The 58,689-nt window shown below is 30.4% G+C and overlaps 7 protein-coding genes, 1 long non-coding RNA gene and 1 other non-coding gene across 10 annotated transcripts; 4 read left to right on the forward strand and 5 right to left on the reverse strand.

The window, feature by feature from the left end:
• Positions 1-3,961: 3,961 nt before the first annotated feature.
• On the forward strand, positions 3,962-7,138 carry LOC115712915 (alcohol dehydrogenase class-3). Its single transcript, XM_030641334.2, has 9 exons — positions 3,962-4,117; positions 4,209-4,345; positions 5,343-5,389; positions 5,484-5,809; positions 5,931-6,013; positions 6,103-6,178; positions 6,313-6,470; positions 6,564-6,725; positions 6,816-7,138. The coding sequence occupies exons 1-9, from the start codon at positions 4,084-4,086 to the stop codon at positions 6,927-6,929; spliced, it is 1,137 nt and encodes a 378-aa protein (XP_030497194.2). The 5' UTR covers positions 3,962-4,083; the 3' UTR covers positions 6,930-7,138.
• A 4,024-nt stretch (positions 7,139-11,162) lies between these two features.
• On the forward strand, positions 11,163-13,985 carry LOC115715176 (putative F-box protein At3g29830). 2 transcript variants are annotated; one of them, XM_030644007.2, is made up of 5 exons: positions 11,163-11,392; positions 11,494-12,387; positions 12,496-12,660; positions 13,350-13,397; positions 13,486-13,985. In XM_030644007.2, the coding sequence occupies exons 1-5, from the start codon at positions 11,360-11,362 to the stop codon at positions 13,786-13,788; spliced, it is 1,443 nt and encodes a 480-aa protein (XP_030499867.2). In that variant the 5' UTR covers positions 11,163-11,359; the 3' UTR covers positions 13,789-13,985. The 2 variants fall into 2 exon arrangements, with proteins under 2 accessions (XP_030499867.2, XP_060970669.1); XM_061114686.1 differs by having other exon boundaries at positions 11,187-11,392; positions 11,478-12,387.
• On the reverse strand, positions 11,466-13,492 carry LOC133037415 (uncharacterized). The gene is made up of 2 exons (XR_009687530.1): positions 13,286-13,492; positions 11,466-12,967 (listed from the first exon to the last, which is right to left on the reverse strand). It is a non-coding gene; the product is annotated as an uncharacterized LOC133037415 (long non-coding RNA).
• A 1,678-nt stretch (positions 13,986-15,663) lies between the features above and the next one.
• On the forward strand, positions 15,664-16,519 carry LOC115713876 (zinc finger A20 and AN1 domain-containing stress-associated protein 1-like). Its single transcript, XM_030642356.2, has one exon. The coding sequence runs from the start codon at positions 15,811-15,813 to the stop codon at positions 16,198-16,200; it is 390 nt and encodes a 129-aa protein (XP_030498216.2). The 5' UTR covers positions 15,664-15,810; the 3' UTR covers positions 16,201-16,519.
• Positions 16,520-17,431: 912 nt separating this feature from the next.
• LOC115715186 (uncharacterized) lies at positions 17,432-20,256 on the reverse strand. Its single transcript, XM_061114685.1, has 8 exons — positions 20,022-20,256; positions 19,708-19,920; positions 19,158-19,349; positions 18,860-19,062; positions 18,660-18,738; positions 18,172-18,307; positions 18,000-18,086; positions 17,432-17,905 (listed from the first exon to the last, which is right to left on the reverse strand). Exons 1-8 carry the CDS (start codon positions 20,124-20,126, stop codon positions 17,829-17,831), a joined length of 1,092 nt encoding a protein of 363 aa, XP_060970668.1. The 5' UTR covers positions 20,127-20,256; the 3' UTR covers positions 17,432-17,828.
• Positions 20,257-23,298: 3,042 nt separating this feature from the next.
• On the reverse strand, positions 23,299-27,291 carry LOC115712904 (uncharacterized). The gene is made up of 3 exons (XM_030641317.2): positions 26,577-27,291; positions 24,985-25,071; positions 23,299-24,898 (listed from the first exon to the last, which is right to left on the reverse strand). The coding sequence occupies exons 1-3, from the start codon at positions 26,895-26,897 to the stop codon at positions 23,630-23,632; spliced, it is 1,677 nt and encodes a 558-aa protein (XP_030497177.2). The 5' UTR covers positions 26,898-27,291; the 3' UTR covers positions 23,299-23,629.
• A 20,547-nt stretch (positions 27,292-47,838) lies between these two features.
• On the forward strand, positions 47,839-53,357 carry LOC115715117 (uncharacterized). Its single transcript, XM_030643929.2, has 19 exons — positions 47,839-47,964; positions 48,195-48,897; positions 49,007-49,207; positions 49,290-49,373; positions 49,502-49,561; positions 49,723-49,767; positions 49,888-50,087; positions 50,161-50,652; positions 50,725-50,821; positions 50,916-51,095; positions 51,180-51,269; positions 51,399-51,461; positions 51,883-51,957; positions 52,076-52,126; positions 52,227-52,304; positions 52,393-52,527; positions 52,631-52,738; positions 52,830-52,895; positions 53,003-53,357. Exons 2-19 carry the CDS (start codon positions 48,535-48,537, stop codon positions 53,075-53,077), a joined length of 2,463 nt encoding a protein of 820 aa, XP_030499789.2. The 5' UTR covers positions 47,839-47,964; positions 48,195-48,534; the 3' UTR covers positions 53,078-53,357.
• A 62-nt stretch (positions 53,358-53,419) lies between these two features.
• Positions 53,420-57,994, reverse strand: LOC115715118 (uncharacterized). The gene is made up of 8 exons (XM_030643931.2): positions 57,318-57,994; positions 55,723-55,935; positions 55,412-55,612; positions 55,081-55,188; positions 54,834-54,971; positions 54,491-54,742; positions 54,082-54,402; positions 53,420-54,002 (listed from the first exon to the last, which is right to left on the reverse strand). The coding sequence occupies exons 1-8, from the start codon at positions 57,885-57,887 to the stop codon at positions 53,835-53,837; spliced, it is 1,971 nt and encodes a 656-aa protein (XP_030499791.2). The 5' UTR covers positions 57,888-57,994; the 3' UTR covers positions 53,420-53,834.
• Positions 56,789-56,893, reverse strand: LOC115715494 (U6 spliceosomal RNA). The gene has a single exon (XR_004011363.2). It is a non-coding gene; the product is annotated as a U6 spliceosomal RNA (small nuclear RNA).
• Positions 57,995-58,689: the final 695 nt, after the last annotated feature.

Here is a 58,689-nt window from a genome sequence, read left to right on the forward strand (position 1 = left end):
TTTAAAATGGGCTTGATTAGAATAAGAGTAGGCTCATGAATCATGATTAAGATATTGAGTGAGAGCTTTTGTGAATTGGACTTTAATAAATTGAACAAAGTGAATTAATATATGTATATATCTACATATAAAAAATTTGATGTATATATTTGAGTGAGGGCTTTAGCCCACACATGGGCTAAAGTCCCTCCGTCCCTGTATACAAAGGTGTATACAGTGGTCATCCAGTTGATATTTAACGGTAATATTTAACTGGCGTGTCAAATTTGCAAAGAAAAATAAACATAAGGGGGTTTTGCCACCAAAAAAAAGATAAGGGGGTTAAGTGTATAAAAATTAAAACATAAGGGGGTTTTGCCACAAAAAAAAAAGATAAGGGGGTTAAGTGTATAAAAATTAAAACATAAGGGGGTTTTGCTACCAAAAATAAAGATAAGGAGGTTAAGTGTATAAAAATCAAAACATAAAGGGGTTTCGCCGCAAATTGCTCTTAAAAATATACATATTTTGATTTCATTACTTTTTAAAAATATTATATATTTTTTTAAATAAAGTGTCCAATTATATTTTTTTTTCATGTCCACTCAATTTCACGGGCCGACCATATATATTGTTAAATTGTAGAATATATCTTTTTTGTATCTATTAATCAAAAATACTCTCATATTATATTTTATTAAAATATACCTATTTTTGTGAGTGGGTTGCTAAATATATCATCACCCTTCACTTAAATCTAGTACATAATTTACATTAACAAGGTATAATAGACACATTATTTATAACTATAGGTATATTTTAAACATAGAAATAAAGATAAAAATTAAAATAATTAAAATAAAGTAGATATATAATATAATTTTGTCAACAGAAGGTGGATATTAGAATTTAAGATCTCTTTGTAAAACCAGTTTGGTTAAACTAAATTATGCTTAAGATCATTTTTTTTATAATATTTTATTTTTATTAATTTTCAGGAATATATAATTAAAGCTGTAAGCTCAATTATTATTATTGACCTTGTCAACAATTTAAAGTATATAGGTATATTTATTCAAAAGAACAATAGTAAGATGTCTTGGAAGTACTTATATTCAGTGTATTAAATATATATATTATCTTCACAAAAACAATGTTGTTCAATTCCATTTTTTTTTTTGTTTATAAAAACATTGTTTAATTTTCAATTATTGAGTTGATAAATGAGCACACTATATAATTGTAATTTTTCCATATTAAAAGATATTAATTCCCTAACAAAGTCAATTTAGTCCCAAAGGACCCAAACTATATCTTTATGTTTATGGTAGCTGGATGATTTCTTTTTTCGAAGCAAATCTATTTGAAAGATTCAATTAATTATGGAACCTCAAGATTAGAAGTAGTCAATTTGAGAACAAATTAAATAAGTTATCATAATTATAATGTTAACTACAATTTTCCTCAACTATAATATATACTGCAAATTATGTTCTCAATTTTTCATGACATTAAAAATTCTTGTATGAGTTATTAAGAATAGGGGTGTTCACAAATTATCCGATCCAATCCAATCCGCACGATCCAATCCAATCCAATCCAATCCAATCCGCAAAATGCGAATATCCGCACTTGTGCGAATTGGATTGGATTGAAAAAACTAAAATCCGCACTTGTGCGGATTGGATGTTGTTTGACCTCAAAAAGTAACCGATCCAATCCAATCCGCACTTAATTATATATATTTTTAAAAAATTATAATATATAATATATATTAATTAAAAAAAGACACAAACTTCTAATTTCTTAATCTTTTTTAGTAATGTATTGAGTTGGTGCATTTTATTTATTTCATAATAAAAAACACAAGAAAAATAATTCTTATTCACATAGACACATATATATAAATTTAAATTTACATACTAACTTATTTATTTTAGTAATAGATACATATATATTTTAGTATAAATCTAAAGATAAGTACATATATATTGATATATATGTATATTGGTTTGATTTGTATATAAATAGAGATGGAAATAGATTATTATTGGAGTTTAAGAAACAATAGTTTTTTTTTTTTAATTTTTTTTCTATGAAATATTAAATAATTTATTATTAAAAAAATAACCGATCTAAAATAACCGATCCAATCCGCACTATTGCGGATCAGATTGGATTGGATTTTAACTCTTATGCGGATCGGATTGGATCCAAAATATGAAATCCGCACTTAGTGCGGATTGGATGTTGTTTGACCAAAAAAGTGCGGATTGGATCGGATGAACACCCCTAATTAAGAATTTTTAATTTTAAAAAATAAAATTAAAATTTCTCGATTTATAGCTATAGAAGGTTGTCTTTTTTTTTTTTTTTTTTGGTTAGGCCTGCCAACCTTTCCTGGACGTAGGTACAACTTGGTTAGGGTTGTGTTTTGCTAATGTGATTCAACTTTTGCTACTTCAATTACTCTAGTCTCTGTGAGATAGTTTTAAGTTTTTTAGTCTTATCTTTGTGACATAGTTTTGAGTGTTTTAAACTTATTGTGTGACATAATTTTGTTTTATTGTTGGTTCTTCTTTGTTCTTCGATGGCTCACCATCAAATCGCTGTTAGTGGTTGGGAATAACAAGTTCTCTGTGACTCAATGGGTTGTTAGTAGTACAATTACTTAGCTCACACAATAGTTGAGTGCTCGAGCTATGAGATTGAATGAACCTACTGCAATAGTTTCTATTGTTATGTCTTTTGAGCGGTAGATAAAACTGAATATAAGTATTTTTAAGGTTAACTGTGATGTTGCAGTCTTTTTTCATCTTATTTTATTTTTTAGTTTTTATGTGAAACGATCTGAAAAATCAAGCTATTGATTATTTGACTCGTTTTTTTAATTCTAATCATGATCGTGTCTCCAACATGAGAGATATTCTGATTGGATTGTATATTATTATTTTAGCTAATTTCTATTAATAAAATTGCACGATTTATTAAAAATAATAAAATAAAGTTTTCAATTCTTGGACTTTAGTCCAATTTTAGTAATGAACTTACAATTACTTTTATAACACGCATATTACATGAGTTCAATTTTTTAAAATAGTACAAAATAATATTTTAAATTCAATTTTGTTATTTTTTTAACATAACCAACGTGAAGTGAGTTTCTAGTACAAAAAGGTATAAAAAGTGTAACTAGTTTGGTTTTAATACATCTATATTAGATTATTTTAAAATTTTAATTCAAAGTAAGCTCGCTGTACTATTTTGTATCACTTTAAAAAATAGTGTTTTAAATTATCATTTAATAAAATAGAGAGTCCAACAAATAAACTTATAAAATTTTTTAGGTTTTAATACTATCTATGCAAAAATATGATTTTTTTTCCAAAAAAAATTATCTTATGAGAATTTTTTTTTAAAAAAAAAAATTGAAAAATATGAGAAAATTAAATAAAGGTAATAAGGTATCCTTAGGGTAACGAGAGGCGTAAACAATTACCATAAGAGGATAATCAGTTACTTAATACTATTTTCCCATATATTTTACTTTTTTCTAAAAATTTTCAATAAATTAACTTTTTAAAGAAAAAATCATATTTTTACAAACTTATCCTTTAAAAACCACAAAAATAATCTCCAAATAGTATTTACCTTAAAGGGACATATTGAGGCCTTAAGAATTGGGCATTTACAACAAGGCCCACATTTTCTTATAAGATGGGCTAGTTGGGTCGAGTTTCCCAAAACAAAAGCCCACGAGACAATGTAGGGCCCATAAGTAAGCCCGCCATATGCATCTGTCCCTAACATCGACAATTACAACTACTAACACTGCCAACTGTCACCTTCACCTCAAAATCACCCACGTGCGTCTTTATCTTAAACACTGTAGTTCCAAAACATCCTGGAACGTCGATACAGCTTACTTTTAGTCAAACTCCACAATTATTTCCATCCAATGGTCCACATTTATCCACGTCATTTTCAATTATTGTTTTACCTTTTTTTATCTTTAATCTCTGAAACTCTCCCAAATCAAAACCAGTGCTTCAATTTTTTGTTCTCTCTTCCATTTTTGTGGTTCTCCCAAGCTCATTCATATCCATGGCTACTCAAGGTCAAGTAATCACCTGCAAAGGTACTATTTTTACTACTAAAAACTGATGTGACTCCATTTTTGTGTTTTTCTTTGGTCGGAATCTGAAATGATTGTGGTGAAATTTTTGAAGCGGCGGTGGCCTGGGAACCCAATAAGCCCTTGGTGATCGAAGATGTTCAGGTGGCTCCGCCGCAAGCCGGAGAGGTTCGGATCAAGATTCTCTTCACTGCTCTTTGCCATACCGATGCTTATACTTGGGGCGGCAAGGTTTGGATTTTTCTTTACATTTCTGCTGCTTATTATAAATTAGTTTACTTATTTTTTGGGATTATTATATTGATGAACGCTTATATTGTATAATTCAAATTTTAATCATTTAATTATAGTGACACTGAGCTGATTAGTTTGGTAATGAATGAGTCTTCTTAACTATTACGAAGTGTTTACTGAGTCTGAAGAGTGAAGCCCCATTTGACAGATTATTTGTATCTTGTTCATATTAACCTTATTTATTTCCAATTGGGGTGCTATGGGAAATTGGCCAAACTAATAACATGAAAATGTTAAATGTGCAAAATAACCATTATGGTCACTGTATAATGGCTCTTTTTAACATGAAAATGTTGAATTAAGTCTCCATTATGGTCGCAAAGTGTAAATTTATAGTTGCAAAACGACGATAATAGTTGTTTTGTTGTCGCAAAGTGTAAATTTATAGTCGCAAAATGATGGTAATGGTCGTTATTTTTGGTAATTAAATTTTTTAGGAAGTTATTTTGCTAATACATTTCTTACAGCGCGTTTAGAAAGTCTCAGTGTAATTGAATTTGTGTGTAAATAGAGGTAATTACATAATTTGACATGTTTGTGTGACCATGTAATTACACTCTAACGGTGTAATTAGAGGTAATTGAGGGGTTCTAATTACACTCTAATTCTATTTGAAACATTGCTTACCAAAAATATTATTTTCTCGTGTAATTACTAACTATTTTGCCAAACAAGATATTAAGAATTTTTATGTAATTATCACCTCATATCCAAACACATCTTGTTTTTTAAAATGTGGTGTAAATACTAGACTGTGTAATTACTACCTTAGAAATTACACTACTTAGTAATTGTATAATTACTTTCAAACACACTCTTAATATGACTATTTTTGCACAACACTCTCTTGTAGCAAAATTTCATAAAAGCCCATGATGATCGGTTAGTACACATTTTGCTTTAATGTTATAATGTTAAATCATATGGTTTGCAGGATCCTGAAGGTCTCTTTCCATGTATTCTTGGGCATGAGGCTGCAGGGTATGTATAAACGTGGTTATTCGACGTTAGTGTTGATATTTTTTCCATTAATTTAGTTTGATGAGTGGAAAGAGTTTTGGTGAATTTGACACAGGATTGTGGAGAGTGTTGGTGAAGGTGTAACTGAAGTTCAGGCTGGAGACCATGTCATTCCTTGTTACCAGGCAGAATGCCGGGAATGCAAGTTCTGCAAATCAGGGAAGACAAATTTATGTGGCAAGGTTCGTGTTGCAACTGGAGCAGGAGTCATGATGAATGACCGCAAAAGTCGTTTCTCTATAAATGGAAAACCTATCTTTCATTTCATGGGAACCTCAACATTTAGTCAGTACACAGTTGTTCATGATGTTAGTGTTGCAAAGATTAATCCACAAGCTCCTTTAGATAAAGTGTGCCTTCTTGGATGTGGTGTTCCTACCGGTTAGACTTTCTTGTCCTTACTTTACTAACATGTTTGTGTTCTTGAACCGGATCAAAACCCTCTATGACCTTTGTATGAATGAAAGATCTTGATCTTGTTATGTATGTCTCTTTTTTTCAGGTCTTGGAGCTGTTTGGAACACTGCAAAAGTAGAGCCAGGTTCCATTGTTGCTATCTTTGGTCTTGGGACTGTCGGTCTTGCTGTAAGTTTTCTTGTTTGGCCTTTTTGGTCATTTCTTTCTGATGAATGCATATTATTTCAGTTACACTCAATTTGATCATAACTTGACAGGTTGCAGAGGGCGCAAAATCTGCTGGTGCTTCCCGAGTAATTGGCATAGATATCGACAGCAAGAAGTATGACACAGGTATAGCTAGAGGTCTTCCATAGCTCATGAGTTTGATGTAGAAAGTGAACAAAAGTAGATAGGGAAAAAAAACTTGGTATTTTGGATGATGATAGTTGTAGTGTTGATTGACTGATGTTTCGACTTATTTGCAGCGAAGCATTTTGGAGTTACAGAATTTGTGAATCCAAAGGACCATGATAAACCGATTCAACAGGTCCTTGTTGATCTCACAGATGGAGGTGTTGATTACAGCTTCGAATGCATTGGAAATGTCTCAGTGATGCGAGCTGCTTTGGAATGCTGCCACAAGGTGAGTGTTACCTGAACTTGGTGGCTCGATCGAATTATGCTCAAGTGGAGCTAACCTCACCTTCTATGCGTTTTTCAAAACTAACCCTTTCAGGGTTGGGGAACATCAGTTATTGTGGGTGTAGCAGCATCAGGGCAGGAAATATCAACTCGACCATTTCAGCTGGTGACTGGCCGTGTCTGGAAAGGAACAGCCTTTGGGGGTTTCAAGAGCCGAACTCAAGTACCTTGGCTAGTCGAAAAGTACTTGAAAAAGGTTATACACTTACGCAAAACATAGAAAACACCGGTTCATCTACACCATCAGTTCCTGATTAAAACGTTACTTATCATCCTTCCATTGCAGGAAATCAAGGTCGATGAGTACATTACTCACAACATGAAACTCGGGGAGATTAACGAGGCGTTTCATCTGATGCATGAAGGAGGATGCCTCAGGTGTGTGCTCTCACTGGATTGATCAAGTGTTTCGCAAGTCTCTCGAGGCACCAAGCTTTGTCTTTTACCTTTTTCTTTTCTCTTTATGATGATGAAGTTGAATAACTTGGGCTTACCTTATTTCCCTCTTTTGTGGTAAATCAATCAAGCTTAATAACATGGTAATTGGACATTGTGTTGTTATTTCCTTTTTTTCCTAATCTAAAATGAGAAGGGTTATTGGTGAGATAAGTTTTACTCTACTGGTCTTTATTTTAGTTCTAGATCTTGATCTTCACCAAGTGTTGGTGAGAGGAAGTAGATAAAAAACCCAAGAAGGTGAAGATCAAGTACTTTTAACTCTCTATCTCTTCTTGCTATTTTCTTGATATATTTTTTCTTCTTTATTATCTATCAGTTAAATTATATTTCAGAACCTTTCTCAAGGTCTTGTCCACTATTACTATTAGAGGGTTTTTTTTTTTAAGAAATATATATATATATATGGGTGGTATTAGCCATTTGAATGGGTAAAATTAGAAAATTTTGAGTTTTTATGTTTAATTTTTTTATCTAATTAAAAAAATCTCTCATTTTTATATCATATGTGTTGTGAGATTATTCTATCGGCAAATTTTTTTTTTTTAAAAAAAAATTAAAAAATACCGATCCAAAATAATTTAATATTTTTATGAATTTAAATTTTTTATAATCTTTTACAAAAATATGAATGGTTGTTTTGAGGTTGTTTTATAATATTAGGTATTGGTAACATATTTGCTTGACCTTGAAAAATTAAATCTAAGGTAGTTTTATTATATTTTTAAATATATAAAATTTAGATTTATATAAATTAGATTTATCTGCTTAATTTTATTACTATTTTTAAATAATTATATACTTTGATAAATAATAATATAAATAATTAAATTTAAATATTTTTGACAAAGATTATAGAAATTGAGCTATGATAGTTTCATAGTCTAGTTTATAACCTCTATAAAATAGGCTAGTTTATAATTTAAGAAAATATTTTTGGACTTCCTAAATTATACAATTAACTTTCGCTTTATATTAAATTACAAAATAAATAAATAAAAGATGGCTAAGTCGATAATTCGACAAAAATATTTTCTCTCTCATAGTGTTTTGCCTCTTCTTCCTGGTTCTCGTGCAACGTAGAAGGTCCCAACAGATGAGGTTCATGGTTGAATGGCGAGTGTTGGTGTTGGTTCACGCATCTTGGGGCTGGTTTTGTCGTCCCTGGTTTTTTAGGCGAGTGGTGGCCATTCTTGGTGGTTGGGTGTCTCTGGTGAGATGTCTATCGTTCTTGGCTGGGGGTAGCAGATAAAATCGATCTTTTAGGTCACGAGACAACGATGGTGGTGGGCTTTTGGCGGCTCTCTTCCTCTCATTTTTTGGGTTGGTGTTTTGTAAAGATCTTTTTTAGGCATGTGCTTCGGCTGTGATGTTGCTCTTCCTTACTTAGGATACTATTCAAGGGTCCTTGCTCTGGTGCGCAATGACTCGTAATGAGCTTTCCGAGTTTTATAGATGTAGAAGGGGATTGAAATTTATCCTTGTCCCATCACTTTCACCGTTCAGAACCATTATAGGAGGTCGAGCGTGGATGTTTCTCGTCGAAAGATGGAAGTGCTCTGGTGCCTGTGGTCCGCCAGTCTCAGGCTCACATTTTGCCTCGTATGCCTTAAGGAGATGGTTGTTGAAGTTGTTCTATCTTTATTGTTGTTCGTTTAATTTTTAGTTTGTTTGAGTTGTTTCGGTGTTGTGTACTTTTTTGGAGTGTTTGTCCCTGCTCTTGCGTGAGCCTTAAGCTTAATGCTCTTTTCGAATCGTTGGCGAATGCAATTTATCGGCTAGACTTCTAATGCTCTTGCTTTTGATCAACCTTGAATGAAACTTCCTTGTTAAAAATGGAAAACTTGCTAAATGAAACAACCACATATATACTATTATTTAGATCAATTTTAATTATGGTAATATTTTTTTTGAGAGACTTGTAGATTCTATTCCAATTTCTAAATCATTTTATTTTGATTTTAACATGCATGAGTACAAATTTTATCCAATTACTTTTGCATTTTATATGCCTAGGAATATGATGCTGTGTATTTTTAATTTATGTGGGACTTTACCTAATTATATATTTAATTATGAAATTGTAGATTTGTGAAAATGGTTGTTGTTTGTAATTGTATATTCAATTTTGTTTGTTTTAATTAAAAATAATTGGAAGAATGAATCTTTCTAATCTGATTATTTATTTAATTATTTTACAAATTTGTATCCGATTATATTTTAAAATACTACAAAGAATGTTTAGATATTCTCAGTCAAAATCAAAACACATAACTAATAAATAATAAATAAATAAAAAAAACAAAAACAAACAAGGAAAAGCATATTAATCCTAAATACGAGTAAGACAATCAGATTCAAAAATCTAATATTTCATAATTTATACTATTGTCATGTTGTAGTTCTTGTTCAATTTGAAGAAACAATTTGGTTTTGATTTTTTTAATAGTTGAAAAAAAAGGGAAAAAACTAATATGCTTCCTTTCAAGAAGCATAGATAGGCTAAAGGTAACCTTCTTATTTTAATTCTTTTACTGTGATTTTGATTGTTTGTTTCCCAAGAAACTAAGTAAGAAAATTCTAAAAGGAAATGGTTCAATTAGGGCAAAAGATCTAATAATGGATTACTACCACCACCATCACTATGATAATTTAATCAGTAAATTATCACACTATGATAATCTAATTAGTAAATTATTAGATGATATTCTAGTTTTGGTACTCAAGTTCTTATCTTTAAGAAACATGTTAGGTTTTAATTTGTGATATTATAAGTGTGTTTTCAAAGTATTTTTAATTAGTTTTAATTTTATTTTGTGCAATTTTATGCTTTAATTTATTAATGTTTTCAAGTTTAATAAAAAAGAGGAAGTGAACAAGTTGAAAGAAAAATGATGAATCAATTAAAGTTTTGTCGCTAGCAACAATCCATGGAATAATTTAAAGGATTCGGTGCGATCGGAACCCTTGAAGTTGAAGAAATAGAAAAAAATGAGTACTGTCATGGCAAAAAAATCCAATGTCAGGGCGCTAAAATACCAAAAATGGACAGCGAGGTCATGTTTCAAAGGTATCAAGGCGAGCCTCAACACTGGAATCTCATGTTAAGGCATTGGAGCGATCGTGTCATTCTGCCAAAAATTCTTCTTCAGAAGTCGTGCCATGGAGGGCCAACGTCACGACCCACTATGCTGAAGATTTAAAAGGTTGGTGTGTGGATTTTGTACATGGGCCGCGGCATGCATCCTTCAATGAAGATGAGTGGAAACATGATCTACAATTATAGAATTTTGACTTTATTAAAAGATCGAATGTCAATTCCCTTTATATGTTAATTCTGGAACTGAAAAATTGCACATAAATTTAGATTAGATCTAAATTATACTTTCACTAGTGAATTAATAATATTGATTAAAAAATGTAATTAGAAGGGTAAAATAGTAATTTTGACCAAAACTAATTAGGAACCAATACTAAGAGGGCTAACTGCAGTAAAAATTAATAAATATAATTCTATAATTATTAAGAGTTCAATTCTATATTTATAGTGGAGTAATAATGAAATTAATAAATAAGATTATTTGTTTTATAAAATTTAATAAAGAGTAATTTGCGGCATAAATATCTAAGTTTAACTCCCAGTTACAAATAAATACTTAAGTTTAATTTTTGGCAACAATAATACTTAAGTTATATTTCTGGAACTCTGCAGGTACCTAATTGATAAATATTAAGTAAATTACCACGTGTCAATCCCTAATTGGTCCAAGTCATGAGTTTTAAATTTTTTTTAAAAAAATAATTTATATGTATCAATAAGAAAATTACACGTAGATAATGATTTGACATTTAATGTTCAGGTACCTATAAAGTTCTAGAAATATAACTTAGGTATTATTACCGCTAAAAATTAAACTTGAGTATTTGTTATTTTTCGTTTTCTTATATAGATGTTGAAATACAATGATAATCATAAATATATTTTTATCCCAAATTTAATTAAGTACCACAAAAAGAACACTAAAAAGTTAATTTACTACATATTAAAATTTAGAAAGAAAAAAAATTCTACTATAATAGTCAAAATAGTAGTGTTGCTTGTAATCACAAATTTGTCAAATTATTATATTTTAAAATAAATAATAAAAAAAAAAAGAAAACATATTAATCCTAAATACGAGTAAGACAATCAAATTAATTTTCTTTCTTAAAAAAAAAGAGACAACAAAAAATCTTAATACTTTGTAATACATTACACTCTCTTGTTCTACATCTGATTCAATCTCACTCATATGTTTATCAATTTCAAGAAACAATTTTGATTTTGATTTTCTTAATAATTAAAAAAAAAAAAAAAAAAAAAAAAAAACTAATATGCTTCCTCACAAGAAGCGTATGCAAATAAAGGTAAATCTTTTTATTATAATTTTTTTTTTTACTTTGAATTTGATTGTTTGTTTCCCAAGAAAACTAAGTAAGAAAATTCTAAAAGGAAATGGTTCAATTAGGGCAAAATATCAACAATGGATCATCATCATCATCATCATCACGAAGATCTAATCAGTAAATTACCTGATGATATTCTGGTTTTGGTACTCAATTTCTTATCTTTAAGAGACTCAACAAGAACAAGCTTACTTTCTCGGCGATGGAAGAATCTCTGGACCCTAATTTCAGGAACATTGGAATTCGATGCGAGCAAGACAATGGAGGATATGAGATGGTTAAGGAAAGAGCGAAGCTTCGAGAGACCAAGGTATGCGAATTGGGTCAATCGAGTTATGGGAAAGCATAGGTCTTTGAAGCTCGAGGAATTGAAAATTTGTTTCGATCTTGATAATAGTTACTGTTTGGATATTAACAAATGGGTCGAATTTGCTGCTGTAAAAGAGGTAAAGAAGCTTGATTTAGGGTTTCCAGGTCGATGGGGAGGAATGTTGAGAAACCCTTATTGTTTGCATATTTCAGTTTTGTGCAATAAAATTTGGGGAAAACTTAGAAGTGATGCTTTTTGTTCATTGACTGATCTGAATCTGAGTTTTGTTGATGTCAATGATGATGTTGTTGAGTATTTCTTGGATAAATGTCACAATCTTGTGAATTTATGTATCAAGGGTTCTAATTCTTTGATCAAAGTTGAAGTTTCTGAATGTGAAGGTTTCAATTTGAAGAGCTTAAAGATTTTAGAGTGTCCACTCATAAAAGTTGTTAAGATCTCAACACCAAATCTTGTTTCATTTGGGTATGATGGACCATTGATTGATATGCCATTCAATAAAGTTCCAAATCTATCTGAGGTGTATTTTGGAGGAAATAATACTATTTCCTTGGCTAATCGATCTAAAGAGCTTTTCGGGTATTTTTCTATGTTGAAGATACTCAAGTTGGACATGTCTAGTTCGGTTAGTATTTGAAAGAAATGAAAGAAACTCCTTTACCTTAAAAACAACTACTTTTGTACTTTCACTTATTTCTCATATGTTGTTGTGTTCTTCTTTAATGTTAATTAGGTCTATAACTTCAATCATGTGGCCAGAGCTTTTGATACTCAAGTTCCTGAATTAAGTAATCTTGAGCAATTGGAACTGTCTATAATGGCTTACTGTGATCAATGTATCATTTGGCCTTGTTTGATGATAAAGGCTGCTCCTCTCTTGCATAGGTTTTCAATGAAGGTTAGTTACTACCATGTCCTTCCTTGTTGCTTAAGCAAACTCATGAACAACTAAAAGCTTATGCTTTTCTCTTAAAAAAATGTAGACATTTCAATCATTTTAAGGTTTGACAATGGTTCTTAACATCATAACATATTATATTTGTTCTGTCTTATAATAGTCCATAAGTTCGACCCCGTTTGGCTTTGTTCTATAAGTTCTTTTTTAGCTTTTAGGATTACTAAAGTCGTGTTTGGATCTAGCTTCACCCGAAATAACTTCAAAAGAACTTTTCTTTAGTTATCCAAACAGAAGAAATAAGCCAAAACTAAGGAGGCGTTTGGTTGGGAGGAATGAAAATATAGGAATAGGAATGGGAATGGGAATGAGAATAGGAATGGAATGGAATAAAATTTAAAATGGATAAAAAAAATTGATAAAAAAATAATTAAATTTTTTTTCTTGTTACATTGGAATGGTCATTCCTTCCATTTTAAAATGGAATAGCCATTCCACTAAAATGGTGGAAAGAGCATTCCATTGGAATGCCATTCCAATACTTTAAAATGCAACCAAACAAAGGAATGGAATGAAAATTATTTCCTTTCCATTCCATTCTATTTTATTACCTCCAACCAAACGCCACCTAAAAGTAGAAGCTTACCTAAACGGGATTCTGTTTTCCATGACTGATCGTAATCTTGTGACAGATGATGTTCAAGTGTACAGATCAAGACTTATATGATAGAGATGATCAGGTAATAAAGAAAACATTTTTAAGTATATGCTTCTACTGTCTGAGCTTAACAATTATGATGTTAATTTAATTTGTTATACATGTGATAGTTGTTGTTAAATGAAGATCAGATAAGAAAATTAAGAGAAGCAGTGTTGTTTACTCATCAAAGTGTTAAGGAGGTGGAGTTGTATGGTTTTTCTGACCATAGAAATATACATATGGCTGAGCTTTGGCTAAGGTTGGTTGATATTGCAGTGTCACTTGAAAAGGTTACTATTGATGTTAGACATCCATGTTTGAAGGAAAGTCCATGGCTAAATGTCAAAACACAGGAGTTAGACAAAGCCAGAGAGAGAGTTAGGTTATTTGTTCAAAAACATTCCAAACCCATTGATATCCTTGTACTGTAGATTTAGAAATCTGGTTTCTTTTGTATGTAATCTTAAAGAGTAATTTGTAAGCGGTATAAACCCAATGTTTATTTTTAGCGGCATAAGTATCCAATAGTTGTAAAACTATAATTTTCTTTTATTTTCGTCAGTACAGACTCCGTTTTGAATTTATTAAAAAATATTTAGAAGTAATTGATACTTCATATTTCTGCTTAGACTCAATGATCTAGAATTTAGCCTTTATATGGGTCATGTTTAAGACAATTACAAAGTCTGTACTGATAAAATTAGAGAAAAATTACATTTTTACAAACATTGAGTACTTGTGTCGTTAAAAATAGACATTGAGTTTATGTCACTTACTTTAGGTACTTATGTCGCTATTTACTATTTTTATATACTTAATCCTCTAATGTTTTTTTTTTTTTTTGTGGCAATAGTACTCCATTAATTTCACTTCTGTGTTCAAATTTGAGGTATTTGTTCAACTGTTATATGTCAAATGAGATCGCTATTGTGTACATGACGCCTAATTTGGGTGGCAGTAGGACTCTCTTAATTTTACTTCTGTTGTTACGGGAGTATTGCCATAGTAAATTTGGTAGCCCTAGTTGACATTTAAGGTAAAATTTAACTTACGCTCAAATTTGTAAATAGAAATATAAAGTTAAAGTATTGTCACTAAAAAAAAAGAACAGGGGTTAAGTGTATAAAATTTGAAACATGAAGGGATTTGATCGCAAAATACTCGATCATACAAAAAAAAAAAATGTGCATGTTCCATCAAGCAAGAGCTCTTCTTTTAGGGGGTTAGTAGTAGTTTTGACCTTTCATTGCTTTTTGGTGGCAATAGGAATATGAGATCTTTAGTGTTCACTATTGTAACATCAATTTTTGTTTTCACATAGGTTTTAACAATGATAAGGTAGTAAAATGAAATCTACCTCAGATAAATTAGTATAATATGTGTTTTTGTTATCATGTGTTCTTCGATAATGATCATTGGATAAATTCCAATTGTAATGTGAAGAATCAATATAGCATAGAATTTGAGTTTAAATTGATTGGATATTTGTTTTTTTTAATTAATTGGATATTTATAATCCAATTATAATTGGATATTTATTTTTTTTAATTAAATTGATTTGGTATAATTAGATTGAATTAGATAATGCTCACTATAAATAAATGTGCTATATAAAATTTAATTAATAAACAAATTAAAATATCCCTAACTGTATAAAGATTATATTTCACTTATAAATAACAATATCTCTAGCAAAAATATTTTTTATAATTCAAAAATCATGTAATTATCTTTTATATATATTTTTTTTCTTGCAATGATTATCTTTTATATATTAAAAATTCATAATTTGGTCATTAAAATATTCCTAACTAATTTTAATCATTTTTTAACTAATTTATTTTTTTATCATAATCACGTGTATTTTTTTTCTCAATTTGCTTAATCTATATTAATTTATAATTTTTTCTCAAAAAAATTTGAATAAATAAATAAATAAAAATAAAATATCTCTAACTGTATAAAGATTATATTTCACGTATAAAATCACAATATCTCTAGCAAAAATATTTTTTATAATTCAAAAATCATGTAATTATTTTTTTTTTCTTTTGCAATTATTATCTTTTATATATTAAAAATTCATAGTTTGGTCATTATCCAAATATTTCAATTCATAATATTTCTTTTTCTTTTCAAAGTTCAATTTAAGTAATTTATTAAATAGAATCAAATTCTTATTATACTAGAAAAAAAAAATGAAAAGGGAAACTAATGATTTTCCCCCCGCAAAATTAGTCAATATTAATTACAAATATATAAAATATCTACAAATAAATAAGGGAAACCAAACAGAAATTATTTATACCAATTTAAATTTAATTTATGCCTACACGTCTTTTATATAATACTAATCAAATTACTTAGATTAGCAAACCTATAAAATAAAAATAAACATCCAAGAACACATAGTGAAGAGATTAAATCATCAATTGGTGATATTTTAAGCAACCATGGCTGATGAACCCAATCTTTGTGTTAAAGGGTGTGGATTTTATGGAAGAGCGGAGAATCGAAACATGTGTTCTAAGTGCTACAATGAGTTTCTTAAGAATGAAATAATTTCTAAATCTATATCTGAAATTCACAGTGACGAGAATGATGATGCGATTAGTGAGTCTCTTTGTGATCAATTAAAGGATTTGAAAATTACGACAAATCGATGCAAGGATTGCAATAAGAAAGTTGGATTAACGGGATTTTCATGTCGTTGTGGCAATGTTTATTGTAGTCGTCATCGTTTGCCCGAACAACATGCTTGTACTTATGATTTTAAGGGCGCTGCTCGGAAAAACCTCAAATTGCCTCTTATTTGTGGTGAAAAATTGGAGAAGATACTTTAATTTTAAGCATTAATTTTTTTTGTACCCAACTATATTATTAGTATTTTAATGAAAATTTTATCTAGATTTTATCAAATAAAGAGCAAAAAGTGATATCTATTTTATAGAATTTTCTAAAAACATATGGCAAAATTAATAGGCTGTGATTTTCACAGCCGGTTTTGTCTTGGTGGGTGTTAAGTTACTTTGTTGATTAATATGGCAAAATTATTATTTTTTTCTTCACAAAAATCTTTAAATGATTAATGAGCCTTGGTTTTATAGCTTTAAAATGAAAAGTTAAGAATAGTATGATATGGTTGGAGCAAATTTTTTACTCCAACTAGTTGAAATTTGTTATACAAAATGCTCTGTTCTTCCTCTTAAAATCTATGGTTAGAATTGGGGTGTTGGCGGAGCGAGTAGTGCGGATTGTAACGTTTTTTTCAAATTAAATCGTATATGTGGCTTTTGTAATTTCTTAAACCGCACAGCGAGATCTTAAAACTACAAAAATGCAGTGTAGTGTACTGCAATTTGAGCGGTTTACACTATCATTATTATCAACCATTATATAAAAATTCAAAAATTAATCTAATAAATTTTTTAAATACAAAAATAAATTTGATCACTATATCTTAGACCAAATTAATCATAACTTTTAATATGTATTAAATTTGACACACTTTTTCTTGTAAAGAAATTTGACACACTTTTCAGAACCACCATTCTTAATTTTGTTTGTAAGTAGGCTCAAAATATATCAATACACTACTGGCATGTTTACTAATAAGTAATGGGAATGAATAGTAAGGTAATCATTCCCTTACATTTGTTTACTTACATTATTAAAATTAGGAAAGGGAGAACTTGATTAAATAAAGGAGAAAAGAAAGGGAGAACTTCCCCCACCAATTTTATAAGGAATGTCATTAAGGGTAATGGATTCTAATTATTTTTATTTTATTTTTTAATATTAAATATATAATGACAATTTTGTCCTTTAAAATATGTCTTACAAAATAACTACCATATAATATAGTTTAACTCAAAAGGGCAATTTAGTCAATTTAAGCATTCCGATTACGTTTCCTAATAAAGTAAACAAGATAAATCACTACCATTCCATTTCTAAAAAAATTTAGTAAACAACATATTACAAATATTGATTCCGATTATTTTTATTTATTCCGTTACATTTCTTCTTTAATTTATTCCGATTCTGAATACTGTATAGTAAACGTGCCATACATTTTTAGCACTTCATTAAATATGATGTAATACTTTATAACAAACTTGTATACAATAATACTTTTCCTATATTCTCAAACTTACTTGAACTGCTCATACAAACCAACTACACATATAGAAAGTAATAATCAAATCAACAAAAACCTAAACTTTTTACCATGTAAATACTAGAGTTTAAATAATAGTATAGGGTCTTGAAGATTTTGACACAAGACAACATAAAAGCAAAATTCAATAATTTCCTAATCTTTGACACTAAACCAAAGCAAACTATGTATGTAGTTAACGAAAATCCGTGCTAGAAGGGTTTCCCGTCACAAAAAAGCAGGCAGCGAACGAGCCTATCCTTCTCGAGCCTACTAAAATAGTGTAAGCTCACCAAGCCTAGTCGATCCTACTCATGATGGAAGAGTCCATAAACCGGCTTTGAACTTTCTATAGAAATCGGTTGATTTTTTAGAGACGACATAGAAGACTGCAGCATCAGCAACCAAGGAATTCATCAGAAAAATCGATAACATCAATTCCCTTAAAAGCTTTGATGTAAAATGAGAACATGTTAAACACACCTGGGATTCCTTGAATGATGAAGTTAGGCTCTTTCAGTACATTGTGAAGTGTTCTTCTTTCATTTACTTTGATCCATTTTGAGGAGCCTAATCGAAATATAACTTTCTAAGATTAGATGGGACACTAGAGAGAAATGTTGCAAATAAAGAAAGGGAATGAAATACTGTCTACCTGCAGAGATACCGAGATTTGCATCCTCAGCAGCGTCCTTGTCATCATCACCGATGTCTTCCACATTAGAAGCTGGAGTACCCTCAAGGAGATACTGAAGAATTTTTTTCTTTGGTAGGCAAACTCCTGAAGCAGCCTGTTAAAGCAAGGTAGAAGAGTTTGAAATGAGGCATAAAAAGGATGCAAACTTACATTACAAGGATATCGAGTCGAAGCCAAAGGATTGAGATGATTTCCTATATGAATTCCAGAAACTTAACACTTGAAAACTTTAGTGTCTATTGCCTAGGCACTTCAAATCCTCATGTAAGATAACAACCATGTACTTATGATTTAGGCAACAATAACAAGATAGGAAAAGAGTCCAATAAGAGCCTAAAGGCCATGAAATTTTTGTTCATGGTGAAGATCACTTCTAAAGAATGTCAGAATGTTTTCAAAAACCATAACACTCAACCAAAATGAAAAAAGAAGAGACAATATCTTACCTCATAGTATAATTCGATAGCTTCGCGAGTGTAATTGTTCTCTGTATCCCATGGCAAAGGTGGAGCACTTTCTGAAAACATGTTTGAAAGCTAAGGACTCCAAATAAAGTTAAACATAATGAAGCAATACATTAGCATTAATCAACAGAATTCATAACAACCATGAATTAGTCCCTTAAAGCTCTCTAAATTAAAAGGATATCATGTCGAGATGAACTGTAAACATGTCTGTCTCACAGAAATCCTCAATAAAATCACTTGACATAACCTCGGCATAAAGAAGAAGAACAGGCCAATGAACCATCTTATTCTTATCCATTAATGGCTTTCTTAGTCCAATAAGGTCTCTGAACATTGGTTTCCCAATCTTATAACCTCTAGATTCAATAGCTGAAAGAAGGTCCTACATGATTGAGCAAAGACTAATACATGAGTGGTAACAATTAAATGAAATCCCATATCAGACATTGCTAAACAAATGAAAATAATGAAGGAGACCTTAGCTTCTCCAACAGCTTTGGAAACTTGAGCCTGGCGTTGTTCTTGTTCAAACTTCAGAGAATTAATCTGCCTCAAAAGTTTCTTCAGTTCTTGGTTATCCGGGTCATGTTTAAGTCCATTCTCACAATGGGATTTGGCCTCAGATAACAAGTTCAATGACAAAGACGCTTTCGCAGCTCGATACAATGCCTAGTTCAACAGTTATTGAAATTTCTTCAAACATGTTAATTATTAAAAAAATTATAGAATGTTTCTACAGTGCACCTCACAAATAAGTGCATCATACACCCCTTCATGTTTTTGATATTCGAATAGTTATAATTTGAATTTATGATGATTTATATTGTAGTTATTTAAGACAATCAGCAAAAATTTTGAGAGATTCCGAGTAATTTTCAATACATAAAGTTTCAAACAGTTATTTCACATAAAAGAGTTTTAAACTACACTGTCATATACAAAAATTAACATTAAAACTATTTAGATATCTAAAAGTGCAAATAATTATATATCAAATACAGAGCAAAGCAAGAACACAAAAGGGTACCTTGACATTAGTAGGAGAGAGCTTAATTGCATCCTCAGCATCAGTAATAGCACGTCTGTAATTACCAAGCAAAATATTGACATGTGCTCTATTGGAAAGGATAATAGAGGTCTCAGAATCACCTAAAGCTTTCTGATTAATAGCTCTAGTGTAACAATCAACAGCCTCTGAATAATGTTTTTTCCCCATTTTCACAAACTCATTACCCTTTTCCTGTGAATCCCAATCAAGAATTTTTCAACTTTTCAATACCCAGAATAAAACCCATATCTAATTCAGTTCCAAAAAGAGAGAAAACAAGAAAAAGACAGTACCTTTAGCTCAATGGCAGATGATTCCTTAAGTGCGGCTATGGCATCAAGGTCAGCTTTTTCGGTTTCAGTAAGGGGTTCTGAACCAGGTTCCATCCATAGAGCCATTCTGGGCACAATACAATAAAGATAATTTCAGAAGTTGAGGATGATTTTTGGAGAAGCAACAATGGAGGAGTAGATTCACTCTTCTCTAACTCCAATATCACTCTCTAACCATAACACTTTTTTAATACCTACTTAATTAATTAATTCATTTTAGTAAAATCCCAAAAATAGTTATTCTTTTTTTTTTTTTTTTTGTTAAATAAATAAATAAATAATAAAGGAATTATTTCACAAATACCCAAAAACAATATAAATAATTACAAAAAAATAGTTTCACGAACTTTAAAATATTTTTACGATTTTTAATTTTATTTACATAGAATACGATATTTTTATGTTGTACTCTTATTAATTTGTTGTTGATTTTTTGTTATCTGTATGTTATTTTTTATTATTGTTTTGATATTTTCATGTTAGTTTTTTATAATTTTTTTGTTATTTTCATGTTGTTTTTATGAAAAATTGTAAAAATATATTAAAAAAAAATTATTTAAATATAAAAATGTAATTTTTTTACAAAAATAGTGCCTTATGTAATTATCCCAATAATATTGAAAAATTCTATGATAGCCATGTTTTTGGTATTTAGGAGAATTTTTTAATATAATGTTTCTTCCATAGTTGTGCACAGTGAAAATTAAATAGTTTTGCTATGTGGGGGTTTAATTATCACAAAAAATATTTAGGTCTACTTTAAATAAAACTTATTTTATAATTTTGTACTGTAATTATTAAATTAAAAGTGGTTGTGTATATTATAATTATTTAAGATATCTTATATCTTTAAAAAAAAATATTATTTTTTCGTTAGTAATTTAAATTTAAATTTATAAGAAAATATGATTGAATTTAATAAATTTAAATATGATATAAGTTTAAATTTAAAATAAATTATATACATTTTTTAAAAAGTATAATTAAATTAAACTAGATTTACATTTTTTATTATCATTTTCTTAATTCTTTATTTATTATCATTATTCCTATTTAAATTAATAATTTTTATCCCTTTTAAGTAAAAGAATATAATATTTGTTATACTATAGATTGGAATTTTTAAAAACTTATAATGATCATCTATATATGTGATATGCTTATATTTACATGCAATTATGTTAATTAATTACCATAATTTTTTAACAGCATATATAGATATTTTCACCCTTAATTGTACCAATAAATATTGTTATAAAAAAATGTACCAATAAATAATTATAAAATTTACTTATTAAAATTAACATATAACTCTAATTACATTTATAATTAATTATATATTATTTTATACAATATGTATATTTATTAATATATTCTATTTTTCATTCTTGAATTATTAAATATTTGATAAAGGGTTTATGCAAAATACTTTTAGATTATTTTTTTATTATTTAACAATTAATTTTCTTTACTTTTTATTAATATTTGTTGTTATTAGTTCAATATTTAATACGAACATGACCATATAGTAAATAAAAACAATAAGAAAACCAAAGAGACAAAATGTTTGGAGGAGTTGAAAATATTGATATGTGGCTCCATCGGTATTGATATTATAATAAACTTTAAATATTTTTATTTTAAGAATTAATTAACTACAAAAACAAATTAAATTAAATTATCAAATAACGAAAAAGTTGCATATATATATATGATAATTTTTTTTACATAGTTATTGATTTTTTAATTTTAACTTATAATTCTTCTGAGATTTTTAGAAACTTAATCAAAACAATGAACGATTAAAGCTAAAGGAAGAATTATAAGAAAATAAACAAACAATAGTTAACGTGGTTTGAGTGATAATGAGTCTTAGTACACGAGTCAATAATATTAAACATTGTAATAATGGAGTTTTTACAACTTTTCTCTCAAAACTATCCTATTTAAATTTTGAGTCTCAGAACCCTTTACATTATGGTAAGACTCTTTTTATAGGCTGTCATGCATTATGAATCGAACAAATTCGAACCTGATTAGGGTTTTTATGTGTAAAATAGCCCACTAATGAAGAAAATACAAGATATAGACTTAATAATAGGTGCATCAAGTCTTGTAGGTGAGACCCGACCCTTAAAATTGTAGTCGATCATGGTACTGTTGATCGTGACAGGAGGGACATGAGTCGTAGTTTGGCACATGGAGAAAGGTTGTGTCATAGTAGAAGTGTAATCCCAAGGAAGAATGCACATTTTTGCGAGTTGAATTAGTAGAGTGACACATATATTTTCTTGAATGATATACTTTCTTTTTCTTTCATAAAAATGTTTTAGTATGTAACACGAGAACTTCTAAAAAAATCACATATCCTAGTACTACTATCGCAGCCTGAAATTAGGTTCATTAGTGTTGCCCAATTTTGATAAAGAGCAACCAATTATGATATAAGAGATTCTCAATAAATTGGTATTTAAGAAACCTTAAATTGTGATCCATGAAAATATCAAGAAAACAATATATATTCTTCCTTTTTTTTCGGTTACAACTATTGCTTTAGTTATATGTGATCTTTCCCATTTTTCGTAGAGGTGTTATGTTATTCATTAAATATAGAAAAAATTATCACCAACTTAATTACAAAGTATGTATAACAATCTCAAAATATATATAATTAAGAAAGACTAAGGGTGCGTTTGAAAAGGCACGATGTAATTGGATTTGTGTGTAATTGAAGGTAATTATACAATTTGGTATGTTTGTCTGATCATGTAATTACACTATAACTGTGTAATTGGAAGTAATTGAGATTGAGGGGTTCTAATTACACTCTCCAACTCTCATGGCCCCCCATGAGAATTGAATGTAATTACACCGTATAATTACTAAAAACTTTCCATATTAAACATTAGCTACTAAAAAATATTATTTTTCCATGTAATTACTAACTATTTTGCCAAACAAGATATTAGGAAAAATTCATATATAATTACCACCTCATATCCAAACAGACCTTGCATTTTAAAATATAGAGTAATTACTAAACTGTGTAATTACCACCCTAGCAATTACCCTACTTAGTAATTACAGAGTTACTTCCAAACACACCCTAAATATTATTTTTCCTAATTTAAATCAATAGGATCTCAATGATATTTGGCATCATGAGGAAAAAGGTGGAAATGAAAATTTAAGAGAAATCATATAAAAAAAAACAATCAACAACTAAGAACCTTTGAGATAAAACTAAGCAAGATTTGCTAATAATAATAATAATAATCTCAGAATGTGGGATTTAATAAGATGAAAAGGATCAAGGAGTTAAAATTAACCACCCTCTAATCCTTAAAAATAATCCCACTTTTGACAATAAGCAGTACTATCTACTCTCTCTCTATATATATAATATATATAATATAAGATAATCCTATATACTGACAAGACAACACTAAGCTCTCCTCCAGCTTTCAATGGGGAAGCTTATTTTTTGCCTATCACAAAAGTTAACAAAAAGCATCAATTTTTATTTACAATGACCATAATAATGGAAGAAAAACTCCATTTTTATCTGTTCAAGAAGCATCCAAACTCCAGAGAGTAAAAGGGTCAGTCCGGTCGGGCTGATTATGTGTGGGCAAGACCGTTCCATGCGGTTCAAAATCAAAGAAAAGCATACCTGGATCAATTGGAGCAGGCTCGGGAGAGATGACATCTAATGAAGGTGCCATAGAACCATCTGCAACCACAGGACCATTTCGGTCTTCAAAAATCCAGTCATCAAACCTAAGATCAGTGTTTCTAATACTAAACTGAGAATTAGAGTCCTTAACAGATGGGGCGAAAAAGGAGTCTGCTGCATTCGGATGTTGAGTATTTTCCACTGGAGGCTGTTGGTTGCTTTGGTTGGTATCATTCAACCATTTTGGCAAACTACAATCTACAGAACTAACATCTTTCGCACCTATGAATTCAATGTCCTCATCAAGAACGAATTTTTGAGTTTCATCTCCACGCGGGTTAAGGATAGTTTGGTCGTTATTCTGAAATTGATTCGAGTGTTGATGAAACATATTCTGACTATCGATATTCGATGGAGGAATATGTTGTTGATTATAAGTTTGGGGCTCAGAAGTTGGAGTATTTAATGCTGCACAAACAAAGTTCGGATCATAGGAGTTTTGACGCGAGAGGGAGTTAATCTCATTTAACATGATCGTGCTCAAGTCCGCCAAGTTTGCCAATGCTGGTGCTGGAGTGTGGATCCTAGGATATTGAGTGGCACCACTAGTTCGACTCCTGGTGTTTGATGAAGGATACAAAGTTTGATTCCTAGGGAAAGTGACCCCAACATTTCCTTGTCTTTTAAACATAGCATGAGTAGAGCTCAAAGGGCCCTTTCGGATTGTATGACTAGCACCAAGCATCGGTCCACCTCGTACCATGCGTGGTCCTCCTGGTACCATGTACGGTTGAAATCTGTTTTTGGACGAAAGCATTCCTGATTGTTGGCTCCTACCACGGCTTATAATAGTAGGGAGAGCAAAATTAGTTGAGGAGCAACCTTGGACGGTAGAAGGCCTGGAGACAAAATCATTTGGTCTCGAGCAAGGTGACAATTGAATAATGGGTGGTGAAACATGGTTATGTTTAGGCACACACACCGATAATGGACTAGCGGAAATTTTCGAGGGTGGTAATGAAGATATTTTCCCCGATTTAAAGTTTTTCCTCTGAATTTTCCATAAATCCTCTTTGTCGGTGGCATGACAATGGCCAATACTTGTAGTGCTAGTTGCCCAATGCACACAGGGTGCAGGTAAGTCACAGACATAACAATGGCACTGCATATATTAAAGGACGAAATTAAAAGCAGTCGAAAGATAACTATACAACAGTTCCGACTATAACATTGTCGATGTTATCTTACCAGACTGCAGTGTTTCTCATGTGGGGTGGTATTAAAAGGAAAGCTAATACAAACATGTCGAGAATGTGGAAAGTCTCGGCAAGCAACCTGCATACAAAATACCATTAAAGTTACGAAGCTACCCTTTAAAATTTACGATATGGTAAAACCAATTCAACAAAGCCTAATTCCTCAAAGAACAGAAAATTTAACTATCTTCTAAACTCAGCAACATACTTCAAAGTACAACATTAAGAACAACACATATAACCAGGTAACCTGTTTCATGAGAAATAAAATGGAAAAAGTAGATACATTTTCTAAGGTTTTTGATGAAAAAACTTCAGATACACACCCCAATTCAGGTTATAACTTAACTGCCACCCATAACATGTTTTACATTTCAAATTCTTAACATTAGTTTGAGTTCACTATCCAACCAACCCCGGAACAGATCATGACAAAACTGAGATTTTTCACACCATGTAGCTGTGATCACTGGCCAGAGACCAGATCTTTACCCACTAACTAAACACAAAATTCAAAACCTGCAACATCTGTCATGAGGTTAGACGAAACCGTAAAACAGTTATCTTTCTATTCTATACCATTGATAATCTACCTTCTCAACTGACAATTCATCCAAATTCAAGCATGTCATAATATAACAACCCGACACTGTAAATGAATCCATAGCTAATAACTCAATTTCATTCATACTATCCCAAACAAATGCAGGTCCTGGTTATTTTATCCCAAAATTTTCCTCTATACCAAAATCACAACTTCAATAAACCAAAAGAGAGAGAGAGAGAGAGAGAGAGAGAGAGAGAGAGAGAGAACATCCAACCCAACAAAAATCTCTTACTGAATATTAAGTTAACAGAATCTTACCATGAGACCATCTAACTTTTCAAATGACAATTCATCCAAATTCAAGCATCTCGTCTAAAACCTAGTCTGTAAATTAATCCATGGCTTGGACATTGCCCATAGTAGAATTATTCAATTTTCATTCAAACAAATTCAGGTCTTAACTATCCCAAAATTATCCTCGGACCAAAATAACAACTTGAATAAGTTCACACCCAACAAAAATCTCTTACTCAAAATTAAGTTTACAGAGTCTTACCATGACACAATCTAACTTTACAAATGACAATTCATCTAAATTCAAGCATCTCATATAAAACCCTAGTATGTAAATGACTCCATGGCTGGGCCATAGTAGAATAATTCAATTATCATTCAAAGTATCTCAAACAAATGCAGGACCTAGTTATCCCAAAATTTTCCTCAGACCAAAATAACAACTTCAATAAACCAAAAAATAAAAGAGAAATAAGAAAACCCAACAAAAGTCTCCTACTGAAAAAGAAGTAACATTATCTAACCATGAAACAATCCAACTTTCCAAGTGATATTTCATCAAAATTCAAGCATATATAGAAACCTAGACTGTAAATGAGATTATCCCAAAATTCAAAGTATCCCAAACAAATGCTGGACTCTTAATTATCCCAAAATTATCCTCAGACCAAAATAACAACTTCAATAAGTTCACACCCAACAAAAATCTCTTACTGAAAATTAAGTTAAACATTAAATCTTACCGGACCCTTCTCTCCAACTATGCACAACTCGTCCGAGTCACTCACTGCATCATCATTACCAACCAGAGTCTTCTTATCTGGGTCACCATCCAAAACTACACAATCCTCGTCCGCATCTCTAACCGTAGGTTTAGAAGACTTTGACCTAGACTTAGGCTTGGTCTCACCAACCACAACAACATCATCTGAATCATTATCCGATCCCTTATCTCCAGCTTCAAGATACTCCGCTAACCAATCAAAGTCATCACCTTTCGTCTCTGTCAAAGTAAATTCTTCCTCATCGGAGCTTATATCGAATACCACAGCATCTCGCTCCATTTTTCCATATAAAAATCTTTACCCAAAAAAGAAAATTGGAAAGCTAGGGTTCCTAATTAACAAAAACCTAGAATTCCCACAAAATAAAAACTGGTATAATAAACAAAAATCATGAAAATAAAATGGGTACAAACATTGAACGATGAATATTAATTGGAAAATTTACATAATTCAAAAGAGGAATTTTCTGAGTACCAAAAATGTTCATAAAGCTCGGTTTTTTATGACTCATTTTGGCAACAGGCGAAATTCACAAGCATGGCATCATCAATCGAAGCTCAATTTTGGTAGCAGCTTTTAATTTTTGTTTGACATGAAAATGACAACAAAGGAGAAAAAAATTGAGAGAGAGAGAGAGTGACAGAGATGAGGGAAAGAGGAGAGAAGAGAGATAGAGAGTTTTTCAGTGAGAAGAAGAGAATAATAAACTTAATTGAAAATACAAAAAAGAAAATTAGGGTTTTTTGTTTTTTCTTTTTTTTACTTTTGTTGCAAACACCCTTATTTTATTATTTTTATTTTATATAAAAATATTTGTTTTAAATTTACAATTAATATTTTTTATTTTTATATAAAATAAATGTGTTTTAAATATTATAAGTATAATATAAAATGTATAAAATATTATTAGAAAATATTCAAAAATTATTAAAATTAACACAAAAAAGTCAAAAAATATTAAAACTGAATTTAATTAGCGTTACTTTTTTACACTTTAAAATAGTTATTTTTGCATTTTTACGGAATTCTATGTAGAAACTCCTATTGCAACTAGCGCTGCAACCTAAATTGCAACAAAAAATCGTATAAAAATCCCTATTGCAACTAGCGCTGCAACCACTTTAGAAACTCAAACCGTAAATTTAAAAGAAAAAAAAATGTTAGAAGAACAATATTTAGAGTAATTCCCCATTTAATTATTACTTTTCTATTATTAATATTGAGGTATTTATATAATTTCTTAAGGTACAAATGTAATAACCAATAAAAAATCAAGGTTTGTAAATTTTATCTAATTTGGTATAATTGAATATGGTATAGACTATAGACTCATGTGAGATGTTCCTTGTCCCATTTTTCAAAAAATGCTAATATCCAATGTGTTATATTAGTAGTTGGAGAATTAAGTATGGTATTTTATAAAATTTAATTTAATAATTTTTTTGAAAGGTGGGAATTTTTTTTTTCTCAAATTCGACGATTCCTGCATATACAATGGCTTGTTTTCGTTTTTTGGTTGCAACTTGCCATACTTTGTAATCCATCATGGCAAATATTTGGTTTCATGAGAAAAATCGTGCTAAGACCCATTGGTAAAATTGGCAAAAGCTTTGCAAGTCAAAAAGGGAAGGGGGTCCTTGATTCCGATCCTTAATTCACTTTAACCAAGTTTTGCTTGGCAAGCAAGCTTGTCGTATCTTAAATCATCCAAACTCCATTGTGGCAAAAAAATTTGTTGCCAGATATCACCCAAATATGTCTTTTTTAAATTGCTCTCTTGGTCACTCCCTCTTTTGTTTGTCGTAGCATTTGTTGGAAAAAATAGTTGCTACAAAGCTCTTATCTCAAAAATTGACAACGGACATAACACTTCTCCTACACACGATTTTTGGGTCCTATGCCATAGTCGCGTCACCCCACACAACCCATTCCAAATCGTGTAGCCTCTTTCATCTTGGATAACATGACCTGGGATACTAGTCGCCTTAACCAGTGTTACCCTCTCCGTATTGTTCAAAACATTCTCACCATTCTCCTCCCCGTCTTTTCCACTGAGGATAGCCTTATTTGGAGACTCGCAAAATCTAGAACATATTCGGTCAAAACTAGATACTATACCACCTTAGTTTCTCGACCATTTCCCCATTTGACATTCCCTCATCCTCCTCCCCTTCCAAATGGTGGAAATACCTCTGGCACCTTAACATACTTTCCAAATTAAAACATTTTGCGTACAGAGCTTCCACCTCAACCTTACCGACAAACAAGAATTTTGCTCATAGGAAGATTATCCATTCCTCCGTGTGTTCCCATTGTGGTCATGCCACTGAATCTGTTACTCATGCCCTGTTCTTTTGCAAGAGAGTACAAAAAATTTGGAAGGTACAATTTTTTACCTTTATATTTTTTTCAAATATTGTTTCTTTCCATTATATTGTTTATATTATTTATATTAATTTAAGCAAAGAAGAAGTATAATTCTTTCTTTGTGTTGCTTGGTTATTTGGCACAATAAGAACAAGAAAATTAAGAACCATTCTCTGGATCAGACTCATGCCATATTGGATTTAGCAGGAAACTTCTTGGTGGAATATAAATCTCCAGTAGCTGCTCACAAGGTCCCCCTTATTGGTGCAAGTCCTTCTGTTGTTACTACCTGGATCCCTTGCTCAAGAGCTTTTCAAGTTGAATACGAACGTCTCGAAGACCCGATCTACAAAAGGTTTTGGGGGAGTCATATGCAATAGTAATGGGAAGTGGTTGATGCTATTGCTTCCCCTCACACCGGCAATGGGGACGTAGCTACCATTGAAGCAAAGTTTTTACTCTTTTCGCTTCATTGGTGCATCGAAGAGAACTTTCCAATTCACCAAGTCGAAACCGATTGCAGAACCATCACATTGTTATATTATTTATAATAATATAATATATAGATTAAATATGTGTAATAAACTAATAATATGTAACATATGACTATATTAGTTGTCATCTTTTTGTAACATTTGGGGAGTTGTTACTATGAGTAACCTCTACCATTATCACCAACATTAAGAGTGTAAAAGATGTTACACACCTTTATTTGAAATTCTTAATGCTATAGGAGTTATGGTGTGTGTAAGAGTTACATTTGAGTCCATAACATCTATAGGGGTTATGAGTTTGAATTTCAAATGGTGATATCCTAAACACTATATAAAGGAGGTCTATAGTGCTCATTTGGGAGTAAGAGATGTCAAGTTTTCTATCAAGAAAGCACTTTGCTAGAAAACCCTAAGGCTTGATAATTCCCAAAGCTATTTCCTAGAGAGTTCCCTTAGCTTGCAGCAGATAGGGAAATAAGCTTTTGGACAAAGGTGTAATACCTTGTTCAAGTCATGGTGATCCCCACTAATCTACACTCAAGGTTGTGAGTGAGTGTATATATATATTATTCTCTTATTATATATACATATTTTATATTGCATGTGTTCTTATCTTCTTCTATATTTCTTATATATAATATATATAGTGTATATATATTGTATATTATGTTGTTGTAACATTTATTTAATTTCTTTGTTGGTCCTTGTATTGTATTACAATAGAGTTGTAATATTTTGATTTTCTTCCATTGTAATAATATCTCTAACAATCAAAAGCTTATCCCTTTTCAATGGAAGAGGAGATAAATCAAGATTGTGAGAATACAATAAGAAATTTTATGTGAAAACCATTCATGGTTGAGCATGGTGGTATATAATGTGATTTACTATTTTATATGATAGTAATATATATGATATATATATGAGTTATATATATGTGACATATATGTGATTATGAGTTTGTATCATATTAATATATATATAATATGATATTTGAATTTTATATCATGTTATTATATGTGAGATATATAATATATAACATGTAGATATGAGTAATATATATTATATATATGTAGAGCATGTGATATAATATATATTAATGAGATTAAATATGTAGAAATAATTATTTCTATGTATTTATATGAGACATGCATATATAATATATATTATGAGTATATAATATATATCATGCATGTATATTAAAGTGTATATATATGTTATATATATGTGTGAGATATGTAATATATATAGTTGTGTAATTAATATATATTATGTGTATATGATATATATGTATATTATAGTATATATGTTATGTATATATGAGATATGCAACATATGTATTTGTAAATTTAATATTGATATTATGTGTATGTTACATATGAGATATTGATTAGTAATATGCATATTATATTAATATATGAGTTACATAGCATGATTATAATGTTGGTAGTAATAAAATAGTGTTTATTATTATTGTGAGAATTATTATTATTTATTTTGAGAATAAAGAATATTTTAAATTCTTTTTCAATTTGGTGGTGAGCATCTCACTTTATGAGATAATAAAAGATGGCTTTTGAGAAGTTACATCTTTTATTGGATTATAAGAGATAATCATCTCATATTATGAGATAAGAAAAGTGAACTATACACTTATGAGAATTGTCTTGTCATAGCAAGAACAAATGGATTAAAAGTGGATCCAAACTTGTGAAATGAGCTATAAATTGGAAGAGCAATTTTGGACTCAAAAGTAAATGAATCAATGTGGATTCAAAAAATAGTGAAGCAATTTTGAATCTTAAATAATCAAAGTTGTGAACAAAATTGATGAGAATTTTGTTAACTTTGGTATAATTTTGGGCTAATCTCAATGAGGAGATAATCTTAAAATTATGAGTAAGAATAATCACATTATTTTGTAAGTGGAGATGTGAGTTTGATATTTTAGTTTTGTTGAGAAAACTAAAATATCAAATGGTATTTTCAAAGTGACCTTAAAAAGTCATTTCAAGAGGAAAATACAAAAAGGTGATATTTAATATACACTTTATGGTAGAAATGTGGGGGTGTACCACAAATTTAATCAAAATGTGATGAGACATTGTTGATATTTTTGATTTTGAATTCAAATTCTAAATCAAGTTTGGCTATGTGCATAAGTGAAAATATTGACATATTTGGTGTCAAATTTTTGGTAAAAATAATTTCAAGAAGGAAATTAAATTTAAGAAAAATTATAGAGACGAAGTGGTCTTCTATATTTTAAAATCAAGATATTATCTTGATAGTGAAATGTGAAAGTGTGGGGGTGATACTCCAATATGAAAAGTTTAAGACATGTTTGGTGTCTTAAAATAAAGTATAATTTAGACATGTTTGGTGTCTAAATTAGTGTTTAATTTTGATATGCATGGTATCAAAATTATTGAGAATTTGAGTTGTGTGAAAATTAATCTTTTATGATTAAATTTTCAAAGCTTAAGTACTTAAGGAGAAAAGTGGTCACAAAGTGAACACTATATTTTTGGCATGCATGATTCACATGGAATCAATAATGAGAGGTTATAACAAATCGCTTAATCTCCGTACAAGATTAAAGCATGAATTTTCGAGGGATGGGACCTAAACTCCCTTAGCGTTTTGCTCATTGATGGTAACCTATCTTAACACTAGTAAAAATCTAGTCTTAAGTTCAATAGGTAATAACAAGTCAATAGATTGAAGGTGGTACTCAATTGTCCCATCTATGGATGAGTACATGTTGTAAAATCGAGGGTTAAACCCAAAAGGTTTTTTAATGGAGCTTAAGCTTAAGAAAACTCACTTAAGCTTAAGAAGTGTCTAACGAGTGGTGAGACACTAAAACTCCACCTATATGGACTAGAGGTGGTGCCGCCTCTTATGAGAATTGGGGAGTATTTTCTGCAGAGTCTATGAATTGGAATTTTGCACATGGCCATTAATCTGCAAAGAGCGAGACATGCGGTCTCAAGTGAGCATTAGCGAGGGTGTGTGTGTTATCACCTAGTTTGTATTAAAGGAATAATGGTTCAATGCTACGGCAACCAAAATTTCATCAAACTTTGTGGTAACTACACTAAGGTAAAATTCAAGTCGAAAGACATTTTACCTAATGCACCTAAGCAAGATTTCCTTAAAAATGTGTATTTAGTCAATCAAAGTGGGGGAATGTTATATTTTGATATAATATTTTTGATTGATTAAATAAATGTTACAAATGTTACAAGTTTATTACTAAAGAGATAATATTTAATCTAGTGGGGGATTGTTATATTATTTATAATAATATAATATATAGATTAAATATGTGTAATAAACTAATAATATGTAACATATGACTATATTAGTTGTCATCTTTTTGTAACATTTGGGGAGTTGTTACTATGAGTAACCTCTACCATTATCACCAACATTAAGAGTGTAAAAGATGTTACACACCTTTATTTGAAATTCTTAATGCTATAGGAGTTATGGTGTGTGTAAGAGTTACATTTGAGTCCATAACATCTATAGGGGTTATGAGTTTGAATTTCAAATGGTGATATCCTAAACACTATATAAAGGAGGTCTATAGTGCTCATTTGGGAGTAAGAGATGTCAAGTTTTCTATCAAGAAAGCACTTTGCTAGAAAACCCTAAGGCTTGATAATTCCCAAAGCTATTTCCTAGAGAGTTCCCTTAGTGCTTAGAGATAGGGGGAAATAAGCTTTTGGACAAAGGTGTAATACCTTGTTCAAGTCATGGTGATCCCCACTAATCTACACTCAAGGTTGTGAGTGAGTGTATATATATATTATTCTCTTATTATATATACATATTTTATATTGCATGTGTTCTTATCTTCTTCTATATTTCTTATATATAATATATATAGTGTATATATATTGTATATTATGTTGTTGTAACATTTATTTAATTTCTTTGTTGGTCCTTGTATTGTATTACAATAGAGTTGTAATATTTTGATTTTCTTCCATTGTAATAATATCTCTAACACACATATGCTCTAGCGAACCATAAGGAGGACCTCTCTCTATTTGGCGACCTTGTCAGGCAAATCAAATCTGCTTTATCTCACTTTCCCAATTCATCCATCACTCATTTCAAGCGTTATGCAAATATTTTTGCTCACAAATTGGCAAATTTGGCTTTGGGATTAGATGAAGTTTTTATTTGGATTAGAGATGACCCTTGTAATCTCAAAGCTCTTCTCTTTCCTTAAGGGCATATTTTCCTAAAAAAAAAAGAAAAAGAATGAATATGCATGGGTTGTTTAATGATTTTCTTCTTTAAAAAAACACTTATAGATGAGAAATGTTAAAAGATACTATTATAAAGTGTCATATTACTATTGGTAAAATTTTAATATCAGATCTAATTTATTTAATTTTAATAATGATTATAGAAAATTATTAACTGCATGTCTGGCCTTAAGTATAGGCGGGTTAAACATGTATTTAAGGCTCACTTAGCCTAAGAGCCCAAAAAAAAAAATTCTTCTTTTTAAAATTATATATTTTTCTTTGGTTTGAAAAATATTACATTTTACTTTAAATAAGGACTTAAAAATATTTTTTTCTTATGAATCATTAAATTTTAGGGTGGGCCCTGACTAACCATTTTTAGAATATCAACTCATAAAGGTGATATGTAACATAATGCCTAATAGTAATATTTTGAAAGAAACGATAAGTATTTTTAAGGTGTCATTTTATAATAGTACAGTAAAACTTTTATTTAAGAATACTCTATTCAAGAATAACCTCTAATTTATTATAAAATAATCAAGTCCCGATTTGGGCCAGTTATAAATAAGAATAACCTCTAAATTGTAATTAGTTATACATTTTATAAGTTTCGTATTAACAAAGTATACCTCTATATAAGAATAATTACATCTTAATAAAATACATACATGTATTTTGTAAATTTATCTATGTAAAATTAATAATTTTATTTTAAATTATAATACATGTATGAAATTTTATTGTTATTATTGTTACATTGATATTTTTTGGTTTTTTAATTTGTTTTTTCTTGTGTAACTCTATTTAATTATAAACTCTTAATTAGAATATAATTTACTTGGTCTAAGTGTATTCTTAGATAGAGATTCTACTGTATTAGCTACTACTAATACTTAATTAGAATAATGTGCACCTTATTTACTTGGATTCTTTGTATAGTAAAAAATTAAAAAAAAAAATGAATTTAAAAGAATGAAAAATAAATACTCTCAATTATTTCATGGACTAAAAGTCTTTTGCTTCACTTTTCTCAAAAATAATAATAATAATAAAGAAAAGAAGGAAAAAAAAAAAAAGTCTTTATTATTTTTTCAAAGTCTTCTGCATATATTATTCTATGAAGACAAGTAAACTTCCCGCGTATTATACGTGGCTCTAAGACAAAGGGTTCGTGTCTTGATCGACTGAATTGGGCCTTGATAATTTTATGGCCCAAAGTGCCTGATTAGGCCATCTAGAATATAGCCCAATAATGAGGAGGGCATCCAACAATATGGTCCATTTCCTTTGTTGGGCTTAATTAGGAGTGGGGTTTTCCATTGAGAAACTTACAAAAATACTGGAATTTGGGTTAATTTTTACAAAAATACTGTCACACGGAAATCTTTTCAAAAATACTGTGTTTTTATAAAATACTAGTAAAACACAAAGGAAAACAACTCAAAAAAACAGTAGAACACCAGTAAAACACTAGTAGAACACCAGTGAAAACTTAAGACAGTATACTGCAATATGAAACTTATAAAAAAATATAGTAAAAAAGTAAAAAATACCGTCTGACAATATTTTTGTAAAAAAATGGCAAAAGTTAGTATACCATGTAAATTTTCCTTTTCCATTTCTATTTCTTGTCACGGGATATTGGCGGCAAAATTATATGAACTAGATTTGTGATACTTAACCTCATAAACTGATTTTTTATAGCAAAACTATCCAAACTACACTTATGTTATGCTATTTACCCTTCCGTCTAAAAAACTCAGTTAAATAATATATCCCGATATACACGTATCAAATATTTAGTTGTTCACATAATATTAATAATTTAAATATTATAAAAATAATTTACAAAATAAAAACAAATAATATTTAAAAAATAAAAATAAAATAAATAATTCAAAAAATTTAAAATCTTTTTTTCTTTTAATTTACTTATTCTTTGAAACACACCACACAACCGGATAGACACCCACCCCCTCTTCTTCTTCCTCTCTTCATCTCCTTCTTCTGCCATCACAACAACCCAAACGGAGATCTCCCTCTCTTTCCCCCTCACTTCTTCTTCCTCTCTCTCTAAGGCGGAGATCCCCGCCTCTCGCCTCATTTATTTATTTATTTTAAATTTTAATTTTTTTTATATTTTAAAATTATTTTTTATAATATTTAAATAATTAAAATTACATTAACCACTAAATATTTGTCACGTGTATGTTAGGGTACACTGTATCATGTCCACCATGACACTTAATTGAGTCTTTTGGATAGAAAGAAAAATAACATAACATAAGTGCAAATCAAGTAGTTTTACCATTAAAAAATAAGTTTATAAAAGTTAAGTATCACAAATCGTATAATTTATGTAATTTTACTGTCAACATTCTTTTCTTATTTATTTATTTGATATTGTGGAGGTGAGATTTAAACTTGAATTTCTTTTTTATGAGAATAAGTATGAAATTACTTGACAAAAGAGTTTAAGTCATAACAGAAAATAATAGTATATAATAATTAATTTTAAAATGGACAATATATTTTTTTTTTTTTTGAAAATAAGCGTGATCATATCATTAAAAAACAAACTAGACCTCTCGGTCATTACATAATAGGTCCACCGGAACCGATTCAATCGGAATAGAATCGTACAACTTGTGAATAAAAGCCCAGTTAGCTACATTATGGGCAGTAAAATTACAAGTTCTACTAGCATACACAAAATTACAACAAATAAAAGAGGGAGAGGATGTAGCGCAAAAAGAGACATAGTTCTCAATCACCCAATGAAACTCCGTCCCATTGATAGCATCGACAATATTTAGTAATTATGTAATTATTAACAAAACATTTATGGAGGCCAATGTCATAATTGAAATTGAAGCTCACCCTAACAATAATAATAATTATAATAACAATAATAAAATTATTAGAAAAATAGTTTAAAATGGAATAATGAAAAAATAAAAAGGGAGGGACTTTGGAGGGTCACCATAAATTAAATTAAATTCCTAAATAAATGTCCAGTCCAAAAGAAAGTCAAAGGAAGATTAAGATTGTAATATATATTTGAGAAAAGATACCTTGTTTAATATTTTTTCGAATTTTTTAATTTTTTTATTTTTATACTGTGAGATCATTTTTTTTTTTCAAAAATACTGTATTTTTTTTTCAAAAATATTGTGTAAATTTCATACTGTGTACTGTGTTAAGTTTTCACTGTTATTTCACGAATGTTTTTTAGTTGTTCTATTGTTATTTTTAATTGTTCTATTTTGTTGTTTTATAAAAAGATAGTATTTTTGAAAAAAAATCTGTACAGCAGTAAAATTGTAAATTTTGACCCAAAATTTAATATTTTTATAAAAATCTATATTATTATTAATGTAATTATATATCGAGACTTCTATAATTTTAAAAAATATTGGTAATTAATTTTAGGGATATTGGCGGCTAAACCACCTAAACTTTACGGTTTGTAACACTTAACCACCAAAACTAAATTTTTGGCGGCTAAACTACCTAAACTCTGGTTCCGTTTTGCTCTGCACACCTCCGTCCAAAAATCAGCGTTAAGTGCCACAGTGGACTGTCCACGTGTACACACTTGTACACGTGGCAAATTTTTAGTGGTCCACCTAATATTAATTTTAAAAAATAATTATAGATATTAAAAAAAATTAAAAAAATAATAAAAATATTTTTTTTTACTTTTTTTTTTCTTTTTCTTTTTCCTTTTCTTTCCTTTTCTTTCTTTTCTTTTTTTTTTTCTTCTTCTTTCTTCCTCCTCTCGCAGATCAAACACCCACACCCACACCCACCCACTCCTTCTTCTTCTTCTTTTCTTCATCACCCTTACCTCCATTCACCTTGTCAATACCCAAATCCCACTAGCAACTCCATCACAATCTGTACAACCACACATAACATCAAATAAAGCTATAATCACCCACCATCTTCACCACAGCTACTATCTCCATCACCATTGTCACCACCCATCACCATAACCTATATCTCAAATCCAAATCTAACACTAAAAAATAGAAATCAATATGTCCATCTGTTATAACACAAAACAAAAAATAAAACTAAAAAAAAATCTCTGTATCAAACCCAATTTCCCACAAAAAACCCAAATTAATATCTCAAAAAAATAAATAAATAAATAAATAAAAAGAAGAATCTAAACTTCCTGAAACCCCCATCCTCGGATCCACGAACAGACCACCGTCGGCCGTCATTGGCCTAGGCGAAGACCCCGTCGACTTCCCCATGGTTCCCCAAGTCCCAGAATCCTTCAAGCCCAAGAACGTCGTGTCTTCTGGAAGAAGAGGAAAGAGGGTGATGTGATCGTGTCTTGTGTTAATTTTGCAAGAAGAGGAAGAAATGAAGAAAGGAAGAAGAAGAAGGAGTGGGTGGGTGTGGGTGTGGGTGTTTGATCTGCGAGAGGAGGAAGAAAGAAGAAGAAAAAAAAAAAAGAAAAGAAAGAAAAGGAAAGAAAAGGAAAAAGAAAAAGAAAAAAAAAAAAGTAAAAAAAAATATTTTTATTATTTTTTTAATTTTTTTTAATATCTATAATTATTTTTTAAAATTAATATTAGGTGGACCACTAAAAATTTGCCACGTGTACAAGTGTGTACACGTGGACAGTCCACTGTGGCACTTAACGCTGATTTTTGGACGGAGGTGTGCAGAGCAAAACGGAACCAGAGTTTAGGTAGTTTAGCTGCCAAAAATTTAGTTTTGGTGGTTAAGTGTTACAAACCGTAAAATTTAGGTGGTTTAGCCGCCAATATCCCTTAATTTTATAAAAAGTGTTAGATACTATATGTGTAGTTGGGGTTCATAGCCAGCCTTATTTATTAAATTAATTCATTTCTAGCTATAAAAAAAATGATGTTTAATGGCTACAAAAGTATGGTGACTTTTTTTCAAAAATAAATAAATAAATAAAGTGCCCCACATCATCAATGAAGACAAATATATATGTATCTATCAAATGTATTTATACATATGTATATGTATTTTTTTTTTAAAAAAAAAAAATAGCTACCAACATTATTCTCTTTGATGAGTCTTGGATTTCATTTCCTACCAGAAAAAAATTATTTTTTAATTAAAAGATACTCTTAAATCTTAATAATAATAATATATTGCCTTGATTGATATAGTACTAATTTTGATGAGTAGGTATATTGGGGCCATTATTTGTTTTGTAGTACTATTAGGCAGCACATCAATTTTCATCAATTGTTAGTTATAAAAATAAACCATTTTATATACAATGACTAGTTAGTTTAGTTTAATTATTATAAATATTGTTTTTGTCTTCTATTAACCAAAATATATATTTATATATACTACTAATTAGTGTTATAAAATTAATTATGGATAAGTTTAGAGGACACTCTTTAAATGAATAGTTTAATAAATTTTTTATCTATTTCGGTATTGAGTAGAATTTTTTAGTTTAAATTTTTCAATGATCATGTATATTATAGTTATTTAGGATCACTTGTAAATTTTCAAAAAAAATCGAATAGTTTATAATACAAAAATATGATTTACATATTATATTTACGCTCGACTATTTTTTTCTTATCCACGTAATAAGTTTAAATCTTATATTTTTTGCATTATAAGCTATTCAGATTTTTTTAAATTTATAAAAAAAAAAATTAGACTCTAATTTTTTTTAAAATGTTAAAACAAATAAAAAATTTACCAGAATAACCCTTTAAAACTTGAAAGAGTTTACTACATAAATTTACTAAAATTATAAACCTCTCTTATTGGGTAAGTACTAACTAAAAAACAAAATATATGTAGTTGTTAGAAGTCATAAACAAATAATAATAATGCATATTTTATTTTATATAATAAATAAAGTACAAGCATTTTATTTTATATTTTTATTAAAATATTGAGTGAGTGGAACTATGCTTTTGCATGCATTAGAGTCACCATCTTTTTATGTTGAAAGAATACTTTTTTTAGAGGGAAAGGAAATATGTTTTAAAGGACACAAAGTTCCTTGTTTGGTTAATTGATGACAAAGTTCTTGTTTGGGTAAATTTCTTTGAAAGTTTTTGTAATAGATTCTTTTAAAATTTAAATGGTAGATTTAGTAGATTATTAATCTGTTTCTGCAATCAGAAAATTTTTTTAGTCTATTTTTTTTATATTATTGTATACGTTTATGTAAGACCACTTATAAATTTTTAAAAAATTTTGAATTGTTTACAATACTGAAAATAATGTTTAAACAATTACTTACCATGCGTGTAAGAAAAAATAATCGCGTGTACAATAAAATATGTAAATCTTGTTTTTAGCATTGTAAACTATTTTTGAAAATTTATAAGTAGTCTTAAATAACTATAATTACGAAGAAAAAAAATTAGACTAAAATTTTTTATTAGATATCGAAATAGATAAAGTCTACCGAAATATCCCTTTATGGTATACTGTAAACTTACCCAATTTATTTTAATTTGTTTTTAGCCTATTTTTTAATGTAAAGAAATCATTTGAGAGTGTTTTGGATAAAAAAATTCAGTTTTATTTTTTCTTTTCTTTTTTATTGAAAAATACGAAAAAGTTACAAGTTACGATTAATGACAAATATCATATGTGTCAAATAATATTTTATAATTAACTTTTATGTCCAAATTAATTAATAATATATGCATGCAATGAGTTTTACTAAATAATGTTTTCAATGAAATATTTACCATTAAAAAAAATAGTATTTTTCAAATCCATGACAGACTTTCATCTAAAACAAAAATAGACCTACTTAATTTGAAAGAGTTAATAAAAAAGATTGATATATACTCCTAAAATATAAATACTATTTTGTAAAAATTACCAATTATACTCTCTATTTTATTAAATGACAATTCAAATCTAGTATTAATACAATTTTGGACCATGTGTTTTGCAAAAGTTACAGATTGCACCCTGTGTTTTGTTAAATGATAAAATAGACCCTGTATTTTCTAAAATAGTAAAAATAGGACCCTGAGCTTAATTTTTGACAACTTTTTTTTTTAATACAACCAACTTGAAGACAATGCTTAATACGAACAAATACAAAAAATGTAAACAGTTTTGTCATATCACTTTTATATCAGATTATAATTAAACTTTATTTTGACAAAAAATCAATTCAGGGTCTTATTTGTACTATTTTAGAAAATACAGGGTCCATTTTGTCATTTAATAAAACACAGGGTCCAATTGGTAACTTTTGTAAAACAGAGGGTCCAAAATGGTATTTACCCTTTTCAAAATAATACAAAATAGATAATGAACTTAATTTTTGTCAAATTAAAATTTAATAATAACTTCACTTAGAGATATTATAAAAAATTATTACACTTTTTACATTTGTTTGTGTTAAAAATCTATTTTAGATTGGTTGTATTAATTAAAAATAATAAAAAAATTAAATTCAGAGTCTATTTTATACTATTTTAAAAAATATAAGACCTAATACAATAAAAAGTCAAATTTATGCTGAGTTGGATTAAGGCAAAGGAGTGGAAGGAGGTTGTCATATTGAAACTGATAGTCTTACAGTGGTGCAAGCGTTACGTAGTTCTCTTCCTATGGTTTCATACTTTGGAAGTGTTATTTCTGATTGTAAAATGATGTTAAATGATTTGAGAGATCGATGTTTATGTAAATTTTATTAGACGTTCTGCAAATAGTGTTGCTCACTTCTTAGCTCGAGCATCTTATTTAGTTGTTGATCGTGTTATCAAGAGTAGTGATGTTACTTTAGATTTTAATCATATAATCACTATAAATTACAATTAATAAAGATGATGATTTTATTTCAAAAAAAAATAAATTTATAACTTTTTGTAAAACACAATAGCTAAAATAATATTAACCCTTAATTTTATTATATGTATACATAGTAATGATTATTTCATTAAAAGAAAATTAAAACTCTACCCACCATCATAACCATTATTTAATATAAAAAGGTAGGTCAATGCAATAATCATATAAGTAAAACAAATAAAATACAAGTGTGTGACATATGACATGTGACATGTATAAAATTTTCTTCATATTAATTATAAAACAATTTGCCTTTATTGAATTCTAATTTGGTCAATGAATATGAAAATTTATTAAGAAAAAAAGCAATATTGTAATGATTTAATTAATAACTAGGATCCAAGGTTACTTTGTATCTTCTTTCATTTTTGGTTCATAGAATCTTTATGTTAAAGTTACTTAAAAATGACAAATCGTTTGTTCTAATTAATAGATAACTTATTTTTTTCTTTATTAATTTATTTCTATTGTGAATCTCATTCATTTATAACTATTACGTACACATTGTTTTCATAATATAATACATTATAATTAAATATATTTTTAAAAAGACAGTGCCTTGAAAATGTGTACTAGTGTAAACTAGTGAAATATATTAGGATAATAATAATTTATAGAGTATTGTATTATTGAGTATTAGTAGTGCTTAATATTTTTTAAAGGTGGAGCTTAATGATTGATTATCAATATTTTTTAAGAGTTATTATAGATATTAAATTATATAAGACTCACTTTAATTACATTAATAGTGATATGACAACGAGTAAAAATTGGAGTATTAAGGTGCCTAACACTAATATGAGGTGTCGTCTTATAATTCATTAGCGATTATTTATAATTTTTATTAAAATAAAATATGTAAGATTTAATATTAAATTACACTAATAGTAATATTACATATCACAATAATAATAAGCACTATGTGTGCCATTTAATATTTTCCCTTTTTTAATAAAAATATTTAAGAATCTCTTGAGGATCATACTATTATTAATGTATTAAAGTGTTTCTTTCTTGTTAAGAAAAATGTATTTAAATATTAAATCTTATATAATTAGTATTTGGTGTCACTATGTCCAATAACATTAATACTCTTCTTTAATTTATGTAGAATAAAGTAAAATATACTTTTATATGTGTGTGTAAGTTGCTATTTTAAAATAGTGTAAATTTGATTCCAAACATAGAAAGAAAGAAAAAAAAATAAAATTACAAGTTTCGAGAAATGTATGGCAACAACATGCACATGCACGTGGAGATTGGAGAATTTTACGCAAACTCAGTTTTTTTTTTTTTTTTTTTTTTTTTTTTTTTAAATTATCTCTATTCCAATTCACACACTATTTTTCCCTTTTTTTCAGTGCTAAATACTTTTAAATTATCGTTTTACTTACACTTAATCTTTAAAGTTCAAATAGTTCAAATTTTAGCAGTAAAATCTTTTAAATTATTGTACTGCTAGTAAATTTAAAGTATCATATCCGATTAACTGCTATCATGAATTACTTATGTATACACTCAGGGACGGATATATAGCTCATACTAACAAAAATATTATCTTTTTAAAAAATTAAATATAATTTTTTTAATTTAATAATTATATATCAAAATAGTAAAAAAGTCTCTACAAAATTAAATAAATCTAGTAAGAGTGATTATAATATTAGTATAATTTTTTTTAATAATAAATAAGCCTCCACAAATTAAAAGTATTGGGTCCATCACTGTGTACACTCATATACACATGATACGTTTATATTGGTACACCTAATATTATCATTTTAAAATTAATAAAATATTAAAAAATTTGAAATATTTTTTATAATTTTTAAATAATAATATTGGTGTAAACGTATTTCGTATATAAAAATGTACATATAAGCAGCTTATATTGACAGTTAATTGTGAAAAATAAATGATACTTTAAATTTACTAATAGTTCAGTAATTTAAAAAATTTTGATAATCAAAATTTTAGGGGATAATTGAGAGAGTTTAGTAAAAAAAACTAAAGAAAATACAGGGTCTATTTTGTCATTTAACAAAACACAGGGTCCAATTTGTAACTTTTGCAAAACAGAGGTAGTGGGTTGGACGCGCCAAAAATAGAGAGTATGATTATGAGATTTAAATGGAGTACATGTTATTGGCTGATTTTTACTCCTATACATAAAATTATTCAACGCTATCACAATGGACGGTCCAGATCACATCTACGCTGCTCTTTATTTTAAATTGGGTCCCACTCTTTAATTAACCGATTGGTGGAGAAGATTCACTACTTGCTTTTGTATTCAAAGTCAAAATCACTTTCTCCTTTTTTTTTTTTTTTTTTTTTTTGAAAAGGAATCACTTTCTCCTTATAGCAAGTTAATTATATATTTCTTTTTAAAGAAAATTATATTATTTTATTTTAAAAAAATTAATATAAGAAATTGCACATGGAAAAATATAATTTCTCAATTGTTATTTAATTTTGAGTGTTAGATGGCTAAATTCTCCAAATTATGGTTTTACTTGTACATAATTCTCTAAGGTTATATTTTGGCAATAAAATTTTCTAAATTGTTAAATTGTTAGTAAATTTAAGGCGTTATCTAGCTAACTGTTACCATAGATTGCTTATGTGTACATTCATGTACACGTGATACGTTTATATTGGTATACCTAATATTATTATTTAAAAATTATTTCGTTATTTATTTTAAAATTAAATAAAATTATAAAAATAAAAATAAAATATTTAAAAATAAAGATATATTATAATTTTTGAATAATAATATTAGGTGTATCAATATAAACGTACCACATGTACAGGAGTGTACACATAAGCCACCCAAGTTGGAAGTTAACTGTAAAAAATAGATGACACATTAAATTTACTAATGGTTTTTTAGTTTGAAGGGTTGTACTACCAAAATTTGAGTTTGAAGGGTTAAGTTCAAGTGGAATGATAGTTGAGAGCAGGGACGGACCCATTCACAATAATGTGGGGGCTATAGCCCCACTAACAAAAATATTGCCTTTTAAAAAATTAAATGTAAATTTTTCAATTTAATAATTATAAACAAAAATAGTAGAATAGCCCCCATAAAATTAGATAAATTTAATAAAAGTGATTATAATGTAGTTATAAATATTTTTTTATGATAAATAAGCCCCCACAAAGTAAAAATCCTGGGTCTGTCACTGGTTGAGAGGGTTTAGTCGCAATTTTTTTTTAAGTTTTTTCTTCTCAGCAATTGCTATTAAAAAAATTTGGAAAATATTACTAAGAGTATTATTTTTTGGGGATTTTTTTCTTTTTTTACATTTTATTTTTATTTTGTATTTTTTCGAAAATTCACATAACAAATCACATAGCAACCAACAGAGCAATCTAAATCACAACTCAAATCTACATAGAAATCTATATAGTAACCACTAGAGAAACCTAAATTGTAAAAAATTAAAAAAAAAAAATAGTATATAGATATGATTTCCCTTACTTTTTTTTCTCAAATAAGAATGTGTCTATTTTTAGCATTTAAGTAAATTATAATTAATTTTTTTTATATATATAAGCATATACATTGTAATTTTATGCTTACACCAAGCATTTCAATTACTTTTCATATAATTTAGAATAATTTTTAATGTTGAAAATAAAATTTAAACATTAAATTGCACTTGAGTTTTATTTCAATTATATATTTTTGTATTGTAAATTGTTCAAAAAAATTTAATAATAAATTAAATATGCTTACTATATCCCTACCAATATGATATTAGTGACACTCATGCGATAATTGTGTCCTAAAATATATTTTTTTTTTTTGAATAAAGTAGTAAAACTTTTATTAATGATAGCAATCATTCATAACAATTGAACGCACTTCAGCAGAACAGTCCTCAAGTTGAAGTGCACGACCTGAAGAGAAACAAGAGCTCCTGGCAAGACAGTGAACTGCTTTGTTTGCAGATCGTTTAACAAAACAAATTTCAATATAATTCTTAGACAATAAAAACTTACGCACATCAATCACTAACAGACCAAATTGAGATAACATAGGAGTGTTACTCTTAATTGCTTGAACACACAGTAGACTGTCAGTTTCGAGAACAACACTTTGCCAATCATGTCTATCAATCCAGCTCAAAGCCTCCTTGATACCGATAATCTCCGCCATTTCGGGTTGGACCAAACCTGTCCTACCTAGAGTAAAAGCTTCAATCACTTGACCGGTATTGTCCCTGGCTATACATCCCAATCCAAAACGTCCTTCTTGAGTAAACAAAGCCCCATCTACATTCACCTTGATCTTGTTCCCATTGGGTCTCTCCCATTGCTCAGTTTTAACCCCATCTGTAGCAAGATGAGATAGAGAAAAACCTCTCCGTTCTTGAGCAATTTTATATTGATCTAGGCATGATCTTGCAGATGCAACTATACTTACTGCATTAGAGACTTTTTGTTGCCAAACCACTTCGTTACGGGCTCGCCAAATAGCCCACGCCACCATTGCTAGTTCCTCCAATTCGAAGGTCCTTCCACGGTTTACAGCCCCCAGTAGCCAAGTGTAAAAATCAACATCAAAAACATTACCAGCATCCACTGAAGATCTGTTCCAGCAAGATCTCGCAACAGGGCAAGCCACAAGTGCATGAAAAATAGTCTCATCTTCCCCTTTGCAAACTGGACAGATGGGACTAAGAGGAATATGTCTCTTAAGAAGCTGAACACATGTCGGCAAACAACCAGAGGCAGCCCTCCACAAGAAATTACAAACTTTAGGAGGCACTTTAAGATCCCAGATAGATCTCCATAAATTCGTAGGTTGAACAGTAGGCCAAGCACCCTTAAGCACTTGAAGATTTTTATAAGCACTTTGGACCGTGTAATCTCCATGTTTCTCAAACTTCCAACACCACCTATCCGTGTCCTAAAATATTTCAATGTTCATAATATATTAATATTTGTATGATTTAATAATTAACAACCTTTTTCTAATATTTCATTGGCAAAGTCCTACTTATGAAAGTAGTCTTTAACATTTTTCTCTCTAAATATTTATATATAATTTTCAAGACAAATGATTAGGCTAAGATTAAGACTTAAAATAAAAGTCCCATTCCATTGTTATCTTTATTGGATCCCACATATTAATATGTAAAAAGTACTAGTTTCACATATTTTTATTTAAACAATATAAAATATTACTGATCAAACTCAAATTTTTTATTTTATTAAATAATAATTTAAATTATATTTTTTAAAATGGTACAGAATAATTTTTTAAATTCTATTTAGATTATCCATCAAAATTTCAAATTATTTTATTTTTATTTCTTGCAGCGCAAAATCTGTGAGCCTTTGACTTCTTATTAAGTACATTTTGTTCTTTTTTTTATTTGGTAATAATAGAAAAAAAAAAAATCCTTAATATTGCATATTTCTCTACACTAATTGTGAAGAATATTATTTTTAGTTATAACATAAAAAAACCTTTTCTTTTCTTGGAATAAAACTATGTTTGACCATAGATATTTATTTTTTCTAACAAGATATTTAGATTTGTCTACTTTATTGTCATTATTATTTCTTTTGAACAAAATTATTATTATATAATGAATATAAGATTTTTTTTTTCATCTAAATTATAATTTTTGTAGAGTTTTGTTTATGAATATTTTGTTACTAAAATTCCTTTAACATTATACAAATTATTATAAATATTCATGTTCAGTTAAATTTTATTTGTTCATTTTTTTAAAAATAATTTACTTATGTAACACAAGTTATAAATATAATTAGGGTATAAGAATCTATTTAATAATTTTTAATTACTTAAAATTTAATTTATTATTTGTTGTGTGCTTTTAAATTTAGTCAAATTAACAATTAAGTTAACATAATATCAATAAATAAATTATTTAACGAAATGGGCAAAATATAACTATAGGAGATTATTTACAATAATTTTTATAGCTCTGCAAAAAAATAAATTATCTACATCATATACTGAAATTTGTTTTCACTGATATTCTACGGTTATTTTTTAGTTGTTTCACTGTTATTTTATAAAAATACATTATTTTTGAAAAAAATTTCATGTAACAATATTTTTATAAAAATTAACTTAAATTTCAATATTTTTTATAAGCTTCCAAGAAAATTACATTAGAAAAATATTACAAAAATTCTATTTTTATTTATTTATTTATTTATGGATTTGGCTGCTAAAAATTACTATGTATATACATAACTTATATAAAGCTTTGTCCTTCATTTCTTGAAATTCCAATCTATATTTAGCAACTTCTCTCTCTTCTTCTCTCTCTCTCCTCAAGAAAAAAATAAGCTCTCTGCAACAGAAAATATAAATCACAGGTACCATACATTTCTCAAATTTTGTTTATTTTAATATATAATAATGCTATTATTCACTGTAAGACAGTTTAATTTGTTCAAGCAGTTATTGAATTTAATCCCAATTATGTGTTTTCACACTCTGTTTCGGTTATGAATCTTTTTTGTTCTGATAATAATAATAATAATAATAACAAATGTTTGATTTTGACTCTCTTTTCCGTTATGCATTGATCATTTTTCGCGATCAGGGGTATCCGTTATATGATTTGGTCAAGAAAGTTTGAAAAGAAAAATTAAAAATCAAAACTTTATAACTCCAAAGTGGAGATTACGTGAAAAAGGGGTCATTTTCACGGTTATTGGACGTATTTGTGATCTGGGTATTTGTTGAAATTTGAGGATCAAACTCTTACGTTTCAAAGGTTTTGGCTTTAATTGGGTTGGTTTTTTTTTTGATATGATTGAAGAACTGGTGAGAGGAAATATGTGAAAATGTATTTGGGTTTGTTAATGGAGTGTGTGGTGTTGTTGTTGTTGTTGATAATGGTGAAATGAAGATTTTACAAGATGAGCTGAAATGATATTAGAATGGATAGCAGAGAAGATGAAGATAGGCCTTCTTCCCCAATTTTGATGTTGCAGCATTTGTCTGAGGAGGCATGTAGAGTGGCTGGTGAAGCTTTGAGTAGTGTTTATCCTGGTCATTCTAACATAGCTAATACCTCTCCATTGGGATGGGGACCTGGACCGGGACCGGGTCATAGAAGAGCCCAAAGTGAGGTATTGAGTGGTCACAATAGAAGTAATAGTTTTCATAGGTTGAAAACTCAGGTTCAGAGGGCTTGGAAATGGGGTAGCAATTCAAGGGATGAAGGTCGCCGTTCTAATTTCAATCCCGAGGTCTTGGCTAACCAAAAACGCCAGTGGTATCAGCTTCACTCCAAAGTTTTGGTATTTCAATGTTCACCTGATTTTTTTATTATTCAATTTCACTTTTTGGCACTTGGGTTTGGATTATTTTGGAAAGATTTGGGGTTCTTATTATAGGATGTCATTGTAGGATCATACCAACTACAAGGAACCAACGTCGTTATTTGAACACTTTGTTGTTGCTGGGCTTCAGCCTGATGCTAATCTCGAGACTGTGGAGGCTGCATTTGCTAAAAGGAAGGAGTGGGAAATGGAGATGTCAAGATCTGAATTAGTAGACTTTAACTTGCTTCGCCAGCGGGGGCCTTCATTCCCTAGCTTGGAACCTCAGGTTGAGTAATTGACTTTTTTGTTTTGTGTGTATTTGCTATTTGGTCAACTTGTGCATTGTGCTAAGTCTTGTGTTTCATTAGATATTGTTCAAATATCCTCCGGGGAAGAAAATAGCAATGCGTTGGAAGGACTTAGCCGCCTTCTGTTTTCCAGCAGGAGTTAAGGTTTGTATTTCTGATCTTCTATGTCTTATTCCATTGGGAAATCTTCTGTTTCCTATCTCAACATGCTAGCTTCTAACTTTCTTTATGGTTCCTCATTGTTCCACTTGTTCGGGTTTGTCATAATACAGGCACAGTTGTTGGAGAGAACCCCATCATTAAGTGATCTAAATGAACTTATTTATGGGCAGGTATAATAAATCTTTTTAGAAGTCATCCCCAGCAGAGTTTTTCCAGTCAATATGTCCCCATGTTTTGTTCATCTCCATTAGGAAGGAGTTAGTCTTTTTCCACGCGCCATTTTTTCTTTCTACAAATAACTAACATCTATTGTTGTTCTGTTATTTCACAGGAACATTTGGGCCGGGATGATTTATCATTCATCTTCTCACTTAAGGTATGCAATGTTCTAGTCTTGCCAAGTACGAAATTCATTCTTTCCAAAGCAAAAGTATATACGGTAATGTATTAGAATCATAGGTATTTGATTGCTTAAGAATTCTCTATTCTTGGTCAGGGGTCAGACAATGCAACACTATATGGTGTTTGCTTACATGTCCTAGAAATTGTACAGAGACCACCTGGAATCTTAGGTGGTGCATCGCCTCTTTCTCATTCATCAGGAGGATTCAACCGATTTTTAGTGTCTGCACCTCGCTGTTATTGTGTACTAACTAGAGTTCCTTTCTTTGAGCTACACTATGAGATGTTAAATAGGTAAATTTCACCTCTCAAACTTTTTTTTGTATATCCATTACTTGTGACTGAAGTCTTACTCTCCTGGCTGCAGTATAATTGCCCAGCAACGTCTGAATCGGATAACAGAATTTGTCACCGAAATGTCTCTCTATGATTATGTCCCTTCTACTAATGATCAAATGCATCAGAATGTGGAATCGCCTGAGAGAGAGCCTTTAACTGGTTGGATGAATTCTGCAATACCCGTCGACAGTGCAGTAGCTATGACTGCTGCTGCTGCTGGAATTATACCCGATAACATCGTTCCACAGTCCTCACTAAGGATATGGGAACCTACCTCTCCCGAAAGTATTACTGCTAGTGAATCTTCCGAAATCAGTCAAGCAAGGGAGATAGACAAAGATGGTAGGAAGAACTTGCAATATTTTGATGATAATGCTTCTGAGGCCTCAGAAACACGATCAGATACTTTGGAGAGATTGTATGGAAGCTATGAAGGCCATTCTTCACCAGATATTAGAGCGCCTTTCTCCTCTAGATTTCGCACATTGGAGCACCTTGAGAGTTCTGAATTCTTATTCAGGTGGTACATACATTAGGAATTTGCAGTTTTCAATGTATAGTCTGGTAATTAATATATTGTTATTCTTGGCAGCCCAGCTAGAAGCATGACATCAGAGGATGACGACGATGAACTCTTTGCCAACTTCGATAAAGATCATAGGGATGACTTAATAATGGAATGGGCTAAGGTTAGTTGATTTTTTATTGTCCATACATCTATCTGATACAGATCTTGTTTTGATTACTAGTTGATCTTTCCTTGTTGTGTGATTTATGTGGTAGGAAAATAAAAATGACTTGCTACAGATTATTTGTGGATATCATGCTCTTCCTCTTCCTCCAAGGGGAGGTAAACTAGTTTTTCAACCTCTTGAACATTTGCAGTCTATTGAATACAGGCGACCTCCAGTTCCTTCCCTTGGTTTTCACCAAAAATATTCGGCTTCATTGGCACCTTCTGAGGTATTTTCTTCTGTTTCTTAATAGTTACCAGGCTATGCTCGATGTGACTTGCGTTTTCTCAATACAATTTGATCTTGTGTAAAGGTCAATTTTAAGCTGGCTGCATTTGAAGAAGCTTTGGCGCTATCATTATGGACCACCGCTACAATTTGTCGTGCTCTATCCCTTGAAAACGTAAGAGTAACTCGGCTACTACAGTTTTGGCTGTGCTAATATTGAAATTTCAGCACTGAAATGTGCTTCATCAAGTACCTTTGGATTTTTATAGGGATTTGGAGTTTGATAAAATAGTGCTTCTTCCAGGTCTTGTCATTGCTCACTGGTGTGTTACTGGAAAAACAAGTAGTTGTTGTGTGTCCAAACTTGGTAAGCTTAACTTTCTTTAGGGTAAATAATATTTTCGATCCTATATTTTGCGAAAGTTATTGATTGGACTCTGTATTTTGTTAAATGGCAAATTCGATCCGGTATTTTTCAGAATAGTACATATAGTACTCTAAGGTCATTTTTTTCTTTAATATAACAAACTTGAAAACAATTTTTAGTACGAACAAATGCAAAAAATGTAATCAGTCTAGTCATAACACCTCTCTATAGGGATATGATTAAGTTTTATTTTGATAAAGAATCAGTTGAAGGTTCAATTTGTCATTTAATAAAACAGAAGGTCGGATTGATAATTTTTGCAAAACACAACGTCTAAAATAGTGTTTACCCCTTTATTGTAATGGTAAGGTCACAAAATTATTCTGTTCAGCTAACCTTTTTCGAGCTTCAACTAATGCAGGGATTGCTCTCAGCTACAGTTTTATCCATCATTCCCATGATTCTTCCATTTCAGTGGCAGAGTTTGATTCTTCCTGTAAGTCAAAATAACTCTTTCAAGCCAAATTATTCAAGTGCCTATACTTTTGTACTGTCACAAACTAATTAAACACCGAAATTACTCTCCAAGATGATCCTTTTTCGAACCTTTTCAGGTCTTACCGGGAAGAATGGCTGAATTTCTCGATGCACCGGTCCCCTTTATTGTGAGTTTTTACCTTGTAACTTTTCGTGTTACATATAAATGATCTGCATATTCACTTCTAAACAGTCAAGGACTTAGCTGCTCTTTATAATCATTTTCAGGTTGGATTGCTAAACAAACCCAATGAGTTGAAAATGAAAACATCTAATCTTGTTCACGTCGATGTATTAAAGGATCAGGTTTGTTTAAATCTGCTTTAGCCTCTTTTCAATAAGAATTTCAAAAAATGCATTTCTTTTAGTATTACCTACACATTTGCTTAAACAGGTCAAAACTTGTAGCTTGCCAACACTGCCAAGACAGAAAGAGCTCGCCAATGCTCTAGCGCCATTTCATGCTAAATTGTCACGAGAAACTTCAATGGCTAAGAAGCATCCTGTACATAAGTGCTGCGAAACACAGGTTTTTATTTCTCGTTTGCCTGACTTTACTCGCAAGTTACTAACGAGTGAGTTAAGGGTCGCTTTTTTTTACTAATTGTTTATTCCTTTGGTTTGATTTGCAGGCTTATGCTGCTGACAAGTTTCTAAAAGTAACAAGGGGCTACTTGGAATCACTCTGTTCAGATCTAAGGTTGCATACAATCACAAGTGTGCAATCAAACAATGATAGGGTAGAAAAAATTGTTAAACTCATAATCTCATTTGAGTGTCATTAAGCTAATTCACATACTAATTACATTTAAATTTCTGCTTGATTTTCAGGTTTCTTTACTTCTCAAGGACAGCTTTATCGATTCCTTTTCTAGTCGCGACCAGCCATTTATCAAGGTACTTACTTTTTCTTCTTTTCTTTCTTCAACTTCCTATGTTATATAGTGAGAAAACAATGCATATATGAGAGTTTCTAATCTTTTTTTTTGTATATGTTTTTACAGCATTTTGTGGACACTCAAATGTTCTCTGTTCTATCAGATTCTCGTTTATTAAGATTTGAGAATGGTCAATTGTAACTTAGTGATTATAGTTTAGTTCATATGATTGGATTTGCTTATGAATGTAGCATAAAAGATTTGACTAGATATTGCAATGGAGAAAAAACCTTGCTTCAAATGTTGTAACATATTAAGTTCTTGCAAATTCCAACACCCTTTTCTGATTAGAGCCCAAATTATCATAATCCCAATCTTTTAGGGGAGATATGATGTGAAATTTAGGCCTATAAATTCATCTCAATTTGAAAATTTGTAAATGTCAACAATTAAATTCGAGTGTAAGTTTATTTTTTATTTATCATTTATCATTATTTTACACGCACGAACCAAACTATTTTTAGAATTGACAACTCTTCTCACTTTGACACAGTCAAATCTCCATACTATAATAGAAATTAAATACATAAAGTATACATTTTTTGTTAATAATATAGCATTATTCGTCAAATAATTGGGTAAAAGAGCTGAATTCCTCTTCTTCACATCTATATTTTTATTGTGTTAAAAGAAATATGCCAAATCAAGTGGTACATACATGGTCTCAATCAAAATTTCGGTTAGAAACGGCATTTACCAACAAACAATTATACAAGCATAGACAAAAAACTCTTCTGTGTTCCTCACTCGAAGCTTCGATTTGACCATGCCAAGTGTTTCTTCTTTTTAAGACGGGGCTATCGGTGTGAGGCATCAACCTTATCCTAGCTCTAACTAGCCTTCTGAATTTATCTCGCCAAGGGGGTCGTTATAGAAAACCACAAGCAGATTAGTCAGATTATTTTTCTTCATCCTCTGAGTCGGACTTGGCAAAAACTGGTTCGGGTTGTGTATCTGCATATGCTGGGGCGATGAACTTGGGTTCTTTAGCTGCAACATCTGCAAACTTCAGTATAGCTTCTCTTGGATCTTCATCCATCCATGTCTCCTTGATCATACCCCCTTGCTGCAAATGGAAAACTAAGTTGTAAATCTCTTGAACATAGCATGAGGCACTGAAATGACAAAAAGAACAAATAATTTACCTTGAGGAGGTACTGAGTTAATAAGCTTCCTTGACTTGTACCAATTCTCCCACCGAATCCTGGTCCTGTCATGGGAAGGTCAGGCTTGTGAGACTTCATAGGGTCCTTCAATGTCTTCTCTCTTTGACGTTTACGGCTTGGCTGATCTCTAAACAAAGGTAGAGCATGAGGATTGTGTATGACTGGTTTAGCTTCGAAATCATCAACAGATTTCTTCCTCGGTGCCCGTGCAACACAAACAAGAGCTCCCCTTTCACTAATTGTAGGATCATATAGTATGTGAGTTCCTCCTTGGCTTTTGTCTCCAGAGGTGGCAAATATCTTCAAATACAAACAGAAACACAGTGTTTTGAGTATATTTTAAAGTATAAATATCGGTCAGACTGAAGGGGTTTGGCTGTGGGATTACCTGATTTAGCTTTGGATGCCAGCAGCACTGAACAACACTGCAAGTTGGCGATATCCCGACTTTTGAAACAAGCTCAAGTTTAGCTCGATCGAAGAAGCACAACAAACCTCCAGTTGTGCTCTCCCTTTCAACGGATGTTCCAGTCAAGAAAAGCTGTTCATCAGGACTAAATGCAACATTTGTTTGAGCATAATGGTTAGGAAGATCATTAAACACCTTAAGAGGTGCTTTCATCTGGCGCAGATCCCAAACCTGCCACATATTTTTCATGATTAATAATGTCATAAAATCATGCTAAAATAATAATAATAGAAAATATTATGTTTAAAATGTGGTTAATCACCTTCAAAGAATCATCACAACTCCTTGATAATAAAGTACGTCCATCACTAGAAAACTTAAGTGAAGTAATATCATCTGTGTGACTTTTTTCCACATATATATCTGGCCTACTTCCCCATCCAGGCTTCAGGTTCCAAATCTGTTAGAAAAGTATAGAATGCAGAAAAGACAGCAAAACCATTTTAGTTTGAGAACAGAGCAAAAAGCATTCCAATCGAGTAAATCCAAAACGTGGGGAAAAAAGCTACCTGTATAGAACCATCACCTATACCACCGGCAATGCATTTGCCTTCACGATCCCAAGTGCATGTGGTAACTGGAACTCTAGCTGGCCTCGCGAGTCTTGGTTTGATTACCTATTCATTGAGTTACCGCACATTCAGTTCAATGGATATGTCAATTCAAAAGTATGCTTTTCAAAGTCGCATTACATCTTAATTTGAATTTAGTACAACTTCTAACTTTTCATTAACATAAACATCCTCTGGAGCAGCTCATTTTGGCAAATGTTGCCAGAATTTAAACAATCAGCTGAATCATTTGTCCAAAAAAATTGAAAAGTATGTAAGTTACACTTACTTGTTTCTGACTAGTAAAATTATTAACATCCCATATGCGCAATGATCCATCCTCTGAGGAAGTTAATATTGTTTCTTTAGTTTTAGGGTGCCATTCTCCCCAAGTCAATCCAGTTATGTGGCCTTTAGTGTTCTTCAAATCACGGATATACATGTCGCCCTTCACGAACTCTCCTAGCGTGAGTCCATCCCGATCATAAATCTAAAAGGTATTCAATGCAGATGTGAGTTGTATGATCATATAAGTCATAACTATTGAAGAAATGACAAAATAATAACATTGTGAAATAAATTAACTTTGGTATTCAGTACCTTAGCCTGAGCTGAGCCAGTCACACACAAAAATCGATCAGCTGTTGGGCTCCAGCTCAAGTTCCGAACTTGATGACCTTCAGATGGTTCTAACTGTCTGAAGGACTGCAAACGAGAATTCATCCCTTGGAAATCATACATTCGGACTGAATAGTCATAACTGCCAGAGAGTACTCTAGAACCCGAATGATCAATGGCAAGGGTAGAAACAACCTGTAAAAAAGATATAGGCAAATAAGTTTCCCTTCATAGAACCAGTACTCTATTATTCTAAACACCAAAGGGATCAACTAGAAGTAAGCTTATGTTATAAGATGAGCCAGTATAATATTCTTGTGTGTTGTTTCATAGTTTCAGTTCTGTTTTTTTGTAATATGAATACTTCTATTGTGTTCTTTCTTGTATTGTTTTTTGTTGTGTTGAATGCTCAATCTAGACCTTAATAACCTTCATGTTCTAAATTGCCCAAACTATTTAAAGAGAACTGAAATTACAGTATCAGCTAAACGGACAGGAATAACTTTGGGAAAGAAACTCCGCATCTTGCTAAAGAATCCAAGTGACATTCGACTTTTGTGGTTACAACACGAAATATGCTAGTGTGTTGGTTGTTAGATTCGGACTTCTCCTTTATACACTAGCTATAGAAGACATGATTGGAGACCGTCGATTAGGGGACGCTCAATCTCAACCTCATAGTTCATCAGCGACCGACAACATTCTATTAAATCTCTAGGCATAGAGTTGAATACGCCAGTAAAACCTAAGAGCCTTATTGACCTTAGCGGGAATTCAGAAGACGATCCTAAAGAGTGTTCATGCTCGAGATGGCCATGGCAGTCTATTGTACGATTGAAAGCGGACTGGAATAACTTAAACGTCATAATTAATCTGAGTATATTGTACAATTGAAAGCGGACTCTAATAACTTAAATCCGAGTATATTGTACGATTGAAAGCAGACTAAAATAACTTTGGGAAAGGAACCCTACATCAGGCAAAAGAATCCAAGTTAGTCAACTTCGACTTTCGTTACTACAACATGAAATATACTAGTTTTTTTAAAAAAAAATTGGACAATTTCTCGATTTGTGCATGTCATCCTTGCGAAGGGGCCAATGCTAATCTTCTCGTATCGTTATTAGATTTCTCTTTTATACACTAGTTTTAAAAGACTTGATTGGAGACCATTGCCTAAGGGATGCTCAATCTAAACCTCGTAGTTCTTCAGCAACCCACTACATTCAATTATATCTCTAGGCCCATAGATGAATACACCTTAAGGGGTATTCAAGAGGTGAACACGCCAAGTAAACTTAGGAGTCCTAACGATCCTAGGGGGTGTTCATGCTCCTCGACATGATCATGCCAGTAAAACTTAAGAATCACTATGTAAGGTTATTAATTTGCAGGTTATTAAAGTCTACATTGAGCATTCAACACAACAAAAAATCAAGCAATGAAAGATCATACAACAACAACTACAACAGTGTAAATTTATCACCAATTTCATTGCTTCATCACTAATTTACAATACCCATTAAATACTTAAACTTACAGAACAAGAAAATAAAAGAATTTACAGAGAAAGATACCTTAGTGTGGCCCTTGAGAACAATCTCATTACTCAATGGAATCCGAAAGCGATTCTCCACCTCAATATCATCTTCATCATCAGCATCCTCATCAGAATCGTTGGCATTAAACCGTGGAGGTGGTTTCGGAGGTCCAATAATCTCATCATCCTCATCACTCTGAACCAACCCAGCCGGTGGCCGAGGCGGTCCGACAATCATTTCACCATCCTCATCCTCACCATCACCAGAACTGGACTCCGGCAATGGCCGAGGCGGTCCAACCATAACATCCCCGCCTTCGTCATCTTCAGCGTCGAAATTAGGGTTCTGATTTTTGGGTTTGCGAAGAGAATGGAGCCAGGACTTGGAGGAAGATGAGACAGTAGGAAGGTCGTTGGTTATGACGGAGGGAGAAGAAGAAAAGGAGGAGGAGGGTTTTCCGTCGGTGGTGGTGGTGGTGGTGGTGGGGCCGCCGCGACGAGTGGTGTTGTGGATGAGCTCGAGAGGTGTTTGTGCCTTGGATTGTTTGCCGAAAGTGACAGGGAATTGGGCTCTGATACCGTCATAGATTTCTTCTCCGTCCTCCATTTTTCTCTGAGCTGAAGCTGAGTGAGTATGGGATGCTTCTTCTCTATGCCGGAATTTTACGACGGCACCGCCATGAACGGTCGAAGTATTTATTATTATGTAGCTTTACATGGGCCTTGGGCCTTGGGCCTTGTCCATCAGCCCAAATAATTTAGTTGGATTGGCACAATTTGGGGGGTAAGTTGGAAAATGCCTCTTTTATTAATCAATTAACCAAATTTGCCTCTAATTTTATATTTATTTGAAACATACCTTTTTTATATGTATTGTACCCAAAATACCCTGATATAAGAGAGTCACATAGAGAGTATCTTGAAGTGACAGGGGCAAAATTGGTACAATGTTTAAAAAAAGAGGTAAAAATGATAGACTTTAAAAAAGAGGGTAAAAATGAAAGAGGACAATACAAAAAGAGTATAGAGTGTAATTTCCTCATTTGGGGGTAGGTCATGCTTCTTCTTCATTTGGTTTATCTGGTTGGTGGAAACAAATTTGGTCTCTTAATCTTCACCCCAAGGTGAAGATGTTCACTTGGCATATTTCTTCTAATTGGATTCCTACCAAATGTAATTTTACAAAGTATGGCTTATTGATTGATGGGGTATGTCCTATTTGCGATTCTTAAACTAAAAACTACCCACCATGCTTTATGGGGGTTCCTGTTTTTAGCTGAGTGTCGTAAACTTTGTGATATTTCCGAAGGATTATCTTACTATTTGTCATGATTTTTATGAGTTCATTCACAAGTTTTTAGATTCTTTGCATGTGGCCTTTTTATAGTTGGTTTTAGTTATCATGTGGC

The sequence above is a fragment of the Cannabis sativa genome, chromosome 4, assembly GCF_029168945.1.
Source record: "Cannabis sativa cultivar Pink pepper isolate KNU-18-1 chromosome 4, ASM2916894v1, whole genome shotgun sequence".
Classification (NCBI taxonomy): Eukaryota; Viridiplantae; Streptophyta; class Magnoliopsida; order Rosales; family Cannabaceae; genus Cannabis; species Cannabis sativa.

Coding starts and splice junctions, on each gene's coding strand:
- LOC115712915 (XM_030641334.2), top strand. CDS start 4,084: ATGGCTACTCAAGGTCAAGTAATCACCTGCAAAG. Junction 4,346..5,342: donor CTTATACTTGGGGCGGCAAG/GTTTGGATTTTT, acceptor TATGGTTTGCAG/GATCCTGAAGGTCTCTTTCC. Junction 6,471..6,563: donor CTTTGGAATGCTGCCACAAG/GTGAGTGTTACC, acceptor TAACCCTTTCAG/GGTTGGGGAACATCAGTTAT.
- LOC115715176 (XM_030644007.2), top strand. CDS start 11,360: ATGCTTCCTCACAAGAAGCGTATGCAAATAAAG. Junction 11,393..11,493: donor AGAAGCGTATGCAAATAAAG/GTAAATCTTTTT, acceptor TGGTTCAATTAG/GGCAAAATATCAACAATGGA. Junction 12,661..13,349: donor TGCATAGGTTTTCAATGAAG/GTTAGTTACTAC, acceptor ATCTTGTGACAG/ATGATGTTCAAGTGTACAGA.
- LOC115713876 (XM_030642356.2), top strand. CDS start 15,811: ATGGCTGATGAACCCAATCTTTGTGTTAAAGGGTGTGGATTTTATGGA.
- LOC115715186 (XM_061114685.1), bottom strand. CDS start 20,126: ATGGCTCTATGGATGGAACCTGGTTCAGAACCCCTTACTGAAACCGAA. Junction 19,063..19,157: donor AAGCTGTTGGAGAAGCTAAG/GTCTCCTTCATT, acceptor TCAATCATGTAG/GACCTTCTTTCAGCTATTGA. Junction 18,308..18,659: donor CTATCGAATTATACTATGAG/GTAAGATATTGT, acceptor TTGCTTTAACAG/GCTGCTTCAGGAGTTTGCCT.
- LOC115712904 (XM_030641317.2), bottom strand. CDS start 26,897: ATGGAGCGAGATGCTGTGGTATTCGATATAAGCTCCGATGAGGAAGAA. Junction 25,072..26,576: donor TAGTTGGAGAGAAGGGTCCG/GTAAGATTTAAT, acceptor TTTTGTATGCAG/GTTGCTTGCCGAGACTTTCC. Junction 24,899..24,984: donor ATGAGAAACACTGCAGTCTG/GTAAGATAACAT, acceptor TAATATATGCAG/TGCCATTGTTATGTCTGTGA.
- LOC115715117 (XM_030643929.2), top strand. CDS start 48,535: ATGGATAGCAGAGAAGATGAAGATAGGCCTTCTTCCCCAATTTTGATG. Junction 50,088..50,160: donor CACTATGAGATGTTAAATAG/GTAAATTTCACC, acceptor TCCTGGCTGCAG/TATAATTGCCCAGCAACGTC. Junction 52,127..52,226: donor ATGCACCGGTCCCCTTTATT/GTGAGTTTTTAC, acceptor AATCATTTTCAG/GTTGGATTGCTAAACAAACC.
- LOC115715118 (XM_030643931.2), bottom strand. CDS start 57,887: ATGGAGGACGGAGAAGAAATCTATGACGGTATCAGAGCCCAATTCCCT. Junction 54,972..55,080: donor TAGGTGATGGTTCTATACAG/GTAGCTTTTTTC, acceptor CTTTTCTAACAG/ATTTGGAACCTGAAGCCTGG. Junction 54,743..54,833: donor GTTGTGATGATTCTTTGAAG/GTGATTAACCAC, acceptor AATATGTGGCAG/GTTTGGGATCTGCGCCAGAT.